The sequence below is a fragment of the Paralichthys olivaceus genome, chromosome 10, assembly GCF_024713975.1.
Source record: "Paralichthys olivaceus isolate ysfri-2021 chromosome 10, ASM2471397v2, whole genome shotgun sequence".
NCBI classification, from domain to species: Eukaryota; Metazoa; Chordata; class Actinopteri; order Pleuronectiformes; family Paralichthyidae; genus Paralichthys; species Paralichthys olivaceus.
This window is the reverse complement of record NC_091102.1, coordinates 24,193,878-24,263,820: the sequence shown is the minus strand read 5'-3', so window position 1 is coordinate 24,263,820 and position 69,943 is coordinate 24,193,878. Positions and strand designations below refer to the sequence as shown.

The following is a 69,943-nucleotide window of genomic DNA, read 5'->3' as shown; positions in this document are numbered from 1 at the left end:
TCTGATGAGCGTTTGGGTTGTTTTCATTCTCCGAGGACTGAACCTCATGGTCGAGAACATCGAGCACATCTTTTAAGATCACGTCTGCTGACTTTAACCAGCAGCGAGAGTCGGAGGACACATGAAGCTAAACACATCCAACACAAGCACGATCATCAACTTTACTCACACAAACACCGCGCGAGCTTCCACCTTGTTGTTCATGTGAGGCATGTTTTCATGTGACAGGTGTTTGGTGTGTGCGCATTGTAAATGATCACCAGCGTCATACAAAGGCACTTTGCGTGGAGCTGGCCACGCGTGTGTATTCTCCATAACTCCATGTTTCTCCTATGAATGATGGTCATCAGTTTGTGAAGCCTGTTAATAAGTATGCAGTGTTTAATCTGTGTTCGGACTATCACCAGATGACATGGGTGTTTCCTCAAACCACATCTGGTGTGATACACCTGATAGAGTAAAAAGCGCTTGATTGAGGAGAAGCGCACAGAACTTTTCAGCGGCTCCATGGCGTAATGAGATCGTCATCAGGCCAGAAGCTCAAACTGCTTCAACTCGTCGTTTCGAATCTCGTCCAAGATTTTAGGACTATCTTTATTTTTTTACCCATATGATTTAAATTGTTGTTTAATGTGATGTTGACACGGACAGACATGTATAAACTCGGTTTTGTTTGATGTTATCACTCAGTCCTTGGCTGTATTTATATATGTTTGCTCATTGAAAAGTCCAGGAGAGGGGAAAAAAAGGAAAAAGAAGAGAACGGAGCTGAGTCACCCGCGGTGCTCAACGTCCGTGAAATTCAAAATAGTGTCACCTGACTGTAACGCATGCGCCGTGTTCAGGGTGGTATGGCCGTAAGCGATTGACTCCACCCACAATACCTCCTTTATACATGTGAATCATCACCATCATCAATGGTTCTATTGCTTTGCAATTGTTCATGAAAAACAAGCTCAAGGTGCAATTTTGTCATATTGTTGCAAGAAAAAAATCATTACAATTTTCAAAAATGACCTTCAGCAATATTGTCAGTGTTTCATTTCCAGTTGTTTCCCTGATGCAGAGTAAACTCCCTGCTCTTTCATCGCTCTCTCCAAATAAGACAATTTGAAAATGATATGTTAATAAAACATGAATAAAGTAGTGTTTTGATTAGAAACAAATCTGATGAATGCTCACTCTCACCTTTCAGTGATGATGTGAGGGTTCCATATTCTTTTTTTCTTTGATGAACAGTCTTTCCTGCTCTTTCCAAGATGTGTCTCCTCTGAAGCAGGAGCAACAGCACCATCTGCTGGCAGCAAAGAGAATCATCACCATAATCCACAGTTTTGTTGCTTTGTGACCATTGACACTCTGGAATTCCTTCAACTGTTTTATTGTGCAGGGAAAATAAACTGAAGGTGTCATTTTGTCCTAGTATTGCAAGAAAAAAAAAATATTTGAATTTTCAATCATTTCCTTCATTAATTATGTCAGGGTTGTACAGTTTTTTCCCCTGATGCTGAGTAAACTCACCGCTCTCTCTAAATATGACATTTTGAGAGTGCCATAATGAAATGACACGGATAAAGTAGAGTTTTGACTACATATGGTCTTTTGAATGCTCACTCTCTTCCTTCAGTGTATGGAGGACGAGAAATGACCTAAGTATAAATAAGTAAATAATTGTATAAATAAATGTGGAAATAAATAAAGAAACTCCTTTATCCGACCAGACGTCATTACTCCGACCAGAGTTTTTCATTCATCCTTCCTTTTCTTTACTACCACATCTTTTGTCCAATCACACACCCTTTATCCAACCAAAAAGAAAACCTGGCATTCTGCCAATAACCAAGATAGTTTATCTCCCATACAATTTTTTTGTTACACAAAAGCAAGACAGAAGCTGAGAAGTTCCTGAGGGGAGCTCTTTTGAGAAGTTGCAGACCGCGGATGACTCGGCTGGCCCCGAGGCATCATATTACATACAACGACATAGAATCCAACACGCGTGTCTCACTGTTATAATGGTTTATTTATTACAGGTCATTTATACTATTGTGTCATGTACAATGAATGGTGTTATTCTCACAGATGTACAGTTCCTCATTGTTATAACGGTTTATTTATCTATTCTGGTCATTTATACCATTGTGTTATGTACAATGGATGTGCTATTCTCACAAAATGTACAAAGAAATACAATAAAGCGCTTCCACAACCTCAAGGATTTCACCTCTGACTTTTCATGCTGATGTTGATGGAAACAGCTTTCGAAGTTCTGTGATAGGCTATCACAGACAACACATCTGCTGCTGTTGCATGTGCATGTTACATGTCCACACTTGATAAGCCAAATTTTTACCTTGCCGCATGCCTGACATTCAGGATTCAATTCTTGGGACCCCTTGATGTCAAACCACTTGAATGTTTTGGTTCTGCAAACACTGCACATGACTGAACCTGCGTCTTCCAGGCTGTTCACACAAGACAGACAACACAAATGTCCACACGACAGGCAACAGTCAGAAATCTGGTAGCAGCAGAAACAGGCGAAGGGGTGACAGCTTCCTCAGTTTCATTGTCCGTCTCATCTTCGACACGTGTTGGACCTATGAGAAAACATTATAAAACAAAATTACTTTTACAATTCTACACCGATGTCTTTGACATTACCGTTTGCAATACAAGTATGCAGAATCACATTACCTGTGAGGATGACGTTGTTGCTCTGTTCCACCTCTACGACGTATCTAACGTAATTCCTTTTTTCTGCTGTGTCAAAACAAGATGGAACAAATCGACCGTCAGCCTTGACCACATCGCTCAGACTGAGCGCAAATAACTATCAAATGCTGGGTCTCATTTTCTGTACAGTTCCACCTGCTCATGTTCCACCCAAGACCTGATGGGGGGAAATTGATGTGAGGCTGTGGCACAAGGCACCATCGGACAACCATTGTCATGTACTCCATCATTTTAAGGCTTAGCGAGCAGACAGAGATCTGTTTCTGAGGAGAAACAAAGCACAGAATGATCTCTTCTGCTTTTATGCACTGATGAGGACCTTAAAATATCCATAAAGGTCTGAATCATCCCACTTCGTAAATTTATCCAAACACCCCTTGTTTGTCTCACCAAGGTTTCTCATTTATCCAATCACATGTTGTATATTCAACCAGATTTTTTTAAACGAGAGGTGGTCGGATAAATGAAAAAAAATCTGGTTGGATATACAACATGTGATTGGATAAATTAGAAACATGGTCGGAGCAATGACGTCTGGTCAGATAAACGAGAGGTGGTCGGATAAATGAAAAATCATCTGGTTGGATATTGTGGTGGCAATTTCTGTGAAACAAGCTCAAAGTCAAACACTTCTTTCTGAAAGTTTAATTCAGCATCTGCAGATGGACTCATCAGTACACATCACCTGAATGACATGCACAAATGAGCAAAGAACATAAGAAAATCAGTGTTCCTATAACTCACAGCCCGCTCCCACTTAGCATGCAAAGGTTTTTATTGCCCTCTTGTAGTTTCACTCAGTGGAGGAGACATCTTGTCCTTTTGTTTACATGTTCTGTGGATGACCCCCCTGTGAGACGCCAGGTGTTTGATCCCAATAAGAGATACCAAAAGATACCATAAAGTTGTGGTTTCTCGAGGCCATAAAACTCAAGTCTCTTAAGCCACCATCATAAACCTTAAAGTTACCCTTTTTAGATTAACCATTTGGTCAGTCCTCCACATACATGTCTGCTCATGCATTTAAACATACACAAATGTAAAATTTCCATTACAGGTTAAAACACATAGGAGACTGTAACACACTTCAGGAGCTTGAAGTACCATTTTAATCCTTTTTTTTTTAATTTTAACTGAATTTTGGAGAAGAAAATTGTCCTCAACTAGTTGCATTGGATAATCCATAGTAGAAAACAGGAGAGCTGACAGAGAGCTGTTTCTTGCAGCATTCAATTCCATTGCCATCTTCTCCTGAGCCCCCTGTGCCTCGACTGCAGCGGCAGCTGCCATCTCTTCCGGAGCCTCCTGTGTCTGGACAGCAGCAACAGTGTCTCTTTCTTCCCTCACCACAGTCTCTCTCTCGATCATATCCATCCATTCTTTCGGCATTGCCTTCTTAATTTTTTCTATCACTCCCTAAGCTGTACCCAACCACATTTCATCACCATTTTCTCTCACCTCATCCACCACCATCTGAGCCCTCATGAACCCTGGCACATACTCATAAACTAGATCCCTCAACTTTCTAATCCCTGCTTTCCATATCACCCTGTTGTATATTGTTTCCCCGTCAACTGTGATTTTTGGGTTTAAAAACACTGGTTGTTCCCATACTTGTTTCACATTTTTGCATTCATACTTGACACATTTCACAAACTCACCCCATGCTCCAAGCAGCTCTTTGTAGAAATCTCCCACTCCATTCAGCATGCCTTTTTTCAGTTCCATATACACTACACTCTCTCCACACCCTCCACACTTGTTGATCGCCTCTCTCAGAAAAACCTTCCACACACGATCGCTCCTATTTTTTAAACCTCACCATCATTTTCACCCTTAGTGCTTTCTTTTTCCTTTCTAGATTAATTAGCTTCATCCCACCATCCTCAGTCATTTTCCATTACTTCTCTGGCTATCCTCACTCCCCTCCCATCCCACAAAAAGTCACTCACCATTCTCTCCACTTCCTTCAACACTCGCTCAGGCACATCCAGCACATTCATTATATATTTTAATTTGCTCATAATTAATACGTTTACCACTATCACTTTCCCTTTCAATTTCAATCGTCTCTGTTCCCACATTCCTAATGTCTTTTTTATGTTGTTTACTATCCCTTCATACTGCCTATCTCTCCCTTCTTTATCTTCAATCCCTAAGTTCACTCCTAACACCTTCATATATTCATTGTTTTCTTTTAGTTTTTTAGACTTCTTCCCCTACTCTGCTCTCTCCTATGTACATGATTTCTGATTTTTCAATATTTAATTTGTCCTCATACATTCTCTCATCCATCTCCCATTTTATGTATTCTCTCACCTTCTTTATATTTTTTTCCTTGAGCAGTTCTCCATTCAAGCACCACACCCCTCCTCCTCTCGTCTTTGTTTCTTGCCCTAGCGTGAATTTTAGCATCATGTGATCGCTGAGTGTTATTTTGTATTGTATTTCACCTAATGTTTCTGCTAATTTCTTTGTGCTTAATACTAAGTCTATTCTGCTTTGTTTTAATTCACCCTTCACCACTTGTTTTCTGGAGAATACTTTCACCTCTGGGTTTCTGTCTCTTCACACATCACACAATCTTTTCTCACTTTTTATCTTTTCTAATACCCCTCTTGATGAGTCATGTTTATATTTCATTTTTCTGGAAACATCTAATTTTCCACACCATACATTGAAATCACCCACTATTATACTGTTGCTTTCACACATTTCTCCCATTTGTTCAAACATCACCTTTCTCTCCTTGTCTGTATTTGCTGCATGCACATTTATACGTTTTATTTCTTCATTCATATATTTAAATTTGATCCCTATCAACCTCCCTTCACCATCATTCTCACACATCTTCACTTTCTCTATCACTCCTTTTTTTTATTAATATTGCTACTCCCCTTGCTTTCCCATCACCATTGTTAGTGTATACTTCTCCTGACCATTCTTTCTTTACTTCATTCACACATCTTTCATTGCAGTGCGTCTCTTGAATTCACATTATGTCGTACTCACTCATTCCATATATGTCTTGTCTTTTCCATTTGTTGTTGAGCCCTCTAGCATTTAGTGTTAGGATTGTTTTCATTAGTAGTGATATGTTCATTTATTTTTGTTTTTGCTTTTCTTATTTTGCCTCTGGTACCTCTGAGGATTCTGTCTTTTCCTTATTTGCATGATTTTGGATACTAAGTCCATGTCCATGTCTGAGTCGTTTGTTTTCTGGCTCTCAGCTTCATCTTCTTTCTTTTTGGTATGGGCTCTCCTTCCTCCGCTCGTTCCGTCTTCAGTTGCCGCAGCTGCTGTCACCGTTGCCTTTTCCTTCTCCTTCACCGCTGTTGTCTCCGTCACTGTCAAGTCCTCCTCTTGTTCAACATCCAAAGGACACAAGGACAACTCAAATTTCCAACTCAATCACTTTATTTTTCTTTGTCAGTTGACTGGTCTGTTCATGAATTAGGTTGTAAACCTATAAAAGAGAGAAACAAAAGTTTACATTTTTAAACATTAAACATTTTAAAATAATTTACTACTTAAGCTTTTAAATGGAATAAAGAAAAATCTAATTTCATGAATTTTCCATTTTTAGTAAAGTTTTAACATTTAACATAATTTTAACACCTTTAACCTTGTATTATCCTCTTGTGTCTTGTACTTTAACATTTTCAAACTCAAAATGAAATATTTCTTAGTGCAAACTCATTCAACACAAAATCAATGACTTCAATGCTGCAATTCATTTCTTAACTAATCTACACAGCAGTTAAACATAAACTTGAACATATCAAGCAGCATTGCAAAAATCATGAAAGTAAATAAAACATTTCACCGACCATTGGCGTCTTTAGACTGAACCGATGAGTGAAGTTGGAGCTTCTTCTCTCTTTGTTTGAATGACTGAGAAGTCCATTCCTTCTCAGGTGCTCCAAATCAGTGACAATGATTGATCATGTGACTAGCAGCTGGTTTGCTGCTGCTGCTGCACTCTGGGAAGTGTAGTTCTTTGAGATCCTAATCTGAGATTCAGCTCAACAGTCACCGCTGCTGTCTCCATCACCTCTGCTACCTCCACCACTGACACCATCATCGCTGCTGTCATCTCTGTCTCCTCTGCTGCTCCGTGCTCCCCGTCGCTGTCATCTGAGTCCTCACTCACCACTTCTCCCTTGCTCTTTTCCTCCTCCGCGTCTCCTCCCATTCCCTCGAGTTCCATGGTTTCGTCTTTCCCATCCTTTATTCCGTTTTTTTCTTTTATGCTGTCCATTTTGATTTCGCATTCTCTCGCATAGTGCCCCTGAACTCAGCATCTGTGGCACTGGAATTCAGGGCACTCTCTTAGGATGTTTCCTGGCTGCAAACACATTCTGCAGACCTTAGTTTGTTTATCATGCATAACTTTTTTTTTTTAAACTTTGTTTATTGGTTTTTGCAGATGTATACAACTGTATTAAAACATTTACCAGGAGTTAAGTATATGTAACCCACATAAAAAATCAGGTCACTAACCCTGTATATGTCATTTAGACACTCAGTTCATCTCCTGTAGGGGGCAGTGTTTTCCATGAGCCTAAGACAGGTATCGCGTGAAGAAGTCTGCACCTGTGTGTGACGCAGTTCCCTCTAAAACCACGAAGCAGACAGTAGCAAACTGTAGCAAACAGTAGCAGAGAGCCACGACTAAATTAAAACAGACGTCCGCAGGCAGAGACGGTAGTCACAGGCAAATCCAGGCTCGTCCGGATAAGCTGTGAGCCGAGGAGGATAAACCCCCCTTTATGAGAATTCATGCTTGATGAACCTCTGGTTGGTTTTTTTTGTTTCGTGCTAGTCTGATCAACTATCAGAGAGATAGAGAGACGATTAAGATGGCGAGCCCAGCCCAGCGATTCTGAGAGAGAGACGATTAAGATGGCGAGCCCAGCCCAGCGATTCTGAGAGAGAGAGAGAGTTGGAGATGTGGTGTGGCCAGCCACAGAACCTACCTTGAGACTCCAGATCATGTGAATCACACATTCTGAGAACAGATAAGACACACACACTCTTCACCTATCCGGGTAGTAGAGATTTAGGATGACATACTTGAATGGACATTGATACAGAACATCCACACAATTGGATCCCTTTTTCAGAACTGAACTTTCTTGAGTTGGAGAGCTCAACTTCAATGGACTCTGATTTTGTGTCTTTTTTATTTTTGTGACGCCTCATTTGGTAAATAAAAGTACAGCTAAGCTGTCAATGTTATTGTTGTTGTGCATTGTTATTAAAGTGTCACCTGTTCAAATCAAACCACACCCACTCCTTTTTGTGAGTAAATTCCTGGTGCAACTCATACCGGACCTAGAGCGATGTGATGTCTCTTTAACCTAAAAGTCAGGACCAAAGGTGCTACACAAAACTTGGCGAGCCAGCCAGGAGGAGTTGATGGTTGAGCAGTTGACATTTCTTTTGCTTTTACTGACAAAAAGTGAACTGCATATTTAGAAAATTGTGTTTGTTGTAGTTGATATTATGGATGTTATAGAGGCTGAAAATGTGAAAATACCTAACTCTGTCTTAGTAGACGGTTTAACTGGAGAAGCGATAGACAATGAGGTCATTGAATATTTAGGGCAGTACGGTCCTATTGGAAGGACAATTAAGGTGACCAGTTCATAAGCTCAGTTTAAAGACACTGCTATTGTGGAGTTTAAGTCAGGTGAGACCATACAGTTTCTGCAGAGCACCTTGCCCTGCAGGCGACCCACTAGTAACCCAAACGTTACTAACCACATTCAGTGCCTCTCTGACCTGTATGCAGCTGATAAAGGTTCAACCTTGACACGCACTTACTTAGCTGAACTGAAAGGTGTTGCTAAGCTAAGTGGCGCTGACTTTGAGAAGGTTTTGATGGAAGAGTTGAGCAGAATTCGTGAGTCTACCAAACCCCAAACAGCCGAACCAGATATGTCTAAAACTGATCATGGACCTCAGTTGACCAGTGATATAACCTCAGCAGAGGTAGTGACTGACCCGACCCAAACTCCTGTTAAAGTGGTCACTGACTCAACTCATTCCCATGAACATGACTCCATTTCACTCATTGTAGGTGCAGAGGCATTACCCTCACCTAAGAAACCAGCCTTATACTTATCCTCTGAACAACTCACCCCCACTGAAGTCCAAAAGGTAGTAGTCGAACATGTCATCAGGAGTAGCGACGTGGTTTCCCAATATCATGGCCACACAAAGCTTAGGTGTTTTTCTGGGAAGACTCCCTGTCCCAATCTAGAGTCTGACTATGATACATGGCGTAATAATGTTGATTTCTATCTTGCTGATCCTTCCATGTCTGACAAACTCACAGTCAGAAAAATAGTAGAGAGCCTCCTTCCACCCGCTGCCAATGTTGTTAAACATCTTGGGCCTAACTCCAGAACCCATGACTATCTCAGTCTGCTCGATTCAGCATACGGCACCGTGGATGATGGAGACGAGCTTTTTGCTCAGTTTCTGAATACAAATCAAAACTCAGGTGAGAAACCTTCCAGCTACCTACAGCGACTGCAGACAGCCTTGAGTAAAGTGGTTAAGCGAGGTGGCATTGCGGCCGTTGACTCAGAACGCCAGCTCCTCAAGCAGTTTTGCAGGGGTTGTTGGAATAACAGTTTAATCACGAGTTTACAGTTGGAGCAAAAGAAAACTAACCCTCCCTCATTCTCAGAGCTGCTCCTTCTGTTACGCACAGACGAAGACCGTCAAGCTGCTAAGTCAAACCGAATGAAACAACACTTAGGGTTTTCTAAGACCAAAGTTCAGTCAAACCCCCTTTCTGTTAATGATTGTACCCCTGATGATACTGACATGGCAACTGTAGCCTCTGTGACCCCTTCCGTTGACACGAATAAATTAGAACAGCAAATTGCTAAGTTACAAGCTCAGATAGCGTCTCTTAAAACATATTTGAGTAGCAACCCCGTTCAGTCTTCCACTAAACCAAATAAGAATACAAGACCCAAACCAAAGACCCCAGCTGAGCCAAAATCCCCACCCCCAGGTGAATCTGCACCTGAAAAGAGACCCCGACCAGGCTATTGCTTCAAGTGCGGGCAGGATGGGCATATTGCGCCTTCTTGCAGTAATGAGCCAGACCCTGAACAGGTTGAACTAAAACGGAAAGAGTTCAGGCAGAAACAGCAAGCCTGGGAACAACAAAACAGACATCATTTAAACTAACTTCAGTTCCTGTTGAGGGACTAACAGGAACTGAAACCAAGCGTGCATGTCCCAAAGCTGATCCATCTGATCTAGCATCCATTCATTCTCAAAACCTGGAACATCACATCAAGCTCCCAAGAGGACTTGTTGGGAAGAAATGTACTGCTTACATCACAGTAGCAGGAGTTGAGTGTAGTTGTCTTCTTGACACTGGGTCTCAGGTGACCACAGTGTCCACTTCTTTCTACAACAGCTATCTCTCAGAACATCCTATTCAACCAATTGATGGTCTTAATGTTGAAGGTGCTAGTGGTGCCACAGTTCCTTACTTGGGTTATATTCCCCTTGTCCTCAAGTTTTCAAAGACATTTGTCGAAACTGAGCCTGAAGTCTCTACTTTGGCGTTGGTTGTTCCAGATATACGTTCCAACTGTGAACTTCCTGTACTAATAGGGACAAATACACTTGATGTCATGTATGACGAGCACTGTCATGAAAAAAATCCCAATGATCTATCGTCTGTTTATGGCTTTAGACAAATCCTTCATACTCTGAAGCTCAGGAAGGAAGTAAGCTCCACTGGGAGAGTCGGCTTGATGACCCTGAAAGGCAGAGAACAGAGAGTGATACCTGCGCAAGGGAAAGTGCTTCTAGAGGGTTATGCTAAGATTAACACTACAGATGAATGTGTCATTGTCGAACAGCCTAGTACTTCCTCATTACCGGGTGGTATCTTTGTAGAGTGTTGTCTTGTTAGCATGCCCAAGGAACATCCTTACAAGTTACCTGTGTGGGTAAGAAATGAAAATGAACATGATGTAACACTTCCTTGTAGTTGTGTTATTGCTGAACTTCATGCTGCTGCGTCAGTTCATGACAACTTACCTGCTTCCCACGAGAACACTAACATTGTTCGGTGTTGTGCTGTTACTCCTCAGTCAGCTTCTGAATCCACCGAATCAGGTCTTGTCTTTGACTTTGGGGAATCCCCTCTTCCACAAGAGTGGAAGGAGAGGATGACACAAAGCTTGAACACTTACGCTGACGTTTTCGCTCAGCATGATCTAGATTTCGGGCACACATCCAAGGTCAAACATCACATACACCTGAGAGATGAAACACCTTTCAAACAGAGATCTAGACCAATACACCCTAATGATTACGAAGCTGTAAGGAAACATCTACAAACGCTTCTGGCAGCAGGAGTGATTCGCGAATCAGAATCACCCTACTCTTCGCCAATCGTTGTGGTTCGGAAAAAGAACGGCGATGTCCGACTTTGCATCGACTATCGGAAGTTGAACTCCCTGACGATCCGAGATGCTTATGCACTTCCACATCTTGAAGAGTCTTTCTCAGCCCTTGCCGGATCTAAATGGTTCTCGGTAATGGACTTGAAATCTGGGTATTACCAGATAGAAATGAAAGAATGTGACAAACCTAAAACTGCTTTTGTGTGCCCTCTGGGTTTTTATGAGTTCAATCGTATGCCCCAGGGTATCACTAATGCCCCCAGCACCTTTCAGCGCTTAATGGAGCGGTGTATGGGTAGCCTTAACCTGAAAGAAGTGCTGGTTTTCTTGGACGATGTCATCGTGTTTTCAAGCACCCTAGAGGAACATGAAACACGGCTTTTGCATGTTCTTGAGCAACTGCGGGAATATGGCTTGAAATTGTCTCCATCAAAGTGCCGTTTTTTCCAGAACTCTGTGCGGTACTTAGGGCACATTGTCTCCAACAAGGGTGTTGAGACCGACCCTGGCAAGGTGAGTGCCCTTCGCACTTGGCCATGTCCCAACACACTTAGTGAGCTCAAGTCATTCCTTGGTTTCGCAGGATATTACCGCCGGTTTGTCAAGGACTATTCCAGGATAGTAAAACCCTTGAACGACCTTACCAGTGGTTATCCACCATGTAGGAAGGGCAGAAAGTCAACTCCTTCCTCTCCTGGGTACTTGAACACCAAAGAGCCCTTTGCCGAACGATGGACACCGGCTTGTCAAGAAGCGTTTCAAACAATCATAGACAAGCTCACTTCCGCACCAGTCCTTGGATTTGCAAATCCGAAACTTCCTTATTTTCTTCACACCGATGCAAGTACTTCTGGGCTAGGTGCCGCTCTTTACCAAGAGCAAGATGGTGAACTGCGTGTTATAGCTTACGCCAGTAGAGGGCTCTCTTCCAGTGAGAAACGTTACCCAGCCCACAAATTAGAGTTCTTGGCTCTGAAGTGGTCTGTGGTAGAAAAATGTCACGACTATCTTTGTGGGAATGTGTTCACGGTTGTAACAGATAACAATCCGTTGACGTACATTTTGAAGTCAGCTAAACTTGATGCTGCTAGCTATCGCTGGTTGGCTGCTCTTTCCACTTTTGACTTTGACATCAAGTATAGGGCTGGGAAGAGCAACCAAGATGCAGACGGTCTCTCCAGACGACCTCATGATGATCTGCCAGATGATGATGCATTCCTTGAGGAGAGAGAGCGAATGAAACAGTTTGCTTCTCATCATCTCTCCCCTTCTCCTGATCACCTTGACTTACCACCTGACGTAATCACTGCTTTGTGCAGTCGTCACCTCCTTGGCGAGGTCGATGGTAACTCACCTTCTGTCACTTTGGTAGAGTCACTGGCTTTGCATGCCGATGCAGTACCAGATGCTTATGGAGAAGTAGAAGCACTAGGTTGTTCCATCATACCTACATTTAGTGAAGCAGATCTCCAACATCAGCAGAGGTCTGATCCAGTCATTGGGAAGGTTATTAACCTGCTGGAATCTGGGAATGGGACAAATCCCAAACCTATCCCTGATTCATTGGAGCTTAAGCTGATGCTTAAAGAATGGAAGCGGTTAGAACTGAAAAATAACCTCCTTTACAGAGCCCGTCGGTCAGATGGTGACATCACCTACCAGTTTGTAGTTCCTATGTCTCTTCGGTCCTCCATTCTCTCTTGGCTCCACGAAGATATGGGACACCTGGGTCTAGACAGGACTCTTGACCTTATACGTTCAAGGTTTTATTGGCCAAAGATGGCTAAGGATGTAGAGAACAAGATCAAATCATGTGGACGTTGTGTAAGGAGGAAAACACCACCGGAGAAATCTGAACCTCTTGTAAATATTCAAACAACACGTCCCATGGAACTAGTCTGTATAGACTATTTGTCCTTGGAACCCGACAGTAAAAACACCAAAGATATCTTAGTTATAACTGATCACTTCACGAAATTCGCTGTTGCCATTCCAACGAAGGATCAGAAAGCAACAACAGTGGCTAAGTGTCTTTGGGAGCAGTTTTTGATACATTATGGGTTTCCAGAGCGACTCTTGAGTGACCAAGGCAGGGACTTCGAATCCCAGCTCATCCACGAACTCTGTGCTCTTGCTGGTATCAAAAAAGTACGCACAAGCCCGTACCACCCCCGAGGGAATCCTGTTGAAAGGTTCAACAGGACCCTCTTAGGCATGTTAGGAACCTTGAAAGAAAAAGAGAAGAGTCACTGGCGTGATTATGTCAAGCCGCTGACTCATGCTTACAACTGTACAAAGAGTGATGTGACGGGTTTTAGTCCCTATGAGTTGATGTTTGGGCGCCGACCCAGGCTACCCGTAGATATTGCGTTTGGTTTACCTGTTCAGGGTGGAGCTCCCAAAAGTCACTCTCAATATGTGAAGAACCTGAAAGCCCGTCTTGAAGAGAGCTACCAAATTGTGACCAAAAATTCTGCAAAGGTCGCCGAACGGAACAAATGTAGGTTTGACAAGGTAGTAAGGGAGTCAACACTCCAAGAAGGTGATCGTGTGCTTGTACGGAACCTGCGGTTAAGGAACAAGCACAAACTTGCAGATAAGTGGGAGTCAACTGTATATAAAGTCTTGAAGAGAAAGGGAGACTTACCAGTTTATACAGTGCAGCCTATCAATGCAGATGGTCCCACTCGAACGCTGCACAGGGATCACTTGCTGCCTTGTGGTAATCTGATAGATGATGAGGAACCTGAGCAGGTCAACCCAAAGGTATGCCGCCCCAGAACGAGGAGTCGACAGTCTCAGTCCCAAGAGGATTACTCAGAGTCTGAGGATGACTCATGTGATTGTCCTGTTCGTTTGTCTGTCATTCCTGAGAAAAGGTTTATTCAGGTCTGTGAGCTTCCCAGGGGACAGCATTCCCCTGTAAATTTAGCTGCAGAGGGTGACTGTTCATTAGCCAACCCCACAAATTTCCAACCACAGGGCGAACTTGTTGCTGGAAATTCTCCTACATCGCTTGCAGAGACGGGTGAAATACTTCCCGACTCGGCTTTGGAGGAGTCAGAGGTTGCAACTGAGCAAGCCCCTATGGAAAATGATACCACTGAACCAGACCTGAACAGAGGAAACATGGCTACTGCTGACAGTGATAACAGTTTGGTGTGTCAGGAAGAACTCGAACATGGTGAAGTCATTGGTGAAAGTCAATGGCTAAACTCAAAACCAACCAGAGACATTGTTGACCAAGACAAGAATGAGAAAGATGGACAATTGACTGACACAGACATTGTTGACCAAGACAAGAATGAGAAAGATGGACAATTGACTGACACAGATATTGTTGACCAAGACAAGAATGAGAAAGATGAACAATTGATTGACACAGACATTGATGACCCAGACTTGACCACACGTCGGTCTGAAAGGTTGAGAAGGCCCCCAAAACGCTTTTACTATGACGAGTTAGGGAAGCCTTTAATCTCCTTTGCCAAGAGCCTCTTGGAGAGTTTTAATAGAGCCCTTGATACTATGGGAGATGACAGTTCCCTTGTAGTCCAGCGAAATAAGCATGAAGGGACTCATGCTGATTTGAGAAGGGAGGGTGTAACCCACATAAAAAATCAGGTCACTAACCCTTTATATGTCATTTAGACACTCAGTTCATCTCCTGTAGGGGGCAGTGTTTTCCATGAGCCTAAGACAGGTATCGCATGAAGAAGTCTGCACCTGTGTGTGACGCAGTTCCCTCTAAAACCACGAAGCAGACAGTAGTAAACTGTAGCAAACAGTAGCAGAGAGCCACGGCTAAATTAAAACAGACGTCCGCAGGCAGAGACGGTAGTCACAGGCAAATCCAGGCTCGTCCGGATAAGCTGTGAGCCGAGGAGGATAAACCCCCCTTTATGAGAATTCATGCTTGATGAACCTCTGGTTGGTTTTTTTTGTTTCGTGCTAGTCTGATCAACTATCAGAGAGATAGAGAGACGATTAAGATGGCGAGCCCAGCCCAGCGATTCTGAGAGAGAGACGATTAAGATGGCGAGCCCAGCCCAGCGATTCTGAGAGAGAGAGAGAGTTGGAGATGTGGTGTGGCCAGCCACAGAACCTACCTTGAGACTCCAGATCATGTGAATCACACATTCTGAGAACAGATAAGACACACACACTCTTCACCTACCCGGGTAGTAGAGATTTAGGATGACATACTTGAATGGACATTGATACAGAACATCCACACAATTGGATCCCTTTTTCAGAACTGAACTTTCTTGAGTTGGAGAGCTCAACTTCAATGGACTCTGATTTTGTGTCTTTTTTATTTTTGTGACGCCTCATTTGGTAAATAAAAGTACAGCTAAGCTGTCAATGTTATTGTTGTTGTGCATTGTTATTAAAGTGTCACCTGTTCAAATCAAACCACACCCACTCCTTTTTGTGAGTAAATTCCTGGTGCAACTCCTACCGGACCTAGAGCGATGTGATGTCTCTTTAACCTAAAAGTCAGGACCAAAGGTGCTACATATACATTCTTTCTTTTTAGACAACAAAAAAAAGAAAGTGGTCATTGAAATATTATTGCATACCCGAACAACTATAAAATAATAATATTAATAATAATATCATAATAATAGGGCAGATTTCCAATTAATTACAATTAATCTTCTGGCTAGCAAGGTAGCAAAAGCAAGTACATCCTTTTTGGATTTAGAATGGGAAGGGGAAGGGGGGGCAACCCCAAACACTGCACTCAGAGAATTTGGTTTTATTTTTTCCCCAACTTCTACTACTTAAAAATCTCAACCCAAAAATTATGTAGAGATGGACAATGCCAGCAGGTGTATAAGGTTTGCAGGAGACTGCTGACACCTATCACAAGTTGGAGTTACACCATCATAAATGTTAGCCAGTTGAGCCTTAGTGTAATAGGTAAAGTGTACAACTTTACACTGAATAATACTGTGTCTAGCGCGAATAGAGGATTTATGTACCCGTCTCAAAATCTCTGTCCAGACTTTCTCTGATATCACCATACCCAGGTCCTCCTCCCAGAGTGACTTTAAGCCTAGGGGCTCTGAACATAAAATATTAATTTGATTATAGATATATGAGATAGAGCCTTTAAGAGTAGGAATTGGCGTCAGGAAGCCATCCAAAGCAGAATCAGAGGGTAAATTAGGAAAGCTAGGGAATGTATCCTGAACCAAACTGCGGACTTGTAAATATCTGCTAATATGTGCTGCTTAGGAAGTGAGAATTTAACTAAAAGTTGCAAGATGCAAAAACATTATATATATATATATATATACATATACAGGTCTTTGAAGTTATGAATACCAAAATTCGTCCACCTTAAGAAAACACTGTCTATAAGGGAAGGAGGAAAAGCATGATTAGCCGCTAGTGGTGCATAAATAGAGTATGTCTGTAGGCCAAAGTGGCGCTTAAACTGGACCCAAATCCTAAGTGAGGTCTTAACAATCACATTCTTGGTGTAGGGAAAAATGGAGGAGTGGATAGGGAAGTATACTAGGGCTTTCAAGGTCACTGGTTTTGCTGAACTTGCCTCCATAACCAGCCATGCTGGGGGAGGATCTAAAGCCTCATATTGAAGCCAGTGCTTGAGAATCCTGATATTGGTGGCCCAATAATAGAACCTAAAATTTGGCAGGGCCAGCCCTCCCAGTGGCTTTGGCCTTTGCAAATATTGTTTGCAGCCTAGGAAACTTCTGATTCCAGATAAATTCAGAGATCAGGCTATCTAGTTTACGGAAAAAAGACTGAGGGAGGAAGAGTGGTATGCACCGAAACAGGTAGGAGAGTCTTGGGAGTACATTCATTTTAACAGAGTTGACACGTGCAATCAAAGACAGATTAAGCAGAGACCATCGTTCAAAGTCTTTCTGGATTCGGGTCAATAGGGGGGCAAAGTTAGCTTTGTAGAGGTCTTCAGATTTGTGCGTAACATGAATACCAAGATATACAAAACTTTATTGAGCAACTTTAAAGGGAAGGTTTTCCAGGGGATACTTCTAACAGCGGGCTTAATGGGAAATATCTCACTTTTGTTAAATTTAATTTATGTCCAGATATTTGACCAAATGAATGAAGAGTGGCAAGAGCAGCGGGAACTGAGACAGGCAGGTTGGAAACATATAAAAGTAGGTCATCAGCATAAAGGGAAACTCTCAGCTGAATATAATTTCTAAATATGCCTGTAATAAGGTGGTTGGACCGAAAGGCCTATCGAGAGAGGTTCAATAGTGATTGCGAATAATAGAGGGCTCAAAGGGCAACCCTGTCTAGTAGAGCGCGAAAAAGGCGAAAATATTCTGAATGGAAATTATTCGTCCTGATTGAGGCTTGTGGGGCTGAATAAAGCAACTTTATCCATAAAATAAAACTATTCTTAAAACCACATTTCTCCAAGACATAGAATATGTAATCCCACTCAACTCTGTCAAATGCCTCTTTGGTATTTAATGATATCACAGTTTCGTGGGTGTCAGAAGAGGAGACATTGTAAAGTACATTGAACAAACGTCTAAGGTTAAGGAAAGAGTGCCTATTCCGAATGAACCCCATTTGGTCCAAGGAAACGATGGAAGGGAGGATGGATTCCAGACGTAATGCTAATAGTTTGGATAAAATTTTAAAATCAACATTTAATATGCTTATTGGTGCAGGCTAACAGGGCTTTTCCCATTTTGCAGAGATGATGCAGCTGTATTAAGTTCAGCGATAGTAATTGGCCTCTCTAACTCTTCCGCAGCTGGTTGATCAAGTGAGGGAATGTCCAAACTTTCAAAGAAAATGGCAAAATCAGGAGTGGTATCTTGATCAGATTAATAGAGAGACATAAAGGGGGAGTTTTTCCTCTCCACAGTCACCTGTGCTTGCTCATTGTGGGAACTGTTGGGTTTCTCTACGTTAATATTGTTTTAAGGTCTTGACCTTTAAATGTAAAGTGCCTTGAGATAATGTAAATTATGAATTAGCGCTATATAAATAAAATTGAATTGAATTGAATAAAATTCCTTAAACACATTATTAATTTCCATGGGTTCAGTGGTGATACGCAAATTAGTCTGAATTTGTGGGATATGGTGAGATGTAGATGCCTGACGTAATTAGTGTGCTAATAATTTACTGGCCTTATCTCCATGCTCATAGAACTGGGAACATAGAAGTTCAGGTAGCGTACAACCTGTCAAGTTCAGATATGCGTTGCGTCAGCTAAATTAATTTCTCCCTCCTCAGTTTCTTCTCATATCCTTCAAAGGAGATTATCTCCCCCCTGATGTATACCTTTAAGGCCTCCCAAAGTACTGAGGCAGACACATCGGGTGTTTTATTCAAGCTCACAAAGAAGTCAATTTGTTGTGAGACAAAGTTAACAAAATCATCATTTTAAAGAAGGCGTGTATTAAGACGCCATGGCGCACACGTAGAATTAAAGCTCTTAATGCAAATATCCATAGAAATAGGGGCATGAACGGAAATAACAATAGCATCATATTTACAATTAGATACCTATGAGAGAAATCTATTATCAACCAAAAAATAGTCAATGCGGGTGAAAGTGTGATGGACATGAGAGAAAAATGAATATTCCTTCCTTCTTAGCAGGGTTACAATAGCGCCAAACATGGCCCATTAAAACTTGTGAATCTAATGTCACACCCACTGGATGATGTTGTTATTTTGGTGTCTTTTTGTGATTTAATATTTATTTTCTTTGGATGTGTGAGTCTTATCTCAGACAGTAGTTTGAGATAAAGACGTGATATGTATATAAAATGTAATATTTGTACATAAAATGTATGAAAATTATGTATTTTTGATAATAAAAGGAAAAAAATACAAATAAACACGCCCAACCTCATCTGATCTCGGAAGCTAAGCAGGGTTGGACCTGGTTAGTACTTGGATGGGAGACCGCCTGGGAATACCAGGTGCTGTAAGCTTTTTAGACTTTTCTTTGCAAAGAGCAGTGGGCGCTGTTGCTTACTCCTCTCTGAGCTGCTCTCACTGTAACTAATAAACTCTCATCACTAGTTCATTCTGTTTCCTCCTCCTCTCTGAGCTGCTCTCACTGTAACTAATAAACTCTCATCACTAGTTCATTCTGTTTCCTCCTCCTCTCTGAGCTGCTCTCACTGTAACTAATAAACTCTCATCACTAGTTATCAGGACCTGATCAGTACATGAAGTTACTTAGTGTTTGTTTGATTCCAGAGTTTATTAAACTCATTTAAACATCATGAAAAATGACTCGTCAACATGTTGTGCTCAGTACAACATGAGAGGAGACGCTCACAGTCAGGACCAGGTGATAAAATGACCGGAGCGACACGCAGACATGATCAGACACCATGGATTTATAATAATAACTTAACACATTATCTTAAATCTGTTACTAAATCATCCAATAAAAGGTGTACTATGAACTTGTTTTTAAGTGTGAACTGACTCAACACTGCAAACAGCAGCTACTGCACAACAGTCAGCACTGACAGGCAGAAGTAGTAGAACTGGATCATCACACTCCTGTGACCAATCCTGCTCAAGACTGAGGTTAGGACCGCCCTTACTCATTTGCATATGACACAGAAATACAGAAATAAATAAATGTGGAAATAAATAAATGTATAAATAAATAAATGTGGAAATAAAATTAAGACATGTATTTATTTATTTCCACATTTATTTATTTCTACATTTATTTATTTCCACATTTATTTATTTATTCCCACATTTATTTATGCATTTATTTCCACATTTATTTCTACATTTATTTATTTATACTTAAGTCATTTCTCGTCCTCCATACATGTGAGGTCTGGGGGCGAGGGAGGTGGTGAATTTTAAGGGGAGAGAGAAAGTGACAGCGTGGTGGTCAGACACAGTGAGTGGGGTAACAGAGAGTGCCGGGGTACTACAGGACCTTGTGAAGACAAGATCGAATTGATTCCCGGCCCGGTGGGTCAATTAATTCAGAGGAGCGCAGCTTCTCTGGGGGGATGTTGAAATCACCCAGGACAACGAGCGGTGTGCCATCGTCAGGGGAGCATCTCAGGAGGGCATCCATCTCATCAAAAGGTCACAGAGAGGACCAGGAGGGCGATAGATCACCACAATGTTGAGTTTGAAAGGAAGTGTGACTGAGACAGCATGGAATTCAAAAGCAGATCTGGGAAGGTGGTCCAGGGGAAGGACCTGGTAGGACCACATGGGGGAGAGGAGGAGACCAGTTCCTCCTCCTCGATCTGTTTGTCTCAGGGGGTGTGAAAAGGAGCAGGCAGATGAGAGGGCAGCTGGAGTGATCCAGGTCTCAGTAAGGGCCAGGAAGTGGAGAGTCTGCAGGGAAACATAGTAACATAATTAACAGATATTTATGTAAATGTCTCTCCCCGTCGGGGAATCGAACCCCGGTCTTCCGCGTGACAGGCGGACTTACTGTCCACATCAACCACATCCAGATTACAGTGGTGCTGTTCTGTTAAGGATATGGAAAGCAATTTCCATTGAGGCCTAAGATTGACAAGTTTGTGTTCCCTGTATTTACAAAGACTGATCTGTAAGATATCTGGGATTCCGACCACATCTTTCAAGTTTCCTGGTAATCCGTCCAATGGTTTTTGCATAATCCTGCAAAATAACAGGCAAACAAATGAGACGAATAAATCTATTTTTATCTTTTTCATTTCCAACAGCCCCATCAATGAACAACAACATGAGCCACATCTCAGTGAGAGATCTTTAGACAATCCTCCAGAGAAACCTTGTGTGGAGCCGGGCCTGGAGGAGCCATGAGGCTGAGCAGAGACCTCATGGCCATCCGTCTGCAGGTGGACAAACACTTCCAGAGCAGCAACACATCAGAGGAATGGCAGATGATGGGGGAGGTCATCGACAGCCTGCTGTTTGGCCTATACATCATCTTCATCTCTGTCAGCTTCATCACCATCGTGTCCATCTGGATCTGGAGTAACTTGTATGCGGCGTGATTCACATCAGGACGACAAGAAGAGAGTTTTTATCACTGTGGGTGTACCAGGAGCTCACACACTGGATTCTGAGACTAGGTACTGGCTGATTTACCGTGTCTGAGTGATAGAACAGGATTTTCTGTATTTTTATTAACTTTTTAGTAAGTTTGGACTAAAACTTTGAAGAAGAAAATGGAAAAGGTTTTTCAGTCCACTCAGTGACTGTGTCCATGCTGCTCTCAGTTTCACTTAGATTGTTATTATATGATCAACTTGCTGATTTATACAAACAATGTGAGGACCAGTAAACAGAAACGTGTAAATCACTCTACCATCTCTTTCCAAATTTGCATGTCTTTGAGCCCTTTGTGTGTGTGGGGGATTGTATAAAAAAATGAAAATGAGTGGAAAAAGAATTTCCCCTTGAGGGATCAATAAAGTTTCAATAATTAATTATTAAATCTCTTTTTAAAAAGTCAAACAAAAACCTCAGCCGTGACTTGAACCTTGAAATAAACTTAAAGTTATTATGTGTTTGGCTCTTAAAATGAAATTAAGTTGAACAACATAAATAATGATAATGAATATAATACATTTTCCAGAAACGTTATGAAATGTTGTGTATTTTTCGTCTATAAAGTTTATAGTTCAGATTGTAGTCAGTGGTCACAAGGCCACAACATCAAGACCACATTTTCCCTTGTTTAAATTTCAAATCAAAATGGTTACTACCGCCTGTTTACCCTAATTTATTAACTAACTTGATGCTACTGTTTTTGATGATTATCATTAAAAACTAAATTGATCTATGTTGGATTATATCCACTGGATGGCATCATTGGCCAACTGGTGCATGCATGAAGTAGAAAGTAATGCTGCCGGTATCCACCTCTCAAGGGTAGGCTTTGCTCCAGATTGGGAGCAATCCCAATCTCACATCCCTTCCTCTCCACAACTGATGACTTTTCACTCCACCTGTCATGGCTTGTGCCGTTTCCGTGGTGTTTTCCATGTCCCTCCTCCTTTTCCTCCTCCTTTTCCTCCTCGGGTGTGCGTGGGTGTGGTCTCTACTCCTGGCATGAGTTCTACACCTGGCTTCAATCATCCTCATCACCAGCGCTACAAATACCCAGGTCTCTCCTCCACTCCTTGCCAGGTTGTTACAGTCACTCCTGTGGTTCACACTCTCAGCTTCACTCGTAGTGTTTCTTAGAAAAAGAACCTCCTCGCTTGTTTTTTGTACATGTGACTCACTTTGTTTTTTCCCCTGCCTCAGGATCGCCAGAGCTCAACCCGCATGCCCTCGCTCCTGCTCACCCTCAGCCAGCCTTCAGCCTGTTGCCTGCCTGCCACAAGCTTTTCATTAAAAAAAAACTCATTTCACAAACTGTTCCTCTCTTTGTCTGCTTCCGGGTCCAGCCACAACAAAACCGTAACACCACCTTTAAGTCTGGCCAACTATTAAAACATCTACATCCTGACATGGTTAAATAGAGAAACCAACAGTTCAACAATGAGCAGCACTCTGAGACTGTGAAGGGAAAAACTCCCTCATCAACAGGGAGAAACCTCTAGAACCAGACTCAGTGTGGGCGCTTATCTGCCTCGACCGGTAGCAAAGAAAAAGGAGAGGAGAGGAGAGATGGATGGAAAAGTGGGGAGAGAAGAGAGAGTGATAGATGTGATCAGATCTGACTAGTTAAAATGTAAACAACAGTGTAAAGACTATTATTTATTAGTGATAACAGGCACAATTTATATAATAATTAATTACTGAAATATTGTAATTAAAAATAGTAATAATGGTAAAAGTTGTTGTCCTGAAGTTCCGGGGTGAGAGATATCTGAAATGAGAGAGAAAAAGAGAGAGAGAGAGAGACTATGGGAGGACAAAGTGAAATAGTCATTGACATGTATTAAAATAAATAAATGAATGTGGGGGGGCAGAGGGACAGAGAGAAGTGTTTTTTCACAGTTTGCACAGAGACAGTTTTGCACAATCCTCACCTTATTGACCTCATTCGCCTTGTTTCTGCCTTATTTTTAACATGTTCATAGCCTTATTCTATTTTATGTAAATATTGTATTCTTATGTAAATTTGGTCGGTATTCCAGAAAGGACAGCACAAGAATTTCAATTCATCTCTGTTCTCTGTGTATTTGACAATAAAATGAATCTTGAATCTTGAATAAAGGAAACTGGATCAGAGGCAAACACTAACTCAGGCCCTGCAGCATGTGTTCATCATCTTTTATTCTTATTTCCCATTTGTCATAAAAAAAAAATAGATAGATAGATAGTGAACCCTCTGCTGACAGTTCACAGGAAAAAAGAGAAGGAATGGATGAAAAAGATGGAAATAAGAATTTGATGTCAGTTTCAGTAGGGCTGGACGATTATGGGAAAAACAATAATCCCGATTATTTTGATTCCTATTGAAATCACGATTAATAAACACGATTATTTGTTGATTGGCAGTGGAGATATCTTTTTCAACTTCAGCGCGACATTTATCATACAAAGCAGGCAGTGCCACTCTGCTGAAGTGTTTGCGGGATGGCAACACATACCGCTTGTCCATCGTCTTCACCAGTGTTTTGAACCCTGGGTTGCTAACTGTGCTGATGGGGCACATGTCCTTCGCTAGCATGAACGTCACCGCCTCCGTTATCTCTCGCTGTAGCCGGGAGCCGGTGAGATATGGAGCGGCATTGGAAAGAGTGTCCTCAATGGAGGACTGTGTTGCGGTGGCTGAAGTTGACACTCTTGCACTTTTTTGGGTCTTTTGCTCTGTCAGTACTTTGTCATAGACCACTTTATAGCTGAACTTTAAATGGTTAAACATATTTGTCGTGTTGCCCTGGGGTGCAGACACGACGGCGTAACAAACTTTGCAAACAATCTCCTTCTGCTCTACGTCCAACGATTTGAAGCCAAAATGTCTCCAAATGACCGAGCTTGCCCTACTTTTCTTTTCAACTAAAGGCTCGGGCTGCTTTTCTGCCATGTTGTCAATCGCTCTTTCCACAATCGATCCACAAACTCACTGCTGCAGCTGGTGCCTTCACTCTGCTTTACAGCGCAGTAATTTGCATACAGGCAGCGCGGCGGCACATTAATCGTTTTTCTTCGATTATGAGCGTGAGAGGCCGAAATCGTGATCAAATTTCTATTAATCGTTCAGTCCTAAGTTTCAGCGATTGGCAGCCTTCAAGTCATGGAGCCACGCGAAGAAGTTAGTAACAGACTGGAGGGCCACGTCTTTGCCTTGCTGCTCGCCGGGGTTCTTGTTTAACTCCCACTTGTAGTACGTCCTGATCGTGATCACGTCGAAGTCATAAAGACAGTCAAAGAACATCCGCAGCAGCTCTGATGGAGGGAGGACGACAAGATATTTCAAACAATTAGAATCATTGTGCACAGAAACAGATTCATGGTGTCTGAAAGTAAAATATATATATGAGTAATGAGACTCACGGCTAGGGTGATCCATCTGCACCATCAGGACCTGCAGGGCAGAGAGAGCCTGCAGCTGCTTCTCCTCATCATGCAGGTATTTCTTCAGCAGTGTGGCTCGCTGTCTCATCAGATCGTGGTCCACAATGTAGTAGTTTTCATCAGCTGAGGTAAAAGAAAGGAAAGCTTCATTAAACACTGACAGGACCATCACCTCATCATATTTAGTCTGTTATCCATATTCTCTCATAAGGAAAGTGAAGAACTTGACTTACAGATGATTGTTGACTGGCAGATGCAGGTCGTCAGAGTTCTGATGAACGTGTTGGAGGAGGTCTGCTGCTCATCCAGGTTGTTCTACACACAAACATGTTTATTAACACACATGTAGAAAACAGCTGCAGTCCTCTCATGCAGAGGAAACATTCAGCTAGAACAACAACAGATTGTAGATTGAATTTGAACTGGAGGAACAAACCTCAATCCAATCAGCGATGGTGTGGTTGTCGGCCTTGTCCTGAATCAGTGTGTCCAGCTCCTTTTTCTGCTCTGCAGAGCTCAGCTTCTTCTTCTGACTCTCCTTCGTCTCCTTGTCCAGAGTGAACTCCACATTCTATAGACAGAGGCATAATGTTTAACATGTCTTGCACCTCCTGGTTCCTCCACTCCCCCCACTTGTAATTCACCATATTTAACAAAACCTAACTGTCAACTTTGAGTTGACCATAAAGAAGATGGCACAGAGTTTAAATCATGACCCATCTTCAGTTTCTTCTCTATTTTTGTTTCAAAGGAACTGACGTTTCCTCCAATATTCCACTTTCACTCGTACTAGTTTCTAAACCTGTTAATATCTCAAAAGCATAGTTGAAATTTCAGATCATCTTTCAGTTGGTGATGAAGCTAGAGAGTGACCTCTCACCTTTTCTGTCACAAACTTGTGGACGTCTTCATCCTCGGGCAGGAAGTCTTTCCACCGGAGGCCGGCCTCCTTCCACATTATACCTGCCTTCTCACGGCTCTGATGAGAAGATACACATAGTTACTGACTGATTCATAAACACATCCACTGATCATTATATTACATAGAATCTAGACAATGGACATAAGGAGACACATATGGAGACAGTTCTCACCATTGCTTTGCACAGTCCATTGAGGATGTGAACCAGCAGGACTCCAGCTGTTCCCAGAGGGATCAGAGGCTTTGAAATCTCCCTGGAGACAAAACCAAGGAACAAATTAACAGTGAATGAATGAGAAATTAAAAACTTTCCTTCTCTATTTTGGCTACTTACCTGAAAAGCACTCCCATTGGGATCCCACCTTCAAGGAGCATGGGAGTGAGCAGCTCTGACAGGTACAGCCAGATTTTGGGGATATCTATTGCCAGGTCCTCAGTTTCCTCGATGATTCCCTGAAGCCTGAACAGACAGAGAGCACACATCTCAATATGTATTTGAAGATTTAACAAAACAAAACAAAAAAAACTAGTTGAATTTTTTTAATAAGATGACGAAAAGAAGATTTTCCAACTGAATTAGCATTTGGCTGGTTTTGTTTTTGTGAAACCTCTGTGGAACTCAACACTGACCCTTTACAGTACTGCTCAGGTGGGAGGATGCCACTCTTTATGAGCTGGTGCAGCAGCAGGCCCATGCGCTCCCTGGTGGTGGCGTTGCGGTCCAGCGTGTACTCCAGCCCTTTTCTCACAAAAAGGAATAGCAGCTGAGTGCTCTTCAACTCTTGCACACACTGCAGCGCCTCCTGTTGGGACAGTGAGGGACATAACACAGACAGAGATAAATGATGATGTTTACAGAAACTTCAGTGTAACGGTCATAACTGTAACTATTACTGCGAGAAGTCAAAGTGCTGCTACCGCTTCACATTAAAACTGTTCACCCAGCAAACTACACAGCGACTTTTATTGTGAAGCAGCCACAGGAAATGAGTGAGGTAAGGAACTGTCAAGGAAAGTGGTGCTAAAGGTATCATTTCATTCTTCTAACAACTGCTCATCAGCGTACCTTCATGTCATTGATGTTCAGGTACTCCTTGATGATGGCGCTGGACTTCTTTTCAAGCTGTTCCTCCGTCAAACTGGGCTTGGTGGAGTTGAAGGTGCTGTGGTGCTGATACCATCGACCGACTTGTCTGTCAGGCTGCTGGTTGAACTGCTGGCCTCTCTGTCGGTCGGACTGCTGGTTTAACTGTCGGTTGTCCCGTCCATCAGACTGCTGATTGAACTCTCTGTTGTCCCGTCGGTCAGGCTGCTGGTTGAACCGTTGATTGTCCCGTCGGTCAGGCTGCTGGTTGAACCGTTGATTGTCCCGTCGGTCAGGCTGCTGGTTGAACCGTTGATTGTCCCGTCGGTCAGGCTGCTGGTTGAACCATCGGTTGTCTCGTCGGTGGGGCTGCTGGTTGAACCGCTGGCCCTCCAGATTAGCCTCTTTGCGGATCTCGCCAATGGTCTTGGGGCCCTGGTCCTTGTGCCGGGGAACCCACTTGTTCTGTAATGGGTGGAAGGGAGAGAGATGGAGAGTGCAGGACACAGGTAATTAATGATAAATATTTTACTAACAGTTCCACTTTTGACAAGATCGACCCAAACAAGGAATATTAGACGTCAGAAAATATATACTTTCTTAGAAGAGCCGAAATAAGAAAATGAGTTATGTGAAATGTAAATAAAATGTTAATTAATAAGGGACTGATAACATATTCAACATAATACCTATAGTCATGAACACAAAATACATACATGAGAACAATATAGGACAAATAATGTAAGAAATGATTAAACCCACTGATCCTTCAGTAAACAGGATAGTGTTGGATGATCAGCACAATGTGACATAGAATCATATTTCCAAGTAATATGGTGCAATGCTCTGTTGATTCTGCTGAACTAATACATTCTTTGTCAGATTTTGCTGATAGTGGTCCACACAGTGGATCAGTGAATGTGTTCTGACATTTTCATTTTCTTTGCATAACAATTTTGAAAGCAGGTCTCAGCTCTGATGGACTTGCATCAATCATTGTGATCTGATTGGTTCTATTCATAAGCACTTTGCTTTATTTGTCTCATGATTGCCAGTGCATATCCTTGTGTAAATCTGTGGTTTGTGTTGCTTCTGTAACTTACAAGTCGAAGTTCAAGCACATCCTGCAACATGAAGCAGATCCTGTTGCTGGTACTCTTCACCGTTACAATCTGCTTCATCTGATCAAAACACTCGTCCAAACGAGTCTGAAGACAAGCACAAATTAAAACTTAATCCAGCTACACATTCATTAGAACTAATATACATGTAATGAATATGCATGTGAACTTAATTTCCTCTCTACCACACACTTCCTCTATATGTAACTGTGAGTGTTGTACCTTTCTTATCCCAAGTTCTAGCTGCTTGCCGATGGCAGACACTAGGGTGCACAGGCACTCCAGGGACACCTCATCATTGTCCTTGAGCAGCTTGGTAATGCAGTCGCACGCGATGCCATCTGTGAGCATTTTAAGTTTGTACAGCTCACCGAGGAACTTCAGGTTACTCACAGACTCCCTTTTGGCCTTGTATTTAATCTCCTCTAACTCTTCAGTGAGCTGCTTCTTCTCCTGGTCCTGTCAGGGAAAGATGTTGAAAAAATTATGGATCAAGAAAAAGAAACTTTAGCAGAGGGATAGTTAAGTTTATATCTCTAAAACCCAGATGTTTAACATGACAGTTCCAAATATAGATAAGATTCTGTAGCATCTTTGCATAATGCTTTCACAGTATGTGGTTGTCTTTGGATCCCCTCCATCAGTCACTCAAGTTCAATCACCATGACTTCCTTTGTGCATAAATGAAAAACCCAACTGGTAGTTCTTAATACGTTACTGTACCCCTGAAGCAGCCTCCAGCTCCTCCTGTTTCTTCTTCAGGATTTCATTGTCATCTTTGTCTTTCTCAAACTCCTTTTGACAACGTAGGAGCAGAAGCTTGTTGAAAGTGACTTTCAGTCCATCTGGGGTGTGGACTGTGAGCTGCAAAGAGAGAAAACAGGACAGGAGAGGACGTGTGGTCGGGTTATGTAGTGCAAATGGCTTCTCAGTTCCTCGATCCCATTACTTTGACCATTGGCCCAGAACTATGGCACTAAATTCATGTCATCAGCCTGGTAGAGGTATGTGTAAACTAGGACTTGAATGGTAAACACCAATCCAGGAGCACGTTTCTGTTACATATACCAGACATGGTTATCATATCATTCTTATTAAAGTGATTGTGTCCTTATTAGTAGATCACAGACACATATTGTGCTCCTTCTCTGAACCAATTCCTCACACTTGAAGGCTTTTTGTCACTATCTAAGCTAAAATATCAACACACAAACATTCACAGGCTTAATTTCAAAGAATTCAAAAGGCCATACTTACCATCTTGAGGCTTTGGCACATTTTGGCATAGACCCTTGAAAAACTTGGCTCTGAGATGGCCTTTTCGAAGGTGAGCTCTACGACTCCGCTCAGCCTCTCCTTGGTGTCGATGTCGAGTTCAGTCACCTGATTCACCAGGATATCTAACTTTTCGGGGGTCACTCTGTTAAGGATGCCGCGGAACAGTTTGAACACCACTTGGGTCTTGACCTGCTCTGGATCGTTCTCTGGCTTTGCGCAGCTGTGAACACCTGTCCTCACTGAAGACTCCCAGGGGTTCTCAGCCTTGTGCAGCTTCAAGTCTGCTGTCACTTTCCAGGGGATGACTTTCCTCTGGATCTGCTCAGAGGGACGTGGTTCACTATCTAATCTCACACTAGTTGACATGGTTCCTGTCTCAAGTTGAATATTTTATGTTGGTCCTTCAGAAAATATGATGCAGATGCTTCTTGCCGCCTACATATATAGGGTCAAGATCAAAGGCAGGACAGGATGCTTTGATCAATAGGCAGTTAAACTACAATAAACTATACTAAACTATAAATAAAGCAATAAACCCTAAAAATTCCTTTAATGTAGTGCTTTATGATGTATTTGTATGGCGGTTGAGGGCTCAACGTACTGCAAATCAAGAAAACACTTGCAAATTAAGAGTTTCTGTATTTGCTTGTGTTGTGACCTTTTGCAGCATATGTGTCGTCAAATGGATGAATTGTGTTTTCTCTATTTGCATGGTTTTCTACATTTGTAGCACATTGAGCTCTCACGGCCACAGTTGACTGTAGATGGACCGCAATTTTATACAATGAACATCATATTGTATTTAAGAAGACATGAAACTAGAGATAACTCCTTATAAACTCATAAACTCCTTATGTTTACTGACATTATGAATCAAGTGAGAATCATTTTCTCATAGACTTCTACAGAAACTACTGTTGGAGTCATCCTCTGCTGGTCATAACACAGAAAAGTGAGCTTTTCCAATCCAACATTTTTATAGGAGTGATATAAAGCCCTGATTTCATGTTTATAGGGAACACTGCAAAAAAAGAAAGAATGGAATATTGTGTTTTTGTAGAATCAGTTGAGACGCTGTTGTAAGCTTGTGATCATTCATTAAAATTGAAATCTACATGGGTTGCATTTAAAGGTTCAGTGTGTAGAATTTAGTGACATCTGGTGGTGAAGTGTCATGTTGCAGCTATATACTCCTCACCTCACCCTCTCCTTCCAAACATGAGAGAGAACCTATGGTGAACTTCAGTTGTCATGAAAACTCAAAAGGTGTTTAGTTTGTCCAGTTTGGACGACAGTAAAAAACACGGCTGCCTCCACAGAGAGGACCCCCCTCCATGTAAATATAAAGTATTTAAATATAAAGAGCTCATTCTCTGGTAAAGAAAACAACAATTCATACAATTTAGTTGAAACACACTCGTGAAAACATCACAAGGATTATTTCACATTCAATTTCTGCCAAAAATCCCTTTCACCTAAATCGTACACACTGAACCTTTAAGGGGACTGATATGCACTTTACTGAGTGCCATTGTAGCTCACGTTTATATTATCTGCCTTTGTCATGTGTCTGCACTTTAGGTTCTGAGATCCTACTTACATAGCAAGTCAAGGGTTTCCCCTCCACTCAAAATTCTTGCAGCTGCTGCTTCAGGATCAGAGCAGACGCACCTTATGAATCCTGTATCCTTGCACAGTGCTGCATGTCCTCCCTCCTCACTCCCCCACTGACCTGTGCTCACTTTACACATTTACAATAAACACTAATTAGATGTAATTAGGATCTGAACAGTAGTGAACCCTACTTTGTGTTTGTTTGATTCGCTCCAGAGTTTATGAGAAGTATTTATACAATTTGATAGTCCACCATTTTGCATGCATGCACTTCAACATCAATTAATAACTAAATAACTTTTGTTTGTGTGAAGAGCGACAGACAGGCAGACACGCACACACACCAAAAAAATTCCTCCTGCAGATTATGACATAAAACAGTGTTTAACTTTGTTGTTGCAGAAGATCTGACGCCCCGTTTATCCAGGAGCATACATATTGTACGTGTGAGTGATTAGAAAAGAGCAGAGGAGCTAAATCTCTCATTAATGAGCCTGGTTGCACTGGCAGCAAGGCCACCTTACTGAGTGTTTCAGCACACAAGCCTTGGTGCATTGATATGTAGAGTGTCAAAATAATTACATTACGATTTATTTTATTATTTATCAATTTATTTGTTTATGTATTTGTTTATTCATAAGTTGGAGGGGTTGGTCCCCGTTGCTAAAAAAAATCAGAGGGGAAACACTGAAGTTCGTAGCACTGTAGCTTTAAACACGTAGTATTAACTGAGGATGATTCAGATGTGTGCATCAACATTTTTTAGCAGCTCAAAGCTACATTTTAGCAGCTCTCTCAGAAATTTCACTAAAACTTCATTTTCAGTTTAATGCAAGAAATCATAGGTTCCACTACATGTCTACAGATGTTTAGAATGAATAACGTTATCCTTTAGAGATCATAAACCAATTTGTAAGGATGGACTCATACTTGTGTGTAAAAAGTGATTTCAAATATTGATTTCTTAAAGTTTTCAGCATGTATTGGTGGTATTCAGTTACTTAAATGGAATTCCAAAATGTACTATACTCCGGCCAAGATGTAAAATCCTGTATCCAAAGCATGCTAACTTCCTGTGTGTCTGAATGTGTACCCATTGTAGTATTATGTGTGCCAGGTCCTAAAATGCGTACAAGCATTTCTATCAAAGAAATTCCCATTCCTCTACAACCTTCCCACATCTAGGATCTGTTTCTCTAACAGCTGAGGGACTTTGCATTCCCTCTTTTCTCCCTCTTGGCAGATCAATCCACCTGCCCTTCCTCTATAGAACAAAGATGCCACATCTGAAATACAGATAAAGCAAACAGAACAAATGTGCTACCTCCGGAGCATGGCATCACACATTTCGGTAAATCTATGATAAAGTCACAAAAGGAATCTCTCTTCCTTGAAGACTCGCAGATACTGTCCCCTCCCAGTATCTGTCGGGCTGAGCAGGCAAAGAGAATAAATCATCCCTTTTCATGTGGGAGTCGAGCTTTGAAAATTAACATTTCCCTCCTATTAACGAATGCTACTCAGAGAGGAGCTCTTAGTGGATATATGTTGCAGGTAGTTCTATAAAACACAAATGCCTCTGTACTCTTTACACAAAATGATGCAGAGAGTTTCGCAAAAATGTTCCTCAGGCACACTGAAGTGGGATTTAAACTAATTCCAACAGGCATGACCTCCAGTAGCCAGCTATGAGATGGTGAGAAAGGATCCAGGCAACGTTCTCCTTCTAGCACTCCCTTTTTTGAATGTCATACAACTTGTTGTTATACTTTTTGTATAAATAACTAAGTGTTACACATTGAATGTCTTCCTGGAGATACTACATAAAACCATACATCATTATTCCTCACATCCCTTCCTCTCCACAACTGATGACTTTTCACTCCACCTGTCATGGCTTGTGCCGTTTCCGTGGTGTTTTCCATGTCCCTCCTCCTTTTCCTCCTCCTTTTCCTCCTCGGGTGTGCGTGGGTGTGGTCTCTACTCCTGGCATGAGTTCTACACCTGGCTTCAATCATCCTCATCACCAGCGCTACAAATACCCAGGTCTCTCCTCCACTCCTTGCCAGGTTGTTACAGTCACTCCTGTGGTTCACACTCTCAGCTTCACTCGTAGTGTTTCTTAGAAAAAGAACCTCCTCGCTTGTTTTTTGTACATGTGACTCACTTTGTTTTTTCCCCTGCCTCAGGATCGCCAGAGCTCAACCCGCATGCCCTCGCTCCTGCTCACCCTCAGCCAGCCTTCAGCCTGTTGCCTGCCTGCCACAAGCTTTTCATTAAAAAAAAACTCATTTCACAAACTGTTCCTCTCTTTGTCTGCTTCCGGGTCCAGCCACAACAAAACCGTAACACCACCTTTAAGTCTGGCCAACTATTAAAACATCTACATCCTGACATGGTTAAATAGAGAAACCAACAGTTCAACAATGAGCAGCACTCTGAGACTGTGAAGGGAAAAACTCCCTCATCAACAGGGAGAAACCTCTAGAACCAGACTCAGTGTGGGCGCTTATCTGCCTCGACCGGTAGCAAAGAAAAAGGAGAGGAGAGATGGATGGAAAAGTGGGGAGAGAAGAGAGAGTGATAGATGTGATCAGATCTGACTAGTTAAAATGTAAACAACAGTGTAAAGACTATTATTTATTAGTGATAACAGGCACAATTTATATAATAATTAATTACTGAAATATTGTAATTAAAAATAGTAATAATGGTAAAAGTTGTTGTCCTGAAGTTCCGGGGTGAGAGATATCTGAAATGAGATAGAGAAAAAGAGAGAGAGAGAGAGACTATGGGAGGACAAAGTGAAATAGTCATTGACATGTATTAAAATAAATAAATGAATGTGGGGGGGCAGAGGGACAGAGAGAAGTGTTTTGCACAATCCTCACCTTATTCACCTCATTCGCCTTGTTTCTGCCTTATTTTTAACATGTTCATAGCCTTATTGAATTTTTATGTAAATTTGGTCGGTATTCCAGAAAGGACAGCACAAGAATTTCAATTCATAGGGAAACGTGTGTTCTCTGTGTATTTGACAATAAAATCTTTGAATCTTGAATCTTGAATAAAGGAAACTGGATCAGAGGCAAACACTAACTCAGGCATGTGTTCATCATCTTTTATTCTTATTTCCCATTTGTCATAAAAAAAAAATAGATAGATAGATAGATAGATAGTGAACCCTCTGCTGACAGTTCACAGGGAAAAATAGAAGGAATGGATGAAAAAGATGGAAATAAGAATTTGATGTCAGTTTCAGTAGGGCTGGACGATTATGGGAAAAACAATAATCCCGATTATTTTGATTCCTATTGAAATCACGATTAATAAACACGATTATTTGTTGATTGGCAGTGGAGATATCTTTTTCAACTTCAGCGCGACATTTATCATACAAAGCAGGCAGTGCCACTCTGCTGAAGTGTTTGCGGGATGGCAACACATACCGCTTGTCCATCGTCTTCACCAGTGTTTTGAACCCTGGGTTGCAAACTGTGCTGATGGGGCACATGTCCTTCGCTAGCATGAACGTCACCGCCTCCGTTATCTCTCGCTGCAGCCGGGAGCCGGTGAGATATGGAGCGGCATTGGAAAGAGTGTCCTCAATGGAGGACTGTGTTGCGGTGGCTGAAGTTGAAGCTCTTGCACTTTTTTGGGTCTTTTGCTCTGTCAGTACTTTGTCATAGACCACTTTATAGCTGAACTTTAAATGGTTAAACATATTTGTCGTGTTGCCCTGGGGTGCAGACACGACGGCGTAACAAACTTTGCAAACAATCTCCTTCTGCTCTACGTCCAACGATTTGAAGCCAAAATGTCTCCAAATGACCGAGCTTGCCCTACTTTTCTTTTCAACTAAAGGCTCGGGCTGCTTTTCTGCCATGTTGTCAATCGCTCTTTCCACAATCGATCCACAAACTCACTGCTGCAGCTGGTGCCTTCACTCTGCTTTACAGCGCAGTAATTTGCATACAGGCAGCGCGGCGGCACATTAATCGTTTTTCTTCGATTATGAGCGTGAGAGGCCGAAATCGTGGTCAAATTTCTATTAATCGTTCAGTCCTAAGTTTCAGCGATTGGCAGCCTTCAAGTCATGGAGCCACGCGAAGAAGTTAGTAACAGACTGGAGGGCCACGTCTTTGCCTTGCTGCTCGCCGGGGTTCTTGTTTAACTCCCACTTGTAGTACGTCCTGATCGTGATCACGTCGAAGTCATAAAGACAGTCAAAGAACATCCGCAGCAGCTCTGATGAAGGGAGGACGACAAGATATTTCAAACAATTAGAATCATTGTGCACAGAAACAGATTCATGGTGTCTGAAAGTAAAATATATATATGAGTAATGAGACTCACGGCTAGGGTGATCCATCTGCACCATCAGGACCTGCAGGGCAGAGAGAGCCTGCAGCTGCTTCTCCTCATCATGCAGGTATTTCTTCAGCAGTGTGGCTCGCTGTCTCATCAGATCGTGGTCCACAATGTAGTAGTTTTCATCAGCTGAGGTAAAAGAAAGGAAAGCTTCATTAAACACTGACAGGACCATCACCTCATCATATTTAGTCTGTTATCCATATTCTCTCATAAGGAAAGTGAAGAACTTGACTTACAGATGATTGTTGACTGGCAGATGCAGGTCGTCAGAGTTCTGATGAACGTGTTGGAGGAGGTCTGCTGCTCATCCAGGTTGTTCTACACACAAACATGTTTATTAACGCACATGTAGAAAACAGCTGCAGTCCTCTCATGCAGAGGAAACATTCAGCCAGAACAACAACAGATTGTAGATTGAATTTGAACTGGAGGAACAAACCTCAATCCAGTCAGAGATGGTGTGGTTGTCGGCCTTGTCCTGAATCAGTGTGTCCAGCTCCTTTTTCTGCTCTGCAGAGCTCAGCTTCTTCTTCTGACTTTCCTTCGTCTCCTTGCCCAGAGTGAACTCCACATTCTATAGACAGAGGCATAATGTTTAACATGTCTTGCACCTCCTGGTACCTCCACTCCCCCCACTTGTAATTCACCATATTTAACAAAACCTAACTGTCAACTTTGAGTTGACCATAAAGAAGATGGCACAGAGTTTAAATCATGACCCATCTTCAGTTTCTTCTCTATTTTTGTTTCAAAGGAACTGACGTTTCCTCCAATATTCCACTTTCACTCGTACTAGTTTCTAAACCTGTTAATATCTCAAAAGCATAGTTGAAATTTCAGATCATCTTTCAGTTGGTGATGAAGCTAGAGAGTGACCTCTCACCTTTTCTGTCACAAACTTGTGGACGTCTTCATCCTCGGGCAGGAAGTCTTTCCACCGGAGGCCGGCCTCCTTCCACATTATACCTGCCTTCTCACGGCTCTGATGAGAAGATACACATAGTTACTGACTGATTCATAAACACATCCACTGATCATTATATTACATAGAATCTAGACAATGGACATAAGGAGACACATATGGAGACAGTTCTCACCATTGCTTTGCACAGTCCATTGAGGATGTGAACCAGCAGGACTCCAGCTGTTCCCAGAGGGATCAGAGGCTTTGAAATCTCCCTGGAGACAAAACCAAGGAACAAATTAACAGTGAATGAATGAGAAATTAAAAACTTTCCTTCTCTATTTTGGCTACTTACCTGAAAAGCACTCCCATTGGGATCCCACCTTCAAGGAGCATGGGAGTGAGCAGCTCTGACAGGTACAGCCAGATTTTGGGGATATCTATTGCCAGGTCCTCAGTTTCCTCGATGATTCCCTGAAGCCTGAACAAACAGAGAGCACACATCTCAATATGTATTTGAAGATTTAACAAAACAAAACAAAAAAAACTAGTTGAAGGTTTTTAATAAGATGACGAAAAGAAGATTTTCCAACTGAATTAGCATTTGGCTGGTTTTGTGAAACCTCTTTGGAACTCAACACTGACCCTTTACAGTACTGCTCAGGTGGGAGGATGCCACTCTTTATGAGCTGGTGCAGCAGCAGGCCCATGCGCTCCCTGGTGGTGGCGTTGCGGTCCAGCGTGTACTCCAGCCCTTTTCTCACGAAAAGGAATAGCAGCTGAGTGCTCTTCAACTCTTGCACACACTGCAGCGCCTCCTGTTGGGACAGTGAGGGACATAACACAGACAGAGATAAATGATGATGTTTACAGAAACTTCAGTGTAACGGTCATAACTGTAACTATTACTGCGAGAAGTCAAAGTGCTGCTACCACTTCACATTAAAACTGTTCACCCAGCAAACTACACAGCGACTTTTATTGTGAAGAAGCCACAGGAAATGAGTGAGGTAAGGAACTGTCAAGGAAAGGAAAGTGGTGCTAAAGGTATCATTTCATTCTTCTAACAACTGCTCATCAGCGTACCTTCATGTCATTGATGTTCAGGTACTCCTTGATGATGGCGCTGGACTTCTTTTCAAGCTGTTCCTCCGTCAAACTGGGCTTGGTGGAGTTGAAGGTGCTGTGGTGCTGATACCATCGACCGACTTGTCTGTCAGGCTGCTGGTTGAACTGCTGGCCTTTCTGTCGGTCGGACTGCTGGTTTAACTGTCGGTTGTCCCGTCCATCAGACTGCTGATTGAACTGTCTGTTGTCCCGTCGGTCAGGCTGCTGGTTGAACCGTTGATTGTCCCGTCGGTCAGGCTGCTGGTTGAACCGTTGATTGTCCCGTCGGTCAGGCTGCTGGTTGAACCGTTGATTGTCCCGTCGGTCAGGCTGCTGGTTGAACCGTTGATTGTCCCGTCGGTCAGGCTGCTGGTTGAACCATCGGTTGTCTCGTCGGTGGGGCTGCTGGTTGAACCGCTGGCCCTCCAGATTAGCCTCTTTGCGGATCTCGCCAATGGTCTTGGGGCCCTGGTCCTTGTGCCGGGGAACCCACTTGTTCTGTAATGGGTGGAAGGGAGAGAGATGGAGAGTGCAGGACACAGGTAATTAATGATAAATATTTTACTAACAGTTCCACTTTTGACAAGATCGACCCAAACAAGGAATATTAGACGTCAGAAAATATATACTTTCTTAGAAGAGCCGAAATAAGAAAATGAGTTATGTGAAATGTAAATAAAATGTTAATTAATAAGGGACTGATAACATATTCAACATAATACCTATAGTCATGAACACAAAATACATAAATGAGAACAAGATAGGACAAATAATGTAAGAAATGATTAAACCCACTGATCCTTCAGTAAACAGGATAGTGTTGGATGATCAGCACAATGTGACATAGAATCATATTTCCAAGTAATATGGTGCAATGCTCTGTTGATTCTGCTGAACTAATACATTCTTTGTCAGATTTTGCTGATAGTGGTCCACACAGTGGATCAGTGAATGTGTTCTGACATTTTCATTTTCTTTGCATAACAATTTTGAAAGCAGGTCTCAGCACTGATGGACTTGCATCAATCATTGTGATCTGATTGGTTCTATTCATAAGCACTTTGCTTTATTTGTCTCATGATTGCCAGTGCATATCCTTGTGTAAATCTGTGGTTTGTGTTGCTTCTGTAACTTACAAGTCGAAGTTCAAGCACATCCTGCAACATGAAGCAGATCCTGTTGCTGGTACTCTTCACCGTTACAATCTGCTTCATCTGATCAAAACACTCGTCCAAACGAGTCTGAAGACAAGCACAAATTAAAACTTAATCCAGCTACACATTCATTAGAACTAATATACATGTAATGAATATGCATGTGAACTTAATTTCCTCTCTACCACACACTTCCTCTATATGTAACTGTGAGTGTTGTACCTTTCTTATCCCAAGTTCTAGCTGCTTGCCGATGGCAGACACTAGGGTGCACAGGCACTCCAGGGACACCTCATCATTGTCCTTGAGCAGCTTGGTAATGCAGTCGCACGCGATGCCATCTGTGAGCATTTTAAGTTTGTACAGCTCACCGAGGAACTTCAGGTTACTCACAGACTCCCTTTTGGCCTTGTATTTAATCTCCTCTAACTCTTCAGTGAGCTGCTTCTTCTCCTGGTCCTGTCAGGGAAAGATGTTGAAAAAATTATGGATCAAGAAAAAGAAACTTTAGCAGAGGGATAGTTAAGTTTATATCTCTAAAACCCAGATGTTTAACATGACAGTTCCAAATATAGATAAGATTCTGTAGCATCTTTGCATAATGCTTTCACAGTATGTGGTTGTCTTTGGATCCCCTCCATCAGTCACTCAAGTTCAATCACCATGACTTCCTTTGTGCATAAATGAAAAACCCAACTGGTAGTTCTTAATACGTTACTGTACCCCTGAAGCAGCCTCCAGCTCCTCCTGTTTCTTCTTCAGGATTTCATTGTCATCTTTGTCTTTCTCAAACTCCTTTTGACAACGTAGGAGCAGAAGCTTGTTGAAAGTGACTTTCAGTCCATCTGGGGTGTGGACTGTGAGCTGCAAAGAGAGAAAACAGGACAGGAGAGGACGTGTGGTCGGGTTATGTAGTGCAAATGGCTTCTCAGTTCCTCGATCCCATTACTTTGACCATTGGCCCAGAACTATGGCACTAAATTCATGTCATCAGCCTGGTAGAGGTATGTGTAAACTAGGACTTGAATGGTAAACACCAATCCAGGAGCACGTTTCTGTTACATATACCAGACATGGTTATCATATCATTATATTAAAGTGATTGTGTCCTTATTAGTAGATCACAGACACATATTGTGCTCCTTCTCTGAACCAATTCCTCACACTTGAAGGCTTTTTGTCACTATCTAAGCTAAAATATCAACACACAAACATTCACAGGCTTAATTTCAAAGAATTCAAAAGGCCATACTTACCATCTTGAGGCTTTGGCACATTTTGGCATAGACCCTTGAAAAACTTGGCTCTGAGATGGCCTTTTCGAAGGTGAGCTCTACGACTCCGCTCAGCCTCTCCTTGGTGTCGATGTCGAGTTCAGTCACCTGATTCACCAGGATATCTAACTTTTCGGGGGTCACTCTGTTAAGGATGCCGCGGAACAGTTTGAACACCACTTGGGTCTTGACCTGCTCTGGATCGTTCTCTGGCTTTGCGCAGCTGTGAACACCTGTCCTCACTGAAGACTCCCAGGGGTTCTCAGCCTTGTGCAGCTTCAAGTCTGCTGTCACTTTCCAGGGGATGACTTTCCTCTGGATCTGCTCAGAGGGACGTGGTTCACTATCTAATCTCGTACTAGTTGACATGGTTCCTGTCTCAAGTTGAATATTTTATGTTGGTCCTTCAGAAAATATGATGCAGATGCTTCTTGCCGCCTATATATATAGGGTCAAGATCAAAGGCAGGACAGGATGCTTTGATCAATAGGCAGTTAAACTACAATAAACTATACTAAACTATAAATAAAGCAATAAACCCTAAAAATTCCTTTAATGTAGTGCTTTATGATGTATTTGTATGGCGGTTGAGGGCTCAACGTACTGCAAATCAAGAAAACACTTGCAAATTAAGAGTTTCTGTATTTGCTTGTGTTGTGACCTTTTGCAGCATATGTGTCGTCAAATGGATGAATTGTGTTTTCTCTATTTGCATGGTTTTCTACATTTGTAGCACATTGAGCTCTCACGGCCACAGTTGACTGTAGATGGACCGCAATTTTATACAATGAACATCATATTGTATTTAAGAAGACATGAAACTAGAGATAACTCCTTATAAACTCATAAACTCCTTATGTTTACTGACATTATGAATCAAGTGAGAATCATTTTCTCATAGACTTCTACAGAAACTACTGTTGGAGTCATCCTCTGCTGGTCATAACACAGAAAAGTGAGCTTTTCCAATCCAACATTTTTATAGGAGTGATATAAAGCCCTGATTTCATGTTTATAGGGAACACTGCAAAAAAAGAAAGAATGGAATATTGTGTTTTTGTAGAATCAGTTGAGATGCTGTTGTAAGCTTGTGATCATTCATTAAAATTGAAATCTACATGGGTTGCATTTAAAGGTTCAGTGTGTAGAATTTAGTGACATCTGGTGGTGAAGTGTCATGTTGCAGCTATATACTCCTCACCTCACCCTCTCCTTCCAAACATGAGAGAGAACCTGTGGTGAACTTCAGTTGTCATGAAAACTCAAAAGGTTTTAGTTTGTCCAGTTTGGACGACAGTAAAAAACACGGCTGCCTCCACAGAGAGGACCCCCCTCCATGTAAATATAAAGTATTTAAATATAAAGAGCTCATTCTCTGGTAAAGAAAACAACAATTCATACAATTTAGATGAAACACACTAGTGAAAACATCACAAGGATTATTTCACATTCAATTTCTGCCAAAAATCCCTTTCACCTAAATCGTACACACTGAACCTTTAAGGGGACTGATGGGCCTTGGCAGGTATGCACTTTACTGAGTGCCATAGTAGCTCACGTTTATATTATCTGCCTTTGTCATGTGTCTGCACTTTAGGTTCTGAGATCCTACTTACATAGCAAGTCAAGGGTTTCCCCTCCACTCAAAATTCTTGCAGCTGCTGCTTCAGGATCAGAGCAGACGCACCTTATGAATCCTGTATCCTTGCACAGTGCTGCATGTCCTCCCTCCTCACTCCCCCACTGACCTGTGCTCACTTTACACATTTACAATAAACACTAATTAGATGTAATTAGGATCTGAACAGTAGTGAACCCTACTTTGTGTTTGTTTGATTCGCTCCAGAGTTTATGAGAAGTATTTATACAATTTGATAGTCCACCATTTTGCATGCATGCACTTCAACATCAATTAAGAACTAAATAACTTTTGTGTGTGTGAAGAGCGACAGACAGGCAGACACGCACACACACCAAAAAAATTCCTCCTGCAGATTATGACATAAAACAGTGTTTAACTTTGTTGTTGCAGAAGATCTGACGCCCCGTTTATCCAGGAGCATACATATTGTACGTGTGAGTGATTAGAAAAGAGCAGAGGAGCTAAATCTCTCATTAATGAGCCTGGTTGCACTGGAAGCAAGGCCACCTTACTGAGTGTTTCAGCACACAAGCCTTGGTGCATTGATATGTAGAGTGTCAAAATAATTACATTACGATTTATTTTATTATTTATCTATTTATTTGTTTATGTATTTGTTTATTCATAAGTTGGAGGGGTTGGTCCCTGTTGCTAAAACAAATCAGAGGGGAAACACTGAAGTTCGTAGCACTGTAGCTTTAAACACGTAGTATTAACTGAGGATGATTCAGATGTGTGTATCAACATTTTTTAGCAGCTCAAAGCTACATTTTAGCAGCTCTCTCAGAAATTTCAGGTTCCACTACATGTCTACACGTGTTTAGAATGAATAACGTTATCCTTTAGAGATCATAAACCAATTTGTAAGGATGGACTCATACTTGTGTGTAAAAAGTGATTTCAAATATTGATTTCTTAAAGTTTTCAGCATGTATTGGTGGTATTCAGTTACTTAAATGGAATTCCAAAATGTACTATACTCCGGACAAGATTTAAAATCCTGTATCCAAAGCATGCTAACTTCCTGTGTGTCTGAATGTGTACCCACTGTAGTATTATGTGTGCCAGGTCCTAAAATGCGTACGAGCATTTCTATCAAAGAAATTCCCATTCCTCTACAACCTTCCCACATCTAGGATCTGTTTCTCTAACAGCTGAGGGACTTTGCATTCCCTCTTTTCTCCCTCTTGGCAGATCAATCCACCTGCCCTTCCTCTATAGAACAAAGATGCCACATCTGAAATACAGATAAAGCAAACAGAACAAATGTGCTACCTCCGGAGCATGGCATCACACATTTCGGTAAATCTATGATAAAGTCACAAAAGGAATCTCTCTTCCTTGAAGACTCGCAGATACTGTCCCCTCCCAGTAACTGTCGGGCTGAGCAGGCAAAGAGAATAAATCATCCCTTTTCATGTGGGAGTCGAGCTTTGAAAATTAACATTTCCCTCCTATTAACGAATGCTACTCAGAGAGGAGCTCTTAGTGGATATATGTTGCAGGTAGTTCTATAAAACACAAATGCCTCTGTACTCTTTACACAAAATGATGCAGAGAGTTTCGCAAAAATGTTCCTCAGGCACACTGAAGTGGGATTTAAACTAATTCCAACAGGCATGACCTCCAGTAGCCAGCTATGAGATGGTGAGAAAGGATCCAGGCAACGTTCTCCTTCTAGCACTCCCTTTTTTGAATGTCATACAACTTGTTGTTATACTTTTTGTATAAATAACTAAGTGTAACACATTGAATGTCTTCCTGGAGATACTACATAAAACCATACATCATTATTCCTCACATCCCTTCCTCTCCACAACTGATGACTTTTCACTCCACCTGTCATGGCTTGTGCCGTTTCCATGGTGTTTTCCATGTCCCTCCTCCTTTTCCTCCTCGGGTGTGCGTGGGTGTGGTCTCTACTCCTGGCATGAGTTCTACACCTGGCTTCAATCATCCTCATCACCAGCGCTACAAATACCCAGGTCTCTCCTCCACTCCTTGCCAGGTTGTTACAGTCACTCCTGTGGTTCACACTCTCAGCTTCACTCGTAGTGTTTCTTAGAAAAAGAACCTCCTCGCTTGTTTTTTGTACATGTGACTCACTTTGTTTTTTCCCCTGCCTCAGGATCGCCAGAGCTCAACCCGCATGCCCTCGCTCCTGCTCACCCTCAGCCAGCCTTCAGCCTGTTGCCTGCCTGCCACAAGCTTTTCATTAAAAAAAAAAAAAACTAATTTCACAAACTGTTCCTCTCTGTGTCTGCTTCCGGGTCCAGCCACAACAAAACCGTAACACCACCTTTAAGTCTGGCCAACTATTAAAACATCTACATCCTGACATGGTTAAATAGAGAAACCAACAGTTCAACAATGAGCAGCACTCTGAGACTGTGAAGGGAAAAACTCCCTCATCAACAGGGAGAAACCTCTAGAACCAGACTCAGTGTGGGCGCTTATCTGCCTCGACCGGTAGCAAAGAAAAAGGAGAGGAGAGATGGATGGAAAAGTGGGGAGAGAAGAGAGAGTGATAGATGTGATCAGATCTGACTAGTTAAAATGTAAACAACAGTGTAAAGACTATTATTTATTAGTGATAACAGGCACAATTTATATAATAATTAATTACTGAAATATTGTAATTAAAAATAGTAATAATGGTAAAAGTTGTTGTCCTGAAGTTCCGGGGTGAGAGATATCTGAAATGAGATAGAGAAAAAGAGAGAGAGAGAGAGACTATGGGAGGACAAAGTGAAATAGTCATTGACATGTATTAAAATAAATAAATGAATGTGGGGGGGCAGAGGGACAGAGAGAAGTGTTTTGCACAATCCTCACCTTATTCACCTCATTCGCCTTGTTTCTGCCTTATTTTTAACATGTTCATAGCCTTATTGAATTTTTATGTAAATTTGGTCGGTATTCCAGAAAGGACAGCACAAGAATTTCAATTCATAGGGAAACGTGTGTTCTCTGTGTATTTGACAATAAAATCTTTGAATCTTGAATCTTGAATAAAGGAAACTGGATCAGAGGCAAACACTAACTCAGGCATGTGTTCATCATCTTTTATTCTTATTTCCCATTTGTCATAAAAAAAAAATAGATAGATAGATAGATAGATAGTGAACCCTCTGCTGACAGTTCACAGGGAAAAAGAGAAGGAATGGATGAAAAAGATGGAAATAAGAATTTGATGTCAGTTTCAGTAGGGCTGGACGATTATGGGAAAAACAATAATCCCGATTATTTTGATTCCTATTGAAATCACGATTAATAAACACGATTATTTGTTGATTGGCAGTGGAGATATCTTTTTCAACTTCAGCGCGACATTTATCATACAAAGCAGGCAGTGCCACTCTGCTGAAGTGTTTGCGGGATGGCAACACATACCGCTTGTCCATCGTCTTCACCAGTGTTTTGAACCCTGGGTTGCAAACTGTGCTGATGGGGCACATGTCCTTCGCTAGCATGAACGTCACCGCCTCCGTTATCTCTCGCTGCAGCCGGGAGCCGGTGAGATATGGAGCGGCATTGGAAAGAGTGTCCTCAATGGAGGACTGTGTTGCGGTGGCGGTGGCTGAAGTTGAAGCTCTTGCACTTTTTTGGGTCTTTTGCTCTGTCAGTACTTTGTCATAGACCACTTTATAGCTGAACTTTAAATGGTTAAACATATTTGTCGTGTTGCCCTGGGGTGCAGACACGACGGCGTAACAAACTTTGCAAACAATCTCCTTCTGCTCTACGTCCAACGATTTGAAGCCAAAATGTCTCCAAATGACCGAGCTTGCCCTACTTTTCTTTTCAACTAAAGGCTCGGGCTGCTTTTCTGCCATGTTGTCAATCGCTCTTTCCACAATCGATCCACAAACTCACTGCTGCAGCGGGTGCCTTCACTCTGCTTTACAGCGCAGTAATTTGCATACAGGCAGCGCGGCGGCACATTAATCGTTTTTCTTCGATTATGAGCGTGAGAGGCCGAAATCATGGTCAAATTTCTATTAATCGTTCAGTCCTAAGTTTCAGCGATTGGCAGCCTTCAAGTCATGGAGCCACGCGAAGAAGTTAGTAACAGACTGGAGGGCCACGTCTTTGCCTTGCTGCTCGCCGGGGTTCTTGTTTAACTCCCACTTGTAGTACGTCCTGATCGTGATCACGTCGAAGTCATAAAGACAGTCAAAGAACATCCGCAGCAGCTCTGATGGAGGGAGGACGACAAGATATTTCAAACAATTAGAATCATTGTGCACAGAAACAGATTCATGGTGTCTGAAAGTAAAATATATATATGAGTAATGAGACTCACGGCTAGGGTGATCCATCTGCACCATCAGGACCTGCAGGGCAGAGAGAGCCTGCAGCTGCTTCTCCTCATCATGCAGGTATTTCTTCAGCAGTGTGGCTCGCTGTCTCATCAGATCGTGGTCCACAATGTAGTAGTTTTCATCAGCTGAGGTAAAAGAAAGGAAAGCTTCATTAAACACTGACAGGACCATCACCTCATCATATTTAGTCTGTTATCCATATTCTCTCATAAGGAAAGTGAAGAACTTGACTTACAGATGATTGTTGACTGGCAGATGCAGGTCGTCAGAGTTCTGATGAACGTGTTGGAGGAGGTCTGCTGCTCATCCAGGTTGTTCTACACACAAACATGTTTATTAACAAACATGTAGAAAACAGCTGCAGTCCTCTCATGCAGAGGAAACATTCAGCCAGAACAACAACAGATTGTAGATTGAATTTGAACTGGAGGAACAAACCTCAATCCAATCAGCGATGGTGTGGTTGTCGGCCTTGTCCTGAATCAGTGTGTCCAGCTCCTTTTTCTGCTCTGCAGAGCTCAGCTTCTTCTTCTGACTCTCCTTCGTCTCCTTGTCCAGAGTGAACTCCACATTCTATAGACAGAGGCATAATGTTTAACATGTCTTGCACCTCCTGGTTCCTCCACTCCCCCCACTTGTAATTCACCATATTTAACAAAACCTAACTGTCAACTTTGAGTTGACCATAAAGAAGATGGCACAGAGTTTAAATCATGACCCATCTTCAGTTTCTTCTCTATTTTTGTTTCAAAGGAACTGACGTTTCCTCCAATATTCCACTTTCACTCGTACTAGTTTCTAAACCTGTTAATATCTCAAAAGCATAGTTGAAATTTCAGATCATCTTTCAGTTGGTGATGAAGCTAGAGAGTGACCTCTCACCTTTTCTGTCACAAACTTGTGGACGTCTTCATCCTCGGGCAGGAAGTCTTTCCACCGGAGGCCGGCCTCCTTCCACATTATACCTGCCTTCTCACGGCTCTGATGAGAAGATACACATAGTTACTGACTGATTCATAAACACATCCACTGATCATTATATTACATAGAATCTAGACAATGGACATAAGGAGACACATATGGAGACAGTTCTCACCATTGCTTTGCACAGTCCATTGAGGATGTGAACCAGCAGGACTCCAGCTGTTCCCAGAGGGATCAGAGGCTTTGAAATCTCCCTGGAGACAAAACCAAGGAACAAATTAACAGTGAATGAATGAGAAATTAAAAACTTTCCTTCTCTATTTTGGCTACTTACCTGAAAAGCACTCCCATTGGGATCCCACCTTCAAGGAGCATGGGAGTGAGCAGCTCTGACAGGTACAGCCAGATTTTGGGGATATCTATTGCCAGGTCCTCAGTTTCCTCGATGATTCCCTGAAGCCTGAACAAACAGAGAGCACACATCTCAATATGTATTTGAAGATTTAACAAAACAAAACAAAAAAAACTAGTTGAAGGTTTTTAATAAGATGACAAAAAGAAGATTTTCCAACTGAATTAGCATTTGGCTGGTTTTGTTTTTGTGAAACCTCTGTGGAACTCAACACTGACCCTTTACAGTACTGCTCAGGTGGGAGGATGCCACTCTTTATGAGCTGGTGCAGCAGCAGGCCCATGCGCTCCCTGGTGGTGGCGTTGCGGTCCAGCGTGTACTCCAGCCCTTTTCTCACAAAAAGGAATAGCAGCTGAGTGCTCTTCAACTCTTGCACACACTGCAGCGCCTCCTGTTGGGACAGTGAGGGACATAACACAGACAGAGATAAATGATGATGTTTACAGAAACTTCAGTGTAACGGTCATAACTGTAACTATTACTGCGAGAAGTCAAAGTGCTGCTACCGCTTCACATTAAAACTGTTCACCCAGCAAACTACACAGCGACTTTTATTGTGAAGCAGCCACAGGAAATGAGGTAAGGAACTGTCAAGGAAAGTGGTGCTAAAGGTATCATTTCATTCTTCTAACAACTGCTCATCAGCGTACCTTCATGTCATTGATGTTCAGGTACTCCTTGATGATGGCGCTGGACTTCTTTTCAAGCTGTTCCTCCGTCAAACTGGGCTTGGTGGAGTTGAAGGTGCTGTGGTGCTGATACCATCGACCGACTTGTCTGTCAGGCTGCTGGTTGAACTGCTGGCCTCTCTGTCGGTCGGACTGCTGGTTTAACTGTCGGTTGTCCCGTCCATCAGACTGCTGATTGAACTCTCTGTTGTCCCGTCGGTCAGGCTGCTGGTTGAACCGTTGATTGTCCCGTCGGTCAGGCTGCTGGTTGAACCGTTGATTGTCCCGTCGGTCAGGCTGCTGGTTGAACCGTTGATTGTCCGGTCGGTCAGGCTGCTGGTTGAACCGTTGATTGTCCCGTCGGTCAGGCTGCTGGTTGAACCGTTGATTGTCCCGTCGGTCAGGCTGCTGGTTGAACCATCGGTGCTCTCGTCGGTGGGGCTGCTGGTTGAACCGCTGGCCCTCCAGATTAGCCTCTTTGCGGATCTCGCCAATGGTCTTGGGGCCCTGGTCCTTGTGCCGGGGAACCCACTTGTTCTGTAATGGGTGGAAGGGAGAGAGATGGAGAGTGCAGGACACAGGTGATAAATGATAAATATTTTACTAACAGTTCCACTTTTGACAAGATCGACCCAAACAAGGAATATTAGACGTCAGAAAATATATACTTTCTTAGAAGAGCGGAAATAAGAAAATGAGTTATGTGAAATGTAAATAAAATGTTAATTAATAAGGGACTGATAACATATTCAACATAATACCTATAGTCATGAACACAAAATACATAAATGAGAACAAGATAGGACAAATAATGTAAGAAATGATTAAACCCACTGATCCTTCAGTAAACAGGATAGTGTTGGATGATCAGCACAATGTGACATAGAATCATATTTCCAAGTAATATGGTGCAATGCTCTGTTGATTCTGCTGAACTAATACATTCTTTGTCAGATTTTGCTGATAGTGGTCCACACAGTGGATCAGTGAATGTGTTCTGACATTTTCATTTTCTTTGCATAACAATTTTGAAAGCAGGTCTCAGCACTGATGGACTTGCATCAATCATTGTGATCTGATTGGTTCTATTCATAAGCACTTTGCTTTATTTGTCTCATGATTGCCAGTGCATATCCTTGTGTAAATCTGTGGTTTGTGTTGCTTCTGTAACTTACAAGTCGAAGTTCAAGCACATCCTGCAACATGAAGCAGATCCTGTTGCTGGTACTCTTCACCGTTACAATCTGCTTCATCTGATCAAAACACTTGTCCAAACAAGTCTGAAGACAAGCACAAATTAAAACTTAATCCAGCTACACATTCATTAGAACTAATATACATGTAATGAGTATGCATGTGAACTTAATTTCCTCTCTACCACACACTTCCTCTATATGTAACTGTGAGTGTTGTACCTTTCTTATCCCAAGTTCTAGCTGCTTGCCGATGGCAGACACTAGGGTGCACAGGCACTCCAGGGACACCTCATCATTGTCCTTGAGCAGCTTGGTAATGCAGTCGCACGCGATGCCATCTGTGAGCATTTTAAGTTTGTACAGCTCACCGAGGAACTTCAGGTTACTCACAGACTCCCTTTTGGCCTTGTATTTAATCTCCTCTAACTCTTCAGTGAGCTGCTTCTTCTCCTGGTCCTGTCAGGGAAAGATGTTGAAAATATTATGGATCAAGAAAAAGAAACTTTAGCGGAGGGATAGTTAAGTTTATATCTCTAAAACCCAGATGTTTAACATGACAGTTCCAAATATAGATAAGATTCTGTAGCATCTTTGCATAATGCTTTCACAGTATGTGGTTGTCTTTGGATCCCCTCCATCAGTCACTCAAGTTCAATCACCATGACTTCCTTTGTGCATAAATGAAAAACCCAACTGGTAGTTCTTAATACGTTACTGTACCCCTGAAGCAGCCTCCAGCTCCTCCTGTTTCTTCTTCAGGATTTCATCTTTGTCTTTCTCAAACTCCTTTTGACAACGTAGGAGCAGAAGCTTGTTGAAAGTGACTTTCAGTCCATCTAGGGTGTGGACTGTGAGCTGCAAAGAGAGAAAACAGGACAGGAGAGGACGTGTGGTCGGGTTATGTAGTGCAAATGGCTTCTCAGTTCCTCGATCCCATTACTTTGACCATTGGCCCAGAACTATGGCACTAAATTCATGTCATCAGCCTGGTAGAGGTATGTGTAAACTAGGACTTGAATGGTAAACACCAATCCAGGAGCACGTTTCTGTTACATATACCAGACATGGTTATCATATCATTATATTAAAGTGATTGTGTCCTTATTAGTAGATCACAGACACATATTGTGCTCCTTCTCTGAACCAATTCCTCACACTTGAAGGCTTTTTGTCACTATCTAAGCTAAAATATCAACACACAAACATTCACAGGCTTAATTTCAAAGAATTCAAAAGGCCATACTTACCATCTTGAGGCTTTGGCACATTTTGGCATAGACCCTTGAAAAACTTGGCTCTGAGATGGCCTTTTCGAAGGTGAGCTCTACGACTCCGCTCAGCCTCTCCTTGGTGTCGATGTCGAGTTCAGTCACCTGATTCACCAGGATATCTAACTTTTCGGGGGTCACTCTGTTAAGGATGCCGCGGAACAGTTTGAACACCACTTGGGTCTTGACCTGCTCTGGATCGTTCTCTGGCTTTGCGCAGCTGTGAACACCTGTCCTCACTGAAGACTCCCAGGGGTTCTCAGCCTTGTGCAGCTTCAAGTCTGCTGTCACTTTCCAGGGGATGACTTTCCTCTGGATCTGCTCAGAGGGACGTGGTTCACTATCTAATCTCGTACTAGTTGACATGGTTCCTGTCTCAAGTTGAATATTTTATGTTGGTCCTTCAGAAAATATGATGCAGATGCTTCTTGCCGCCTATATATATAGGGTCAAGATCAAAGGCAGGACAGGATGCTTTGATCAATAGGCAGTTAAACTACAATAAACTATACTAAACTATAAATAAAGCAATAAACCCTAAAAATTCCTTTAATGTAGTGCTTTATGATGTATTTGTATGGCGGTTGAGGGCTCAACGTACTGCTAATCAAGAAAACACTTGCAAATTAAGAGTTTCTGTATTTGCTTGTGTTGTGACCTTTTGCAGCATATGTGTCGTCAAATGGATGAATTGTGTTTTCTCTATTTGCATGGTTTTCTACATTTGTAGCACATTGAGCTCTCACGGCCACAGTTGACTGTAGATGGACCGCAATTTTATACAATGAACATCATATTGTATTTAAGAAGACATGAAACTAGAGATAACTCCTTATAAACTCATAAACTCCTTATGTTTACTGACATTATGAATCAAGTGAGAATCATTTTCTCATAGACTTCTACAGAAACTACTGTTGGAGTCATCCTCTGCTGGTCATAACACAGAAAAGTGAGCTTTTCCAATCCAACATTTTTATAGGAGTGATATAAAGCCCTGATTTCATGTTTATAGGGAACACTGCAAAAAAAGAAAGAATTGAATATTGTGTTTTTGTAGAATCAGTTGAGACGCTGTTGTAAGCTTGTGATCATTCATTAAAATTGAAATCTACATGGGTTGCATTTAAAGGTTCAGTGTGTAGAATTTTGTGACATCTGGTGGTGAAGTTTCATGTTGCAGCTGAATACTCCTCACCTCACCCTCTCCTTCCAAACATGAGAGAGAACCTGTGGTGAACTTCAGTTGTCATGAAAACTCAAAAGGTTTTAGTTTGTCCAGTTTGGACGACAGTAAAAAACACGGCTGCCTCCACAGAGAGGACCCCCCTCCATGTAAATATAAAGTATTTAAATATAAAGAGCTCATTCTCTGGTAAAGAAAACAACAATTCATACAATTTAGATGAAACACACTAGTGAAAACATCACAAGGATTATTTCACATTCAATTTCTGCCAAAAATCCCTTTCACCTAAATCGTACACACTGAACCTTTAAGGGGACTGATATGCACTTTACTGAGTGCCATTGTAGCTCACGTTTATATTATCTGCCTTTGTCATGTGTCTGCACTTTAGGTTCTGAGATCCTACTTACATAGCAAGTCAAGGGTTTCCCCTCCACTCAAAATTCTTGCAGCTGCTGCTTCAGGATCAGAGCAGACGCACCTTATGAATCCTGTATCCTTGCACAGTGCTGCATGTCCTCCCTCCTCACTCCCCCACTGACCTGTGCTCACTTTACACATTTACAATAAACACTAATTAGATGTAATTAGGATCTGAACAGTAGTGAACCCTACTTTGTGTTTGTTTGATTCGCTCCAGAGTTTATGAGAAGTATTTATACAATTTGATAGTCCACCATTTTGCATGCATGCACTTCAACATCAATTAAGAACTAAATAACTTTTGTGTGTGTGAAGAGCGACAGACAGGCAGACACGCACACACACCAAAAAAATTCCTCCTGCAGATTATGACATAAAACAGTGTTTAACTTTGTTGTTGCAGAAGATCTGACGCCCTGTTTATCCAGGAGCATACATATTATACGTGTGAGTGATTAGAAAAGAGCAGAGGAGCTAAATCTCTCATTAATGAGCCTGGTTGCACTGGAAGCAAGGCCACCTTACTGAGTGTTTCAGCACACAAGCCTTGGTGCATTGATATGTAGAGTGTCAAAATAATTACATTACGATTTATTTTATTATTTATCAATTTATTTGTTTATGTATTTGTTTATTCATAAGTTGGAGGGGTTGGTCCCCGTTGCTAAAAAAAATCAGAGGGGAAACACTGAAGTCCGTAGCACTGTAGCTTTAAACACGTAGTATTAACTGAGGATGATTCAGATGTGTGCATCAACATTTTTTAGCAGCTCAAAGCTACATTTTAGCAGCTCTCTCAGAAATTTCACTAAAACTTCGTTTTCAGTTTAATGCGAGAAATCATAGGTTCCACTACATGTCTACACGTGTTTAGAATGAATAACGTTATCCTTTAGAGATCATAAACCAATTTGTAAGGATGGACTCATACTTGTGTGTAAAAAGTGATTTCAAATATTGATTTCTTAAAGTTTTCAGCATGTATTGGTGGTATTCAGTTACTTAAATGGAATTCCAAAATGTACTATACTCCGGCCAAGATGTAAAATCCTGTATCCAAAGCATGCTAACTTCCTGTGTGTCTGAATGTGTACCCACTGTAGTATTATGTGTGCCAGGTCCTAAAATGCGTACGAGCATTTGTATCAAAGAAATTCCCATTCCTCTACAACCTTCCCACATCTAGGATCTGTTTCTCTAACAGCTGAGGGACTTTGCATTCCCTCTTTTCTCCCTCTTGGCAGATCAATCCACCTGCCCTTCCTCTATAGAACAAAGATGCCACATCTGAAATACAGATAAAGCAAACAGAACAAATGTGCTACCTCCGGAGCATGGCATCACACATTTCGGTAAATCTATGATAAAGTCACAAAAGGAATCTCTCTTCCTTGAAGACTCGCAGATACTGTCCCCTCCCAGTAACTGTCGGGCTGAGCAGGCAAAGAGAATAAATCATCCCTTTTCATGTGGGAGTCGAGCTTTGAAAATTAACATTTCCCTCCTATTAACGAATGCTACTCAGAGAGGAGCTCTTAGTGGATATATGTTGCAGGTAGTTCTATAAAACACAAATGCCTCTGTACTCTTTACACAAAATGATGCAGAGAGTTTCACAAAAATGTTCCTCAGGCACACTGAAGTGGGATTTAAACTAATTCCAACAGGCATGACCTCCAGTAGCCAGCTATGAGATGGTGAGAAAGGATCCAGGCAACGTTCTCCTTCTAGCACTCCCTTTTTTGAATGTCATACAACTTGTTGTTATACTTTTTGTATAAATAACTAAGTATAACACATTGAATGTCTTCCTGGAGATACTACATAAAACATCATTATTCCTCACATCCCTTCCTCTCCACAACTGATGACTTTTCACTCCACCTGTCATGGCTTGTGCCGTTTCCGTGGTGTTTTCCATGTCCCTCCTCCTTTTCCTCCTCGGGTGTGCGTGGGTGTGGTCTCTACTCCTGGCATGAGTTCTACACCTGGCTTCAATCATCCTCATCACCAGCGCTACAAATACCCAGGTCTGTCCTCCACTCCTTGCCAGGTTGTTACAGTCACTCCTGTGGTTCACACTCTCAGCTTCACTCGTAGTGTTTCTTAGAAAAAGAACCTCCTCGCTTGTTTTTTGTACATGTGACTCACTTTGTTTTTTTCCCATGCCTCAGGATCGCCAGAGCTCAACCCGCATGCCCTCGCTCCTGCTCACCCTCAGCCAGCCTTCAGCCTGTTGCCTGCCTGCCACAAGCTTTTCATTAAAAAAAAAAAAAACTAATTTCACAAACTGTTCCTCTCTGTGTCTGCTTCCGGGTCCAGCCACAACAAAACCGTAACACCACCTTTAAGTCTGGCCAACTATTAAAACATCTACATCCTGACATGGTTAAATAGAGAAACCAACAGTTCAACAATGAGCAGCACTCTGAGACTGTGAAGGGAAAAACTCCCTCATCAACAGGGAGAAACCTCTAGAACCAGACTCAGTGTGGGCGCTTATCTGCCTCGACCGGTAGCAAAGAAAAAGGAGAGGAGAGATGGATGGAAAAGTGGGGAGAGAAGAGAGAGTGATAGATGTGATCAGATCTGACTAGTTAAAATGTAAACAACAGTGTAAAGACTATTATTTATTAGTGATAACAGGCACAATTTATATAATAATTAATTACTGAAATATTGTAATTAAAAATAGTAATAATGGTAAAAGTTGTTGTCCTGAAGTTCCGGGGTGAGAGATATCTGAAATGAGATAGAGAAAAAGAGAGAGAGAGAGAGACTATGGGAGGACAAAGTGAAATAGTCATTGACATGTATTAAAATAAATAAATGAATGTGGGGGGGCAGAGGGACAGAGAGAAGTGTTTTGCACAATCCTCACCTTATTCACCTCATTCGCCTTGTTTCTGCCTTATTTTTAACATGTTCATAGCCTTATTGAATTTTTATGTAAATTTGGTCGGTATTCCAGAAAGGACAGCACAAGAATTTCAATTCATAGGGAAACGTGTGTTCTCTGTGTATTTGACAATAAAATCTTTGAATCTTGAATCTTGAATAAAGGAAACTGGATCAGAGGCAAACACTAACTCAGGCATGTGTTCATCATCTTTTATTCTTATTTCCCATTTGTCATAAAAAAAAAATAGATAGATAGATAGATAGATAGTGAACCCTCTGCTGACAGTTCACAGGAAAAAAGAGAAGGAATGGATGAAAAAGATGGAAATAAGAATTTGATGTCAGTTTCAGTAGGGCTGGACGATTATGGGAAAAACAATAATCCCGATTATTTTGATTCCTATTGAAATCACGATTAATAAACACGATTATTTGTTGATTGGCAGTGGAGATATCTTTTTCAACTTCAGCGCGACATTTATCATACAAAGCAGGCAGTGCCACTCTGCTGAAGTGTTTGCGGGATGGCAACACATACCGCTTGTCCATCGTCTTCACCAGTGTTTTGAACCCTGGGTTGCAAACTGTGCTGATGGGGCACATGTCCTTCGCTAGCATGAACGTCACCGCCTCCGTTATCTCTCGCTGTAGCCGGGAGCCGGTGAGATATGGAGCGGCATTGGAAAGAGTGTCCTCAATGGAGGACTGTGTTGCGGTGGCGGTGGCTGAAGTTGAAGCTCTTGCACTTTTTTGGGTCTTTTGCTCTGTCAGTACTTTGTCATAGACCACTTTATAGCTGAACTTTAAATGGTTAAACATATTTGTCGTGTTGCCCTGGGGTGCAGACACGACGGCGTAACAAACTTTGCAAACAATCTCCTTCTGCTCTACGTCCAACGATTTGAAGCCAAAATGTCTCCAAATGACCGAGCTTGCCCTACTTTTCTTTTCAACTAAAGGCTCGGGCTGCTTTTCTGCCATGTTGTCAATCGCTCTTTCCACAATCGATCCACAAACTCACTGCTGCAGCTGGTGCCTTCACTCTGCTTTACAGCGCAGTAATTTGCATACAGGCAGCGCGGCGGCACATTAATCGTTTTTCTTCGATTATGAGCGTGAGAGGCCGAAATCGTGATCAAATTTCTATTAATCGTTCAGTCCTAAGTTTCAGCGATTGGCAGCCTTCAAGTCATGGAGCCACGCGAAGAAGTTAGTAACAGACTGGAGGGCCACGTCTTTGCCTTGCTGCTCGCCGGGGTTCTTGTTTAACTCCCACTTGTAGTACGTCCTGATCGTGATCACGTCGAAGTCATAAAGACAGTCAAAGAACATCCGCAGCAGCTCTGATGGAGGGAGGACGACAAGATATTTCAAACAATTAGAATCATTGTGCACAGAAACAGATTCATGGTGTCTGAAAGTAAAATATATATATGAGTAATGAGACTCACGGCTAGGGTGATCCATCTGCACCATCAGGACCTGCAGGGCAGAGAGAGCCTGCAGCTGCTTCTCCTCATCATGCAGGTATTTCTTCAGCAGTGTGGCTCGCTGTCTCATCAGATCGTGGTCCACAATGTAGTAGTTTTCATCAGCTGAGGTAAAAGAAAGGAAAGCTTCATTAAACACTGACAGGACCATCACCTCATCATATTTAGTCTGTTATCCATATTCTCTCATAAGGAAAGTGAAGAACTTGACTTACAGATGATTGTTGACTGGCAGATGCAGGTCGTCAGAGTTCTGATGAACGTGTTGGAGGAGGTCTGCTGCTCATCCAGGTTGTTCTACACACAAACATGTTTATTAACGCACATGTAGAAAACAGCTGCAGTCCTCTCATGCAGAGGAAACATTCAGCCAGAACAACAACAGATTGTAGATTGAATTTGAACTGGAGGAACAAACCTCAATCCAGTCAGAGATGGTGTGGTTGTCGGCCTTGTCCTGAATCAGTGTGTCCAGCTCCTTTTTCTGCTCTGCAGAGCTCAGCTTCTTCTTCTGACTCTCCTTCGTCTCCTTGCCCAGAGTGAACTCCACATTCTATAGACAGAGGCATAATGTTTAACATGTCTTGCACCTCCTGGTTCCTCCACTCCCCCCACTTGTAATTCACCATATTTAACAAAACCTAACTGTCAACTTTGAGTTGACCATAAAGAAGATGGCACAGAGTTTAAATCATGACCCATCTTCAGTTTCTTCTCTATTTTTGTTTCAAAGGAACTGACGTTTCCTCCAATATTCCACTTTCACTCGTACTAGTTTCTAAACCTGTTAATATCTCAAAAGCATAGTTGATATTTCAGATCATCTTTCAGTTGGTGATGAAGCTAGAGAGTGACCTCTCACCTTTTCTGTCACAAACTTGTGGACGTCTTCATCCTCGGGCAGGAAGTCTTTCCACCGGAGGCCGGCCTCCTTCCACATTATACCTGCCTTCTCACGGCTCTGATGAGAAGATACACATAGTTACTGACTGATTCATAAACACATCCACTGATCATTATATTGCATAGAATCTAGACAATGGACATAAGGAGACACATATGGAGACAGTTCTCACCATTGCTTTGCACAGTCCGTTGAGGATGTGAACCAGCAGGACTCCAGCTGTTCCCAGAGGGATCAGAGGCTTTGAAATCTCCCTGGAGACAAAACCAAGGAACAAATTAACAGTGAATGAATGAGAAATTAAAAACTTTCCTTCTCTATTTTGGCTACTTACCTGAAAAGCACTCCCATTGGGATCCCACCTTCAAGGAGCATGGGAGTGAGCAGCTCTGACAGGTACAGCCAGATTTTGGGGATATCTATTGCCAGGTCCTCAGTTTCCTCGATGATTCCCTGAAGCCTGAACAAACAGAGAGCACACATCTCAATATGTATTTGAAGATTTAACAAAACAAAACAAAAAAAACTAGTTGAATTTTTTTAATAAGATGACGAAAAGAAGATTTTCCAACTGAATTAGCATTTGGCTGGTTTTGTTTTTGTGAAACCTCTGTGGAACTCAACACTGACCCTTTACAGTACTGCTCAGGTGGGAGGATGCCACTCTTTATGAGCTGGTGCAGCAGCAGGCCCATGCGCTCCCTGGTGGTGGCGTTGCGGTCCAGCGTGTACTCCAGCCCTTTTCTCACAAAAAGGAATAGCAGCTGAGTGCTCTTCAACTCTTGCACACACTGCAGCGCCTCCTGTTGGGACAGTGAGGGACATAACACAGACAGAGATAAATGATGATGTTTACAGAAACTTCAGTGTAACGGTCATAACTGTAACTATTACTGCGAGAAGTCAAAGTGCTGCTACCGCTTCACATTAAAACTGTTCACCCAGCAAACTACACAGCGACTTTTATTGTGAAGCAGCCACAGGAAATGAGTGAGGTAAGGAACTGTCAAGGAAAGTGGTGCTAAAGGTATCATTTCATTCTTCTAACAACTGCTCATCAGCGTACCTTCATGTCATTGATGTTCAGGTACTCCTTGATGATGGCGCTGGACTTCTTTTCAAGCTGTTCCTCCGTCAAACTGGGCTTGGTGGAGTTGAAGGTGCTGTGGTGCTGATACCATCGACCGACTTGTCTGTCAGGCTGCTGGTTGAACTGCTGGCCTTTCTGTCGGTCGGACTGCTGGTTTAACTGTCGGTTGTCCCGTCCATCAGACTGCTGATTGAACTGTCTGTTGTCCCGTCGGTCAGGCTGCTGGTTGAACCGTTGATTGTCCCGTCGGTCAGGCTGCTGGTTGAACCGTTGATTGTCCCGTCGGTCAGGCTGCTGGTTGAACCGTTGATTGTCCCGTCGGTCAGGCTGCTGGTTGAACCGTTGATTGTCCCGTCGGTCAGGCTGCTGGTTGAACCATCGGTTGTCTCGTCGGTGGGGCTGCTGGTTGAACCGCTGGCCCTCCAGATTAGCCTCTTTGCGGATCTCGCCAATGGTCTTGGGGCCCTGGTCCTTGTGCCGGGGAACCCACTTGTTCTGTAATGGGTGGAAGGGAGAGAGATGGAGAGTGCAGGACACAGGTGATTAATGATAAATATTTTACTAACAGTTCCACTTTTGACAAGATCGACCCAAACAAGGAATATTAGACGTCAGAAAATATATACTTTCTTAGAAGAGCGGAAATAAGAAAATGAGTTATGTGAAATGTAAATAAAATGTTAATTAATAAGGGACTGATAACATATTCAACATAATACCTATAGTCATGAACACAAAATACATAAATGAGAACAAGATAGGACAAATAATGTAAGAAATGATTAAACCCACTGATCCTTCAGTAAACAGGATAGTGTTGGATGATCAGCACAATGTGACATAGAATCATATTTCCAAGTAATATGGTGCAATGCTCTGTTGATTCTGCTGAACTAATACATTCTTTGTCAGATTTTGCTGATAGTGGTCCACACAGTGGATCAGTGAATGTGTTCTGACATTTTCATTTTCTTTGCATAACAATTTTGAAAGCAGGTCTCAGCACTGATGGACTTGCATCAATCATTGTGATCTGATTGGTTCTATTCATAAGCACTTTGCTTTATTTGTCTCATGATTGCCAGTGCATATCCTTGTGTAAATCTGTGGTTTGTGTTGCTTCTGTAACTTACAAGTCGAAGTTCAAGCACATCCTGCAACATGAAGCAGATCCTGTTGCTGGTACTCTTCACCGTTACAATCTGCTTCATCTGATCAAAACACTTGTCCAAACAAGTCTGAAGACAAGCACAAATTAAAACTTAATCCAGCTACACATTCATTAGAACTAATATACATGTAATGAGTATGCATGTGAACTTAATTTCCTCTCTACCACACACTTCCTCTATATGTAACTGTGAGTGTTGTACCTTTCTTATCCCAAGTTCTAGCTGCTTGCCGATGGCAGACACTAGGGTGCACAGGCACTCCAGGGACACCTCATCATTGTCCTTGAGCAGCTTGGTAATGCAGTCGCACGCGATGCCATCTGTGAGCATTTTAAGTTTGTACAGCTCACCGAGGAACTTCAGGTTACTCACAGACTCCCTTTTGGCCTTGTATTTAATCTCCTCTAACTCTTCAGTGAGCTGCTTCTTCTCCTGGTCCTGTCAGGGAAAGATGTTGAAAAAATTATGGATCAAGAAAAAGAAACTTTAGCAGAGGGATAGTTAAGTTTATATCTCTAAAACCCAGATGTTTAACATGACAGTTCCAAATATAGATAAGATTCTGTAGCATCTTTGCATAATGCTTTCACAGTATGTGGTTGTCTTTGGATCCCCTCCATCAGTCACTCAAGTTCAATCACCACGACTTCCTTTGTGCATAAATGAAAAACCCAACTGGTAGTTCTTAATACGTTACTGTACCCCTGAAGCAGCCTCCAGCTCCTCCTGTTTCTTCTTCAGGATTTCATTGTCATCTTTGTCTTTCTCAAACTCCTTTTGACAACGTAGGAGCAGAAGCTTGTTGAAAGTGACTTTCAGTCCATCTGGGGTGTGGACTGTGAGCTGCAAAGAGAGAAAACAGGACAGGAGAGGACGTGTGGTCGGGTTATGTAGTGCAAATGGCTTCTCAGTTCCTCGATCCCATTACTTTGACCATTGGCCCAGAACTATGGCACTAAATTCATGTCATCAGCCTGGTAGAGGTATGTGTCAACTAGGACTTGAATGGTAAACACCAATCCAGGAGCACGTTTCTGTTACATATACCAGACATGGTTATCATATCATTATATTAAAGTGATTGTGTCCTTATTAGTAGATCACAGACACATATTTTGCTCCTTCTCTGAACCAATTCCTCACACTTGAAGGCTTTTTGTCACTATCTAAGCTAAAATATCAACACACAAACATTCACAGGCTTAATTTCAAAGAATTCAAAAGGCCATACTTACCATCTTGAGGCTTTGGCACATTTTGGCATAGACCCTTGAAAAACTTGGCTCTGAGATGGCCTTTTCGAAGGTGAGCTCTACGACTCCGCTCAGCCTCTCCTTGGTGTCGATGTCGAGTTCAGTCACCTGATTCACCAGGATATCTAACTTTTCGGGGGTCACTCTGTTAAGGATGCCGCGGAACAGTTTGAACACCACTTGGGTCTTGACGTGCTCTGGATCGTTCTCTGGCTTTGCGCAGCTGTGAACACCTGTCCTCACTGAAGACTCCCAGGGGTTCTCAGCCTTGTGCAGCTTCAAGTCTGCTGTCACTTTCCAGGGGATGACTTTCCTCTGGATCTGCTCAGAGGGACGTGGTTCACTATCTAATCTCGTACTAGTTGACATGGTTCCTGTCTCAAGTTGAATATTTTATGTTGGTCCTTCAGAAAATATGATGCAGATGCTTCTTGCCGCCTACATATATAGGGTCAAGATCAAAGGCAGGACAGGATGCTTTGATCAATAGGCAGTTAAACTACAATAAACTATACTAAACTATAAATAAAGCAATAAACCCTAAAAATTCCTTTAATGTAGTGCTTTATGATGTATTTGTATGGCGGTTGAGGGCTCAACGTACTGCAAATCAAGAAAACACTTGCAAATTAAGAGTTTCTGTATTTGCTTGTGTTGTGACCTTTTGCAGCATATGTGTCGTCAAATGGATGAATTGTGTTTTCTCTATTTGCATGGTTTTCTACATTTGTAGCACATTGAGCTCTCACGGCCACAGTTGACTGTAGATGGACCGCAATTTTATACAATGAACATCATATTGTATTTAAGAAGACATGAAACTAGAGATAACTCCTTATAAACTCATAAAACTCCTTATGTTTACTGACATTATGAATCAAGTGAGAATCATTTTCTCATAGACTTCTACAGAAACTACTGTTGGAGTCATCCTCTGCTGGTCATAACACAGAAAAGTGAGCTTTTCCAATCCAACATTTTTATAGGAGTGATATTTGTGTGCGTGTGATGCGATGCAGATTAATTGATTGAATGTTGGTGGAGATATGACTTACAGTATATGATATATCACTTCAGACTGTGTCAGTTCCCTCGTGCTCTGAGCCGTCAGTTCATCTATTTCTGATGCCCTCAGATGCAGCAGGCGTGACTAATGTAAGAGGTGACGGGTTAGAAGGGCACAAGCCCCACCAGTGCACGTGAGAGCGAACAGCAGTCCTATGAAAAGCTTTCAGGACAGTTTCCAGCTTATTGAACAACAAAATATTGACTCAGCAAAAATGAATTAAAAAAAAGGAAAGCGTAGACGGAAAATTCTCATTGATGAAGCGAGTCAAGATGGCGACTGCTGCGGTAAATGCTCATAAATGTAAATAATGAAATAAAAAAAACAATTATGAATTTTTTACAATCCAGCGGAATATGTTATTTTAATACAGTAGCAAATGACAATGTGACTGAATCAGTGTGACAACAATTCAGGAAAATCACTATTCATGCCTTCAAAACAAGCCTGTAAACAGTCTGAGTGAGAGAAACGCGAGTAAAGTTTGTTACTTCAGTGTCCCGTATATGAAGCTGGAAAATGTCCCCCATCATGTTATCATGTTTTCTGTCTGGAGAAGAAGTTTCTATGACCAGCGAAATCGCTGACGGAACTCGATCCTGCTGCAGCATCAGATGGAGACGAGTTGCGATCACATGATCAGACGCAGAGGAAGATAACAGAGCTTGGAGTCGTAACTGGCCTGAAAGATTCAATTCAATTCAATTTCAATTCAATTTTACTTGTATAGCACCAAATCATCATATACATTATCTCAAGGCTCTTTACATAGAAGGTCAAGTCCTTAAAATTGAATTAAACAAGTTGTGACATTAATGTTCATATATTTGCCAAATTGTCTTTGACTTGACTTGAGTTAGGTTAGCTGGTGAAATGTTATAGTTGATGTTAAAGGGTTTGTATTCATACAGCGCTTTTCTAGTCTTGATGACCACTCAAAGAGCTTTACAGTACAGATTACCTGTCACGCATTCACACACACATTCACACAGTGCATCTATGGCTTCAGTATCTTGCCCAAGGACACTTCGGCATGCAAATGGAAAAGACTGTGATCAAACCGCCGCATTCTGGTTAGAGAACGGCCGCTCTACCCCTCAGCCACAGCCGCAATCAAACCGCACACTCAATATCAGTCCAAGAAGTGAGGCCACTTTCAAAAGCTCCCACACATTTTTCTCCGCAGTTCTTCACACACTCAAAGGTCAGCAACAGCAAGGTCCTCACTGACTTAATCACTCCAATAGTTCATTTACTGAGTCATTGTCCAGCAGAGCTTGGAATGTTCTGAGCTGGGACTCTACAGCTCTTAATGAAATTGTCAACTTTTTGTTCTCCAAGTTGACGAACCAGACATGCCTTCCAAAAAAAACCCTGTTTTGTTCTTATTTCTAATGAGAAGAGGAACTGCGGGTGTCTTGATTTAACAGCAGGTCAGAGTTGATGGGCTTTCTGTGGGACGATTACGGCGGCTGAGAGAGTTAATTGAGATTTTCTGCCTGTTGACTTGTTTCAAAGCCTGGTAAAAAAGAAAGTTGATGTAAATCCTGCGGTACTTGGTGGAGCTGAAATGAAGAAGACCCTAGTTAATTGTGAAGCTGTCTCATTTGCAGATGCCCTGCTGATAAAGGTCTCTCAGTCTCACCTTTTCTCCTGTCAAACACCCTAACTGGTAATTATGGACTAATTACAGATATACACACAACACAAGCATGTGATGAGCCTCACAGCAGCAGATGCACAATTCTCTTGCAAACTTTTTGTTACTTGGATACGTCCAAGGGTGGCTTTGACATTGTTAAATATACATTTAAACGAGGCTGCATGATACACATCCAACATTACAGCATTAACAGCTGTTGAGTCACTAATCTGTAGCAGAAACGGTGCAACTATAGAAAGCATATAATTGTCTTACTTCTATTTCTATCACTCCAATCTTATGTTTAGCAATGAGTCATGGTAGCATTCAGTCTCTCATTCAGTTCTTGTCTTGTAATGATGGCTGAAGCTTATGGCAAGTGACCATCACCATGCACCACCCGCTTCAGGCAAGAAACAATGTTCGGTGGCAGAGAAATCGTATATATTTCACCTTTAAATACTAAATCTTGTAATGTTTTACTGGACTTTAAGATTTTACTGTCCAGTAGCTTTTCACATAAAATTTATGAGAAACCGTAATGAAGTAATTTCAAGGGGGGGTCATTCTATTCCAATGTAAATGCAGAGAATCCTCTCAGCTACTTAACTTTTTGTAAACATGCAGCTCATCAGAACAGAACAGTAGGAAGGCAAAACAAAACAAATGGGTATAGAATCACTATACATTGATGGATGGGTTGACAAAACACAGGACTGCTTTTCTATTTCTGTGTGACACCAGTTTTTTTCTTTTTTTTAATTAGTCCATGATTGGTCCACTACCTTATTTAGTATTCTAAACATGATGGTAAAGAAAAAACTTATTTTAACCCAAAACCTTAAGTATATTTGGCCCTAAACCTCATGGCCGTACCTTATTGCTACAATAATGATAAAGGTCGGCCTGCAACCAATACTCTCCTATAGGTCATATTATTGTTACCATGACAACAAAGGTCAGGCACACTTACTGCTAGTACACTTATATGGGTTGAATGCAAAGCTAGGGACCAAAGACCTATTGACAATGGACCTGCGGAGCTGGTGGTTGATATTGCATAAGGAAAATAAAACAATAAAAAAATTGCATTGATGCAAAAGAAAAACAAAAGTCTACATTTACATGTGATGTACGTTTTTACGTTTTAGCGAAGTCCATTCAACATCTTTTATATGACTTTCAAAAATCAGAGAGGAGCAACAATTGTGACTTAAATGCATTTTAGCAAAATGGACATAGCCTTCAGAAGGATTTCTGACTGAGTTGAATGGTGTATATATAAAGTAATTCAGCACACATTTTACTTCCTCAACTTTCTTTAATGACACATTCAGTCATACTGAAGGAAACAACAACACAAGTGAGAGGCAGTTCTGATGAAAACAGGCAAGGTTAAATAAATTAAAAACTAATTCAATGTGTCGATGAACAAAATATATATCTGAGCATTTCTTCCCTTCACTCTCATATTTTTTTTCCTGACAGTATTTTGAACCTTGATTAATTAAAGGGACTGTAACTGTCAGTTAAATAGATCAGCTTTTCTTATTTTTCATTAAGGTGTTTCCTCATTATCACTTGCAGCTTTTCTCGGCGACTCAACCAGACAGTGACTGTCACAGTTCAGCTGCCATTCACAATGATTGTATCCCAGTCAGATACAACAGCCGAATACTCTTCAGATTCACCCGACTATGAAATAACAATAACACAACTAACAGTTACCCTTCCTTTAGCTGAAATGAATGGCAGCTTTCAACTCAGTGTCAACTGCCATTTACTTCCTTTTGAAATAAAATGAAAACACAAGATCGGTGTGCACAAACTGCTGGTATCCACCCAGTGTCAATACAGAGCTGAAGTGAGCAGATTGTAGTTTAAAATGGAGAAAATCATTTTTACCATGACACAATTAATTCACCTAGTTTTACATAGTATCATAGATGAAGTTTATTGTTGCAGACACGATAATCAACAATCTGTCTATGAAGTGATGCCCATTGTCTAGACAACTGGATAACTCCTCAATTCTTTCAATTGTGCTTAATGTAATCGATGTTGTAAATACTCTTATTTTGCTGATTTTTCGCCATTACACGTGGCATCTATTGCACTTCTGTCCGTCCTGGGAGAGGGATCCCTGACATGTGGCTCTCTCTGAGGTTTCTACGTTCTTTTTCCTATGTTAAAGGGTTTATTTTAGTAGTTTTTCCTTATTCTTGTTGAGGGTTAAGGGCAGAGGATGTCACACCTTGTTAAAGCCCTATGAGACAAATTGTGATTTGTGAATATGGGCTTTACAAATACAATTTGATTGATTGATTGCCTTAAAGCTACTAATGTAATACTGAATAGAATGCTCTCTGTTGTCAAAGCAGATGCTAGCTCCTGTTTTAATTATGGTGTTCCTCAAGGCTCCGTCTTTGGCCCACTACTATTTCCATAAACATGCTTCCTCTCAGCCAGCTGAGCTGTGTGTTTATAAATCTGTCATTTGACATTAACACAAGCAACCTAATAATCTGTTTGCCTACCTGATCCTGGCTGTCCCAAAACTTGTTAAAATTATGTGATAAGTCTGAGGTCATAAACACTGGTCCCACAAACTAACAGTAACATAATAACACAGAGCAATCCCTAATAAATCTTTGTAATTCTTTGTAATTCTTAATGCAGATTTTGGTTTTGCAATAAGAAAAATGTGTGAAAAGTAGATTTACATGTTTTTAATTTGTTACAATGTTTTTTTAGATGCTATACAAATACAGGATATATTGATTATTGACCTTTATTTCCCCTCAATGTCAAATTGTAATGATCTGACAAATCACAGCTGACACTTAAACAACACAATCAAAGTTAGAATTAAGTGATGGTTGTTTCATCAACTTACCTTCATATTTAATTTTGCAGGATCATGTGCATACAATTAATTTCACTTATAAAGCTCCACCAATAAAGAAATACATGCAAGCAAGACTGTCCTACAAATAACAGCATTCATCATATGTTCAAATCCCAAATATGATATATAGAAAATATATCTATCTATATATATAATATATAAAGAAATATTTAGGGAGGAGGTTAAGTTGGATTGACGGATAACAGAAGTTAAAATAATTCTGTCCCTAAACTGTCCAGACAGCAAATTAGAGAATGTAAATGTACTGTGGTTTTTCATATTATATAATCTTCAGCAGATGAAGTTTGAATTATGTTCAAATCCTTAAGAAAGTTTGAGGTCATAGGTTGAAGATGCATTGAGTCAGTTAGTGCAGTTAGCCAGCCGCTGATACTTTAACACTTGTTTAAGAAAAAACAAGCTCAAGATTTATTGGTTCAAAGGACAGATTTAGTTTCTGATCATTAATTTATTCACTCCCTTTGCTTTCTGTTCTCAAACGGTATTATCATTATGTTTTGGCTGAGCACCACAGAGATCGGTATCCACCGCCAGTCTGTCTGAGTGTAGTGAGCTGCCTTGTTATCCCATGTGCTATCATCATCAGAGCCCAGCTTCCCATTTCAGTCCAATTCATCTGAGCCTCCAGCTGCCCCCCCCCCCCCCCAGGCCACATAACATTTACTCTGTCTGGCCGTCGTCCAGCCACTCAATGCAAATAGTAGATGTGCTCTTCTGAGGGAAATATCATCCACGTTTTGCTCAACAAGAGGAAGTGGCATGCCAAGATTGCTCCCAAGGTCAGAGTTTGTTGCTATCAAGAGCCTCTCGCCCATCTGGAGGGAGGAAAGCATAGCGTCCATCGCACAGAGCTGGCAGCCCTGCTCAGTGTGTCAGGCACAAGCTGCAGATACACCCATCTGATCAACAGTTGGCATCTAAGTACATTTACTCAATTTAACCGACAAATGTCGGGTAAACTTTATAAAATAATCAAAACAATACATACCTGAGTCCTACATCAATAACAACCCCGCAACCATGTAGTAAACTGATAACGTCAAATATTTTTTAATGTAATAAATAATAAAAGGAATTACAAAAAGAAACATGGAATAAGTGTGTAGCACATGAGACTATTATTCATGTGAGTCATGAAAAAGCAGCAACCACAACTATACTGACTGACAAGACTTTTCGTTTGTACTAAATCTTTTGTACAGGTAAAGAAAAGAGAAACAAAAGAAGAAGCTGGTGCAAATGGACACAGCTGAAGCAGATGAACGTGATGGATTTGTGGTGAGCTATAATCCATCCCACTGGATCTGAGGGAAACATTCTTTTGTTATTAAATGCCACCATCTGGCAGAGTGGGTAGATTACTTTGTCTGTAGTGATGGGGATTAGAAGGGTATTGATCACATATGATTGCTCTAACATGATGACATTAGGAGTAATATCCTGGAAAGTTTAGAAAAATGTCTATTTTTTGTTTGTGTGTAATCTTTATTTAATTTATTGCAATATCTTGCTTGCAAGGAAATCTTAGTTTTGACAATAAGTGCATTATCAAAATTCTTTTCTGAGTGTTCCAGATACATTTAAAAAAGGGGCTCATCACAGTAGGGCAAGGGTCTAAATATTTGAATTGATGTGAAAGGTTCAATAAGCCATGTTTGCAGGAAAACAGAAGAATCTAATCCATGAGTTTTACATTTTGAGGAAAACACCAGGTAAATACGCTTCATCAGAATCTTACTGGGGATTCCTGGACATAAAATTATGAATTTATTGTTGTACAAGAGCTGGCAGTAATAGAGCAGGACACTGTGCAAATAGGTGTGAAAAATGACTTGAGGGAAAATCGAAACATATTTGTATTAAGCTTTTTTGGCTTTTATTTATTTATTCATCTTGTGGGCTCAAGAAATGTATTTCTAAACAAATTAGTCATGTTTGTAGTAAATCATATGAATTTGTTCTTGTTTACATATAAGTATACCATATACTGTAGCATACATATAAATATATGTGTAAATATAGCAGTAAATTTAGATGGTGGTCCATCAACATCTGTTATCATGATCTTACTCATTTATTGCACTGCCAACGCAACATAACACTGATTATGTTGAGTTAGATCCACAAGAGTTCATGTTGTGTTAGTTTACCTCGATATAAATGTCAGTTCATACCTTCATGTTTTTGCAGTTTTTCTTTTTGCTTCCAGTTTAGCTCTCAGTGGATTGTGGATCATTTACTGCACAAAAATGTCTCTTCCAAGGATCCTCAGATAAGTTCACTGACAGAGACAGAATACAGGATGCCTCTTATTTCAACAGGTCAAAAAGCTGAATCCCCGCCTGGAAAAAGAGACATTTTGGGGGTTGGAGGAAAATGTTTTTCCTTTATCAGCAGACTAAGACTTTTCATTAAAATATTAATTTATTAATTTGTCCCTTTATCTTGCACATTATTTTTTACTTATTTTACACATATTTCAGAGTTAAATGAAAACAAGTCTCCGGTCAATCTCTGGGCTGAGATTTACAGCATGATTATAAAAGAAGTCAGTACAATCTGAGTTGTCATTTAATGTTATAATTATATTTATTCTCAGCAGCAGGGGAAAACCCTAGGATAACATAAGAGACTTGATAGTGATGAAGCAGCCATATTCTAGACTGTATGTAGCCATTGCTTTGTTCAGTTAAAATTGATCCTCCGTCTCACTCTGTGATGAAGAATGATAAACTGTGTTAACTGTGTTCAGTCTGATGCTTCCCTCTTCTTCACCTCTCCTGTATCTTCCTCACCTCCCCAGTTCTCTTCTCCTCTCTCCTTCTCCTGTCCCACTGATTTCAGAGAGGCAATCAGCTTTATCCAGCCAAAATCAAACATCTTTTTTTTTTATCACGATGATTAGATAATCAACATGTATTTTGTATAATTTATTTTACACATAGATTTAACCAACATACCAAACAATGGGAGATTAAACAAAAGCAAATCATGAATGCACTATTCCATCCTGCAGGAGCTGGATTGTGCTCATTATTCTATATGGACTGAGTCACACAACACAGCACAACAACAGAACACCAGCTACAGCCACTGTTCAATGCAATAACAGATGTACATCGATCAGCATTATGTTGCTATTTGTCACATATTGCAGTTTAATATAATGTAATAAACATCTATCTTCCATTATCCCTTATGTGCTCTTGTAGCTCTTTCAGTCTTTGTCTTGTCCTATCTCTGTAATTGTTTACAATCGTGGGTTTGTCTCCACAGCTTTAATCATACGCAGAAGTGTGCTCTGGAAATGCTTGTTTTATAAAGGCTGTTTTAGAACCATTAAGCTCAACTCCCCAGCAGAAGAGCCGGCTTCTTCAGCAGCCTGAGCTTGTTCTCACATCCTGACTCATCAACAGGAGTCTTGTCCTCCTCCGGCTCCTCCGGCTTCACCTTGTTGCATTCAGCCCTTTTCTTTTTGAAAAAGCTTCATATGGTTGTAGCCTTCAGGATGTTGCTGCAGTGAATCAACTCACCAGGTATTATTTAAACCCCCTACAAGGAACTTTTCATTTTCCTTGATTTTGATGCCTGATGTGGTTTTATATATCTCCTGTCGAGAAAACCTCAGTTTGGCCACCATGTCCATTTGGTTTGGGAAGAATGAAAAAAACACTGCTGTTTGCAGGAGCATAGCAATGAGGTAATACTTTTGCAATTATTACATATATATTTATATAGATAGATATTTACACAGTCTATATCTATATAAATATAGATATATCTATATATATATGTGTGTTTTTTATTAACTATAGATAATGTTTTTCTGTCTCATTTTTGTTGTTGTGGCAAAAAGTACATAGTCATATTTACAGTATAGCCACTTATAGCCACTAATATTATTGGATAATCACTAATATTATTTGATTGCGGTCTATAGACGTTG

At 41.4% G+C, this 69,943-nt stretch overlaps 4 protein-coding genes, 4 long non-coding RNA genes and 4 other non-coding genes across 21 annotated transcripts; 4 read left to right on the top strand and 8 right to left on the bottom strand.

Annotated features, from left to right (window-relative positions):
- The first annotated feature begins 19,916 nt into the window (after positions 1-19,916).
- On the top strand, positions 19,917-23,700 carry LOC138411861 (uncharacterized). Its single transcript, XR_011244355.1, has 2 exons — positions 19,917-22,328; positions 22,449-23,700. It is a non-coding gene; the product is annotated as an uncharacterized lncRNA (long non-coding RNA).
- Positions 23,409-29,485, bottom strand: LOC138411857 (eukaryotic translation initiation factor 4 gamma 1-like). Its single transcript, XM_069533103.1, has 13 exons — positions 29,056-29,485; positions 28,522-28,662; positions 28,021-28,257; positions 27,781-27,885; positions 26,660-27,142; positions 26,224-26,396; positions 25,928-26,053; positions 25,766-25,847; positions 25,552-25,650; positions 25,108-25,242; positions 24,905-24,986; positions 24,651-24,794; positions 23,409-24,542 (listed from the first exon to the last, which is right to left on the bottom strand). Exons 1-13 carry the CDS (start codon positions 29,440-29,442, stop codon positions 24,367-24,369), a joined length of 2,370 nt encoding a protein of 789 aa, XP_069389204.1. The 5' UTR covers positions 29,443-29,485; the 3' UTR covers positions 23,409-24,366.
- On the bottom strand, positions 28,723-28,800 carry LOC138411969 (small nucleolar RNA SNORD66). Its single transcript, XR_011244458.1, has one exon. It is a non-coding gene; the product is annotated as a small nucleolar RNA SNORD66 (small nucleolar RNA).
- A 136-nt stretch (positions 29,486-29,621) lies between the features above and the next one.
- Positions 29,622-33,650, top strand: LOC138411858 (uncharacterized). 4 transcript variants are annotated; one of them, XR_011244345.1, is made up of 4 exons: positions 29,622-30,028; positions 30,658-31,130; positions 31,934-32,759; positions 32,880-33,650. It is a non-coding gene; the product is annotated as an uncharacterized lncRNA (long non-coding RNA). The 4 variants fall into 4 exon arrangements; XR_011244346.1 differs by having other exon boundaries at positions 30,658-32,386; positions 32,507-32,759; XR_011244344.1 differs by having other exon boundaries at positions 30,658-32,736.
- Positions 33,651-33,797: 147 nt separating this feature from the next.
- LOC138411856 (eukaryotic translation initiation factor 4 gamma 1-like) lies at positions 33,798-39,928 on the bottom strand. The gene is made up of 13 exons (XM_069533102.1): positions 39,486-39,928; positions 38,953-39,093; positions 38,452-38,688; positions 38,212-38,316; positions 37,055-37,573; positions 36,614-36,786; positions 36,324-36,449; positions 36,162-36,243; positions 35,948-36,046; positions 35,504-35,638; positions 35,301-35,382; positions 35,047-35,190; positions 33,798-34,938 (listed from the first exon to the last, which is right to left on the bottom strand). The coding sequence occupies exons 1-13, from the start codon at positions 39,870-39,872 to the stop codon at positions 34,763-34,765; spliced, it is 2,406 nt and encodes an 801-aa protein (XP_069389203.1). The 5' UTR covers positions 39,873-39,928; the 3' UTR covers positions 33,798-34,762.
- LOC138411968 (small nucleolar RNA SNORD66) lies at positions 39,154-39,231 on the bottom strand. Its single transcript, XR_011244457.1, has one exon. It is a non-coding gene; the product is annotated as a small nucleolar RNA SNORD66 (small nucleolar RNA).
- Positions 39,929-40,075: 147 nt separating the features above from the next.
- On the top strand, positions 40,076-44,795 carry LOC138411859 (uncharacterized). 7 transcript variants are annotated; one of them, XR_011244353.1, is made up of 5 exons: positions 40,076-40,458; positions 41,101-41,573; positions 42,340-42,447; positions 42,763-42,792; positions 42,913-44,795. It is a non-coding gene; the product is annotated as an uncharacterized lncRNA (long non-coding RNA). The 7 variants fall into 7 exon arrangements; XR_011244352.1 differs by having other exon boundaries at positions 42,728-42,792; XR_011244351.1 differs by having other exon boundaries at positions 42,763-44,795.
- Positions 44,197-50,360, bottom strand: LOC138411854 (eukaryotic translation initiation factor 4 gamma 1-like). Its single transcript, XM_069533100.1, has 13 exons — positions 49,918-50,360; positions 49,391-49,525; positions 48,890-49,126; positions 48,650-48,754; positions 47,457-48,011; positions 47,025-47,197; positions 46,729-46,854; positions 46,567-46,648; positions 46,353-46,451; positions 45,909-46,043; positions 45,706-45,787; positions 45,452-45,595; positions 44,197-45,343 (listed from the first exon to the last, which is right to left on the bottom strand). Exons 1-13 carry the CDS (start codon positions 50,302-50,304, stop codon positions 45,168-45,170), a joined length of 2,436 nt encoding a protein of 811 aa, XP_069389201.1. The 5' UTR covers positions 50,305-50,360; the 3' UTR covers positions 44,197-45,167.
- LOC138411967 (small nucleolar RNA SNORD66) lies at positions 49,586-49,663 on the bottom strand. The gene has a single exon (XR_011244456.1). It is a non-coding gene; the product is annotated as a small nucleolar RNA SNORD66 (small nucleolar RNA).
- A 147-nt stretch (positions 50,361-50,507) lies between the features above and the next one.
- Positions 50,508-51,714, top strand: LOC138411860 (uncharacterized). The gene is made up of 2 exons (XR_011244354.1): positions 50,508-50,890; positions 51,519-51,714. It is a non-coding gene; the product is annotated as an uncharacterized lncRNA (long non-coding RNA).
- Positions 51,715-54,644: 2,930 nt separating this feature from the next.
- LOC138411855 (eukaryotic translation initiation factor 4 gamma 1-like) lies at positions 54,645-60,781 on the bottom strand. The gene is made up of 13 exons (XM_069533101.1): positions 60,343-60,781; positions 59,810-59,950; positions 59,309-59,545; positions 59,069-59,173; positions 57,912-58,430; positions 57,476-57,648; positions 57,180-57,305; positions 57,018-57,099; positions 56,804-56,902; positions 56,360-56,494; positions 56,157-56,238; positions 55,903-56,046; positions 54,645-55,794 (listed from the first exon to the last, which is right to left on the bottom strand). The coding sequence occupies exons 1-13, from the start codon at positions 60,727-60,729 to the stop codon at positions 55,619-55,621; spliced, it is 2,406 nt and encodes an 801-aa protein (XP_069389202.1). The 5' UTR covers positions 60,730-60,781; the 3' UTR covers positions 54,645-55,618.
- LOC138411966 (small nucleolar RNA SNORD66) lies at positions 60,011-60,088 on the bottom strand. The gene has a single exon (XR_011244455.1). It is a non-coding gene; the product is annotated as a small nucleolar RNA SNORD66 (small nucleolar RNA).
- Positions 60,782-69,943: the final 9,162 nt, after the last annotated feature.

Coding starts and splice junctions, on each gene's coding strand:
- LOC138411855 (XM_069533101.1), bottom strand. CDS start 60,729: ATGTCAACTAGTACGAGATTAGATAGTGAACCACGTCCCTCTGAGCAG. Junction 58,431..59,068: donor ATGTGCTTGAACTTCGACTT/GTAAGTTACAGA, acceptor CACCCATTACAG/AACAAGTGGGTTCCCCGGCA. Junction 55,795..55,902: donor GCAGATGGATCACCCTAGCC/GTGAGTCTCATT, acceptor TCCCTCCATCAG/AGCTGCTGCGGATGTTCTTT.
- LOC138411856 (XM_069533102.1), bottom strand. CDS start 39,872: ATGTCAACTAGTACGAGATTAGATAGTGAACCACGTCCCTCTGAGCAG. Junction 36,047..36,161: donor ATGGACTGTGCAAAGCAATG/GTGAGAACTGTC, acceptor TCTTCTCATCAG/AGCCGTGAGAAGGCAGGTAT. Junction 35,639..35,947: donor ACAAGTTTGTGACAGAAAAG/GTGAGAGGTCAC, acceptor CTCTGTCTATAG/AATGTGGAGTTCACTCTGGG.
- LOC138411854 (XM_069533100.1), bottom strand. CDS start 50,304: ATGTCAACTAGTACGAGATTAGATAGTGAACCACGTCCCTCTGAGCAG. Junction 49,127..49,390: donor AGCTGGAGGCTGCTTCAGGG/GTACAGTAACGT, acceptor TTTCCCTGACAG/GACCAGGAGAAGAAGCAGCT. Junction 46,452..46,566: donor ATGGACTGTGCAAAGCAATG/GTGAGAACTGTC, acceptor TCTTCTCATCAG/AGCCGTGAGAAGGCAGGTAT.
- LOC138411857 (XM_069533103.1), bottom strand. CDS start 29,442: ATGTCAACTAGTGTGAGATTAGATAGTGAACCACGTCCCTCTGAGCAG. Junction 28,258..28,521: donor AGCTGGAGGCTGCTTCAGGG/GTACAGTAACGT, acceptor TTTCCCTGACAG/GACCAGGAGAAGAAGCAGCT. Junction 27,143..27,780: donor ATGTGCTTGAACTTCGACTT/GTAAGTTACAGA, acceptor CACCCATTACAG/AACAAGTGGGTTCCCCGGCA.